Genomic DNA, 72,089 nt, shown 5'->3' with positions numbered 1-72,089 from the left:
CCTGCTAATAGTGCAATGCCGGGCTGTACAGCACGAATGTCGCAGCTGTGAGTAGCTGGGCTGATGCGCCTTGGGCTAGGGATGATATCTCCATAAGAAATCAGAGGCTGAAACGCCTTCTACAGTCCTCCCCACGTCCTCCACTCATGGCTAGTGTAGAATAGCTATGGAGGTTGAGAAGATAAAGCTTCAAAATGGAGAACTTCCACCACACAACCAAGCTCAAGATACCATGTTGAGAAAAATGTGGTGGAACAAGATATGTGGAGGAGATAAACTCACAAAATACAAGAAAATATCTTGCTTATTAAGTTGCTCATCAAAATACAACTAGGCTTCTTGCTCCATACAATGCCTTCTAGCTTCACCTTTAATAGGTGAGCTAGTGAACCATAAGTCACATCTCATCACATCTATTCACCTCACATCACATCACCTCTATTCACATCACATCCATCCATCCGTTCATTCACATCTATGTAATTCACATCACAGCTATTCACCTCACATCACATCACCTCTATTCATATCTATTTCATAGAATTTAAACATAAAATTTCAAAGAATTCTAATTTTGATATAAAGATTCTTTACGCATCTATTTATGCATAAAAATCAACTTCAGTGGGAATAACACTTTTAAAAAAATCCTTTTATGCATCTATTTATGCATAAAAATCAACTTTAATGAGACTAACACTTTTGAAATAAAAATAAATCCTTTATGCATCTTTCTATGCAAAAAATCAAATTTAATGAGAATAACACTTTTGAAATAAAAATAAATACTTTGTGCATCTTTCTATGAATAAAATCAAATTTAATGAGAATGACACTTTTGAAATAAAAATAAATACTTTATGCATCTTTCTATGCATAAAATCAATTTTAATGAGAATAACACTTTTGAAATAAAAATAAATCCTTTATGCATCTTTCTATGCATAAAATCAATTTTAATAAAAATAACACTTTTGTAATAAAAAATTTTCATTATGCATAGAAATTAAATTTAATGAAAATAACACTTTTATAATAAAACAATTTCCATTATGCATCTTTCTATGCATAGAAATTAAATTTAATGAAAATAACACTTTTATAATAAAACAATTTCCATTATGCATCTTTCTATGCATAGAAATTAAATTTAATGAAAATAACACTTTTATAATAAAACAATTTCCATTATGCATCTTTCTATGCATAGAAATCAATTTTAATAATTAATATCAGTGATATCCATGCATATTCATAGGTGAATATGTACATGGAGTAATTAGAATATTTCTTTTAGAATGCACAAACAGTGGGAATTACTCTTTTGGAATAACATAAAAACAAACTTTCTTTTCCACAAGATTCTGGAAAGTTTTACCATAACCTCCTTTGTATAGCTGACCATTTCTCATTTTTATCATACTAATTTCAACTTAAATTGACCCAATCTAGATGTATAGGACTTAAATTTCAACTTAAATTATCAACTTAAATTAACCCAATCTAGATGTATAGGACTCTAATCTACTCAATTTCAAAATTCAAGAGAGTAAATAATAAGAAAAGTTTAATTAATCACTTAACTAATCTTTCTAGGATTAAGAAAGGCTGAATTGTAAAGAAGAGAAGGGGGTGGCCTTTTCCTCAAAGGCATAGCAATTGAATTTAATTCAAGCAACTATAAAACAAGAAAATCAAGAAAACCATAGATTTAAAATTAAAAAGTAAGAAAATTTAGCTTACATGGAGTTGTAAGCTTTCCTTTAGCTTGAGGGATTGAGGGTTCTACTCTTGTTTGAAGTAAGAGTGGCCACCAATTTCTTTGGAGAGGATTAGGCCAGAAACAATTGAATTATTAAGAAATTCAATGTTAAATGGCTCAGGACAGGAGCAGAGTAACAGTGCATAAACACCATTAAGCTTTTACAAAGGGGGAGGCTTCCAATCCCATGGGTTAGCCAACCGCCCAACCACTGTAGTGATAGGATCCATTTAGAAGTTTGGTTAAGTTTTGCCCTGGGTAGTACCAAGGAAAAGAGTTCCCAGGCCCCCTAGCCGGTGCTTCAAGCAAACTTCAAGATAGTCACACCACTTACACACCGAATATGAAATTGCCTGTTTCACAAATTCAGTTGTCTTTAAAACAATCTTTTAATGAAACCGTAGTATCACTGATCATAATCCTTCAAAATATCCAGCTTGAATTCTAATTTCCAATCATCGGTGTACCTATGGCATCCTTGGCAACCAAAACGCTCACCACCTATTCACTCAGGGGCCTTTTCAATAGCTCCTAGCTCATAGTACCTGGAAATATAATCAATTATTCCATTCATTTCTTCCTCAGCGTACCTATCGCATCATTGGCAACCAGAACGCTCACCCCCTGCTCACTCAATAGTTCCTAGCTCATAGTACCTGGAATTATAATCACATAAGAAAATCCAGATGGACTCTCCGTTGAAGATCAGCAAGATCAACCAATAGATCCATATAAAAAAGCCATGGACTCATCCGTTGAGGACTAGCAAGGCCAATCAACCAGATCCATGCCCGAGTTCAGAAAACAACTCTAACTCCTGGTTCCTTTTTCTTCCCCGATGCACGTGTGGGTATCTTCGGTGACCCCCAAAGCCCGAGCACGGTATGGTCAGCACCCTCTAGGCTCCTCTCCAGGTCACCTAGTGCTTCACTCATAGGCCGCTTCCTTGGTCCCTCATCCACCGTAGCAGAAGCTCACCATTTAAATTGAACCGGGTGACCTTGTTATGCAAGAGGTCCTCCATTGACTCTCCGTTAGCTGTTGCAACTTTATCACTTAGGTCTCCACCACGACCTCATTCACAAGATGGTCAAAATGCTTCCCCAGCATTTTTGACATAAAACAGTCATTTAAAAACAGGTCTCATAAATACAATTTCTAACAAACTCCCATCTTTCCACATTGTTCCACATCATTTCTTGTTATTCCACATTCTTCTAAATCAATTCACTTTGCTTATTCCATATCCAGTCATATCTATTCCTATCATCCTTCATCCATTCTCATCCAATCATATCATATTACATCTCATCACATCCATCATCCTTCATCCATTCTCATCCAATCATATCATATTACATCTCATCCATTCTCATCCAATCATATCATATTACATCTCATCACATCTATCCACATCACATCACATCCATTTACATCTATTCCGATCCTCATCACACCACGTCACCTCCACCCTCATCACATCTCATCCATTCACATCTACCCATATCCACATCACATCACATCCATTTGCATCACCTCTTATCCATTCACATCTACTCTGATCCACATTTCATCATATCTCATCCATTCACATCTACTCTGATCCACATTTCATCATATCACATCCATTCACATCACATCTCAACCATTCACATCATCTACCCCGATCCACATCACATCCATTCACATCACATCTCATCCATTCACATCTACCCCGATCCACATCACATCACATCACATCCATTCACATCACATCTCATCCATTCACATCTACCCCGATCCACATGACATCCATTCACATCACATCTCATCCATTCACATCTACCCAGATCCACATCACCTCCATTCCCATCTCATTACATCACATTCATATCTCATCGCATCTCACCACATCCATTCAGATATCATCACATCACATTCACATCACATTCACATCTCATCACATCCATTCACATCTCATCACATCCACTGACATCTCATCACATCCATTCACATCCCAACACACCCATTCACATCCATCACATTCATTGCATCTACATCACATCACATACATTCCATCCACATCTATCCTTATCACATCACATTCATTCCATCCATATCACATCTCATTCATTCCATCCACATTACATCACATCCACATCTATCCACATCACATCTCATTCATTCCATCCACATTGCATCACATCCACATCTATCCATATCTCATCACATTCATCCACATCCATCCATTCATTCACATTCACATCTATCCACATCCATCCATTCATTCACATGCACATCTATCACTTCACATCTCATTCTCATCCATTTACGTCACATCACACCCATTCACATCTCATCACATTCACATCCACATCCATTTACATCACATTCACATTCACATCCACATCCATTCACATCACATTCACATTCACATCCACATCCATTTACATCACATCACATTCACATCTCCTCTTATCACATTCACAGCGCATCCATTTACATCACATCACATCTCATTCATTCCATCCACATTACATCACATCCACATCTATCCATATCTCATCACATCCATTCACATCTCATCACATCCATCCATTCATTCACATTCACATCTATCCACATCCATCCATTCATTCACATGCACATCTCATTCTCATCCATTTACGTCACATCACACCCATTCACATCTCATCACATTCACATCCACATCCATTTACATCACATCAAATTCACATCTCCTCTTATCACATTCACATCTCATCTAATCACATCGCATCTAATCACATCTCATCTAATCATATCGCATCTAATCACATCACACCCATTCACATATCATCACATCTCATCACATTCACATCCACATCCATTTACATCACATCAAATTCACATCTCCTCTTATCACATTCACATCTCATCTACTCACATCGCATCTAATCATATCGCATCCATTTACATCACATCACATCTCATCCATTTACATCACATCTCATCACATTCACATCCACATCCATTTATATCTCATCACATTCACATTCACATCCACATCCATTTATATCACATCACATTCACATCTTATCACATCCACATCCATTTACATCACATCACATTCACATCTTATCACATCCATTTACATCACATCACATTCACATCTTATCACTCGTATATTCACATTTAGTACCGTTTTCTGTTTTCAATACCTATGGGACTTTTCTAAGTTTCTATCAATTGCTTGGCCTAGTTAAAGGTACTTTTTCTCGATGGATATTTTCATATTCTTTCTCAAATTTCTCAAGTGAAATATATTCAATATTCTTCTTTTTGAGTAAAAGATTCATGGGATTTACAATCCATTCTACCCATATTTCCCAATAAAAATAATAATACTCAAAATTCCACTTTGATAAATACTCATAATTTGAATTGTGCCAAAAATTCCTCTTTTACCATTTAGTTTCTTGGATCTCAATTATCATGGGAATTCCTCTTTTTGCATAAAATAAATTTACCAAAAATTTCTCTTTTAACATTTAATTACTTGGATCTCAAATATCATGGGAATTCCTCTTTTTGAATAAAAATCAATTTACCAAAATTTACTCTTTTCTCATAATCAATTAATTATGCATAATTACAAAAAATAATATTTCTCATGAATATAATAAGAATCATTCTTTTTGCATAGGATGTCCGATCCTAGAATATGGTAGGAAGTCCTCTTTTAGCATTATGCATAGAAATAAGAAATGTATTATTTTTTGAAAATTTTACCATAGCTTCACTACTATTGATAATTCTCAAATTTTTTCTAAAGAATAAAAGCTTGTAATGAAAATATGATAGTAGTTCCTCTTTTATGCTTAAAATCAAACTATGAATTTAAATCATAATTTTAACCATAATCATAAACTTAATTATGATTATCCCATTAGATTAAGCTAATTCCATTTTTTCTCTTTTTCCAAATTGATAGGATAATCTATTTCTCATTTCAAATCAATCAAAGTAGTTTTTAACTACTTATAAATAATCTAAAAGAAATAACCATTATTTTGTTAACACAAAATCATAAAAATACCATTTTCTTAATCTCTAGCTTATCAAGCCTAGAGTTTAGCTTTGAATTAAGAGACTATCATTGAGAAGCATCCTTTTTCAAGGGATTTAGCCATAAAGATGGCTATTCTTTTAGAGAGAGAAATTTACTTAAAGAAAGCATTACAAAATAAGCATAAAGATTAACTTTCTCTTAATTAAGTATTATAAAATAAGCATAAAGATTAACTTTCTCTTAATTAAGCATTAAGACTTTAAGGGAAAGCTTAATTTGAATTAAAAAAATTATTTAGAAAGCTTTTCAAGCTTGAGAGGGGTTGAGAAGAAGAAAGTCATTGAGATAAATTGGAAAAAACCATAAAATTTGATTTTACCTCCAAGTTTGGCTTGATTCTCTATTATAGCAGTGAAGCCCTCGACCAATCAATTGGTCCACCAAGAGGAGAAGAGCAACTCCAAGAGTTGTTGTAGAGAGAGAGAGAGCTCCAAGCTCCCAAGAGAGAGAAAAATTTAAGGGATAATAGAAAATATGATTATTTTAATATAATACTGGCATAGTATAGCTCCAATATTTTTTTACAAATGATTGAGGGTCTATTTATAGGTGAGGGAAGCACTAACCAAGTCCAACTGGGTTCTAGAATTTTCCAGGTTCAGTTTGACTCAATTTGGAGGACAAGATTTGGACCCGTTTGGCTCCCTTTTTGATTTGGTTTGATCCACGAGAGAGGAGAGATAAAAATATCACAATTTTTTTGAATTAAAAACCCTTCCACACATGCAAAAAAGGTGCCTCCCTCAAGAGTCCCCCTCTCCTTACCAAGGTATCAAAAATGCATCATTATTCCAAAATATCTCATTTTTTTAGTAATATCTCATAATTTTTAACTAATAAACCTTGTACTTAGTCAAATCTTCATCTTATGTGAGCATTTACTCATTTTTGGGTATTTTATTTTATTCTTTTGGATTAATCTCATTCCAACACTTGGATTAATCCAATTGGCCCATTGGAACCTTAATTGGACCATAATCTAAAATTTTCTAAAAATGTAGACCCTTAGGCTAAGGTCCCTTATACCATTTTCAATTAATTCCAAATGCACATTGGAAAGTTCATTTTGAACTTTTGTTTCAGGGGAATCCATTTTAGACACTAGGAGGATTTTTATATCCAAAGATATCTCAATTTGGATTATCTCTATCTAGATATTTTCTCTCTCTAGGGCCAAACAGGGTAAAACAAGATCTTTCTTCTATTTTAGAGAGGGGAATAATTTCAAGAATAGAAGGGGAGGTTCTTACACCTTTACACCTCAGAAGCTAGAGGGAGAAATCTTACACCAAGCTTTTTGGTAATTTTTCATAAGTGAATATGAGGAATAATGCTCCTTTTCATGAAAGTTCCACCAATGCATGTGTATGTGCATCCTTGCCATCCCGCCTAGCTTTTCTGTTGTGTGGGAGGTGTAGAGGCAGATGCCATAGTTATACATAAACTAGTACCACCATCCAAAGTACTTATATTTTCCTACGTTGAGATAGGGTGTGCCTCAATACCAATAATAGCACCATCCAAAGTACTTGTATTTTCCTACATTGGTGAGATAGGGTGGTGTGCCTCAATGCCAATAACAACATTCCAAATCCCTTTAGCAACCAAAACATGATGCATCATATAGGACCAGAATAGATAGTCTTGTCAAGCTTATCCCTCATGTAATTTAGATGGGCTAATAGATCATAAAATTGAAGAAGAAACCTACAAAATGTATTAAAAATGAGAGAGTTTATAGTCTAGAAATGTTACCAGTAGTAGCAAGGATGCAAAAGTCAATGATAATAATATTAAGAAAGGTAGACTTATCATCCATCTAATAAATCAGCCAATGATAAGGATGAGCGGAGAAAGCAAGAATTTTTTAGATATACTGGTGTATCTAGATGGGTAAAAGTTTCATCATAGTCAATACCCTCAACCTAATAATATCCCTTTGCAACCAATCTAGCTTTGTGTTTGTCTAGAAATCCATCGGCATGAAACGTAGTTTTAAAGACCCACTTGACCCCAATGCCCTGCTTATGCAAAGGTTGGTCCATAAGCTCCCATGTACCATGGAATCAATCTCGCCCTTTGTGGGTTGCCTATATATGACTGCACCACTTTACTCATCAAGGTGAGGCTACAAGAATGACAAATCTATTGTAATCTCCATGCCCTTGTTAAAGGTGCTATTAAGGAGTCACTAAGCTAATGAAGATCAACATCTGAGAGATGAGAGTTATAAATAGTTGCTTCTAGCCATATTTTAGGCGTAATCCTTCATCGCACAAAAGCAAGAGGAGTAGGAGAAACTGAGGGTGGAGAAACTTGAGAGGGAAAAGCTGGGGGAATATGGAGAAGACAGGGAAGAAAATGAAGAAGTAGGAGGATGAGAAGCCTCTATGGTATAGGGTTTGTTGAAAAAGGGTTCAAAAAAGTGAACATTGTGGGAAATGAGCATAGGCATCACAGCCAAAAATCTTGAGATATGAAACTAAAGGTTTATGTCATGTAAAAGCCTCCTCCCAATGTCATATTAGCAACCACCTTTGTGGGAGAATGGTTGATGATGTTGAAAGCAATGTTCAGAGCTTCTCCCTAGAAAGAGGGAGGAAGATTGAAAGAAGAAACCATGGTATGGGCCATCTCTTGTGTGAACAGTCCTATTTTTTGCATAACCATACCATGCTACTATGGAGTGCTAGGTGTGTGGATAATTAATGGTAACCAATACCTTTCTGTGAGACAAAATTTATGGACCAGGCTTTGGAGATGAATTCTCCTCCATAGCCTGTGAATGGACTTGTCAAACCTTCTATGTGATTGCATTCTTGACCAAAGCCACCCACTCTTTGAAGGCGGGAAAAAGCTTGAATTTTTTCTACTAAGAGATAAACCCAAACTTTATGAAAGAAATCAATAATAATAAGCATGAATTGGCACTTCCCTAGGTAGTAGTCTACATGGGACCACACAAGTCCATATGTATAAGCTCCAAGATGTGAGAACCTCAATGAGTAGCCTCGTGAGGGAAAGACTCTCTATATTTCTTCTTGCCATGCAAACAAGCCACACAAGTTGAGTGGGAGGGTTTGTAAAAGACCCTCAACCATCTACTAAGAAGACACCATGTTGATGCTAAACAGAAGCATAGTTCAAGTGCCCGTAGAGCGAGCATGCCATAATGTTGTATCCTCCTAAGCTACCAATTCTTGATGGCTTTGAAGAAGTTTCAAATGAGACTGTGGCTCATTCAAAGAGCCACCAAAGTCCTTCAACCAGTAAAGATCGCAAAAAAACTTTCCCCTTTCGGATAATAATTTTTAGTGAGCTTGATGAGGAAAGCTTGAATGAACTTGGTGAGCTTCATGGTTATGCCACTTATATTTTGGCAAGATTTTTGGCCACATTAAGTTTATTTTGATTAGCTTAGTGGTTACACCAGTTTTACTTTGGCTCATGGGGTTGGCTAATGTTTTTCGACCCAATTCAATGTGACATGATATCTTATAAATGTAGTACCCTCTTACATCATCAAATTAAAACCTATGCATATATAAATCCTACAACACCATGCTTATTTGTACAAAGAATAGCTGTACAATACATACTATCATAGAAATCCTACTACACCATGCTTAGTTATACAAAGATTGTCTCTATAATGCTTATTTGTACAAAGAATAGCTCTATAATAGCTCTACAATACATACTATGAGTTTTTCATAATTTATAAATCTAAGCATGTGTATCATCAAATTTTAATTAAAACCTATGCATAGAAATCCTATTACACCATGCTTATTTGTACAAAGAATAGCTCTACAATACATACTATCATGTTTTCATAATGTAGAGATCTTAGCATAGAAAATCTACTATGCCATGCTTATGTGCAAACAAAACATAGTCCTTGTTTATAGATGAGAAAATTAAATTCAAGATCTCCATTTAAGTTCATGGTGGGATACATATGGGCTCTCAAAAAATATCAACACATAGACTCTAAAAAAGAGAGAAAAACTTATGTGCTACCTAGTGGGCAGTATACTCCTTTGTAGAATTTCCAGCATCTTTTGTTTAACTTTTTTGCATCTGGATGTGCCCTTGACAATGGCTTAAGGAACACATCCCACATGACATTATCAAACTCCATAGAGACACAATGTCTTCCAGGCTCCTTGCATGTTTTGGACATGTTCCTCATGCCTGCAAGAACATCCACAACTATATCTCCGGGTTGTGTGAAACAATGTAGCAAAAACCTGCAAGCATATGGGATCTAATGTGATTTCACCCAACAAGTCAAACATGTTGAAGAAAACATTTAACTATTTAGGGTTTTAAGACTACTACCTACTAAGATCAATTTGTCTCTCAGCACCTCCACGTAAATGCACTCGGTCATGTTTTCTCATTTTGGCATCATCAAATGCACATTCTCTTATCCAATTGCTACCAGACACTCTGCAACATTCTCACCCACTTCCTTGTCAACTCCTAACCCATCAAAGAATTAAGGTTGGCAATTCACCTATCAAAAACCCACATCAAAATTGGTTAGGAGCATGCACATAAGGTATATATCCCATCACAACCAAAGATCCATGGGATCACAACGTCCTTACCATTTCATGAGGCTCTTGCGTAATGTACCCATTGTGGATATACACCATCATGGTTTTATAGAGCCTAAATATGCATGCACTAGCCGCCTTTTGTATCTTATAAAGGTCATTGGTACTACAAGTTGTTATAAACTAGCCTCCATTAGCTAGTATCTTGTCTGTAAGTGCAAGAGCTCCATATACCAAGTTAGGCATCAATACATTCCACCATGGCATAGTAACTTTGTGGCCACGTTGTGATACAAGAGTGGAAGTTGGGTAATCAAGCCAAACCATATTGGCTATATTCTTTGTAGGATCCCCTTTCCAAAGCAATCCAGAGAGGTGGACCAGTCAACTTCAAGAAGTTTTGAACCTTTCGCGGATTACTCTATAAGGTTCACAAACATACTTAAAAACTATAATGTCCCACCCTTTGGGCTGAAATTATATAAACTAAAAAAGAATGCAAGATTGTTTTCTTACTTATGTGGTTCTCTTGTGTTTATTTCTTGACCAACCTCTCTTATGTCGGCTTTAACCACACAATAGGATGCTTGGTGACCTACATGTCACTTCCATTGATAGAGACAATTCTAAAATGAAGGTTGTAAAATCATGAAAATGCCATAGAATTTTGCAAAAATAAATCATACCATTTATGTCCGTGGTCTCATCTATAAATCCTTTTCTCCTTTTTCTTTGATGCAGATCCCAAATCTGTTGCTTATTGATTATTCTTCTCTTCACCCATTCATCAAACTCTGTTGCATTTATAAAAGATGAGAATGTAGTCCACATCCAAAAATTAGGTCTATGCAACATGAAAATGTTGAGACATCTTACGTTAAGTCTCCATTTTGCCCCTTAAGGAGTGAATAAAAAAGATTGGCATGACCAATGAGAGAGCTGGGATTCTAGATCCATGTAACATGGATCTTTTTGTCATATCTTTGCCCAAATATCTTAGGACAATAAAATAATAGAGCCCATAACTTTAAAAAATAGAGAAATGTCAGATTTCATGTCATAAACTATTCTTTCATGTGTTAGATGTACCTTGTGGTTAGCACATGGAAGTTTGAAAACTGAATTTCATTTTTTTCCTTTTTTATATTTAACTTTTTACTTTCCCTCCTTTTGCATTTCACTACCTTTTCATTTCCCCCCTTTTTAGCGAAATTCAATTTTGCCATATCTTCTGCAACTCTAGTTCTTTCTTCACAAAATTTTACAGGTACGTTGTTCTCCACCATAGCTCTCTCCTCATAAAATTTCATCTCATTTGGACAACCTCTATAAGTTATGTACGTTTTCTCACATAAACTTTCTCTTCTTTACACCACAAATAGCTATCTTGATCTGAAGTGGCATCAAATTCTTATGAGTAATGATCATATGTTCAGGGTTTGTCTATGTTTTGTCTTAATGTAAGATAGGTTTGTTTATGTTTTGTCTTGATGTAAGATAGGTTTGTTTATGTTTTGTCTTGATGTGTTGTCGTTTATTTTCATAGGAGCAAGGTGAGAAACAAGATTGTGCAAATCAAAGCAATAAGTTGCTATTTATTTCGTGTTGTTTTAATCTTTATTTGTTGCTTATAATCTTCTCTACACCACAGATAACTATCTTGATTTTAAGTGGCATAAAATACTTGTGATGAGTAATGACCATAGGTTTAGGGTTTGTTTATGTTTTGTCTTGATGTGTTTATGTTCATGTTGCTTACAATCTTAACATAGATATTTATTAATCATGCAGTCTAACTTTGTTAATTTGGTGCTTTGTTTTTTATTATAGATGTCTTCAAGGAGGAGGAATATCAGTAATATTTACACAATGGAGGTGTTTAATAGGAGAGATGATAAAGGTAATTAGATCCATGATCAATACAATAAGTTAAATTGGATTTTAATGAGACCAAGTACTCATGGGAGTTTCAAGGTCAAGCTCAAAGATGTAACAGACCCCAACAAACAATGGAAAGGTACAATCATAGAGTTCAGGAGATGCACCAATGGTACAATAACAGAGGCTTTCATTCAACGTGTTTATATGCACAAAGAGATTTGAGTGCATCATGACAACTTCAGTGCGAGACATAAGCCTAACAGTAAGTTTGTATCTCTATGCTTTGTGTTCTTGTGGTTTGAGTCCATGGTTATTAGATAGAATTTTAATACAAGCATGTTTGCTGCTTGTAGCTTTATATCCATCAACTCTGTATGAATGGCAAAATGTAGAGTGCTTAAGTGGAAAGCTAAATGTTTTACATGCAGAGATAGGTGCCTTGATCTATGACAACAAGAGTGCAAGCGAATTGGCATCTCAAAATGTTTACTTTTATGATTCCACATATGTTGTGGGAGAGACATAGTTTGGAGTACATTCCACTACCACCGTTGTCTAGCCACCCAGGAATGGTATAATCCTAGACATGTCAGAAGCATGTAGAGTAAAGATAAAATCTGATGTTCATGCTACCATGAAACCCTCCACAGGCTCTAGAGATGTACGTCTAAGTTGGTTTGTTCGAGTTAGTTTGTTTGCACATTTGTTTGGATCCTATAAGTAGTAAAGAAAACTAAGATTACGTATCAATGCAAGTGCCCATCTGAGGATTGGATGACTCAGTTACTAGGTGAGTCATGGCATCTCAAGATAACTCACCATGATGATATCATTGAGTGCAGAATCACTGTGTCAGATGTTACCTTTAGGTAAGCTTACACTGCTATTGATTGTTTATAGTTTTTATTCATAAAAAGTACTTCATTGCAAGACACCGATCGTTGATTGTTGTTGTTATTTTTATGTTTTTATGTTTATTGTTGATTGTTGATTGTTGTTTTTATGTTTTTATGTTTTTATGTTGGTTGTTTGTTTTTTATGTGACGACAGGTACTTCATTGCAAGACAAACTTTGTGCATTTGCTTCAAGTATAGGAGGTGGCGACTTCTACGAGGGGAGTGGCTCAGCTTGGACCAAGACATGCAAGATGGCATGCATTCAGAACTCATTGATATGAATATTCTTTGGGAGAGTCATGACCCTTTTAGCATTAATGTAGAAAGTCCTTGGCCCCTTAGTTTTCTGAGAGGTAGGAAATCCAACTCATGTCCAATGATCCCCCTTGTAATTTTTATTTCAAGTTGGATGGTAGGAAGGTTGGGAGTCGAAGTGAACATTGCAAAACATGCAAGCAGTGTGTTGATCCACATCTCCTTGAAATTGTAGAGTCCATATAATTCTTATTCTTCCAAGTGAATATTAAAAACTGTTTCTCTAAAAGTGTTGTAAATTTAATTTTATTTCATTTTCATAAATTGTAGTGGTTTTTTTAAGTCTACTGTGTTTCAAACCCATTAATATGTAAGAAAATAAAGATAAGTATAAGTAAATACAATTATAAATATAATTATAAATATTATTTAAGTGTAAACAATAATATAATTAATTATCCTAGAAATATAAGTATGATTTATAATTTCTTATATTTTAATGAAGTGTCATTGATTTTAAGTCTATGAATATAAGGATAAAAATAAATATAACTTTAAGTATATATTTAAGTACAAATAATAATATAAGTAACTTTGTAAATAATATAATATAATAATAATAATAATATGTAACAAGAAATAAAAGTATGATTTATTATTTATTATATTTTATTGAAGTGTCATTTATTTACTAAAGTATAAACATAAGGTATTAAAATAAATATAATTTTATAGATATTTTAAGTACAATAATAAACATAAGTATAAATTGCATCCATCCAGCCTCACGAAACCCAAAGTCATGACCCACCACTAGCTTCATTGAGTGCCATCACCATTCAAGGGGTGGAGTACCTCCTCATGTAGGTGTGTTGGAGCTCTTGGAGTTTTAATGAAATAAATATTACTCCATTAAAATTTTAATAAAATATATATTACTTTATTAAAGTTTTAATGAAATAATATATAGATTTATATTTATAAGTATAAGTAGGGGTTATTTTCATTCACTTCTATTGTATTCTCTATCTCTCACTTTCTACCCACCTTGCTTGTTGCTCCCTTTATGCCTTCACCATGGCTTGTCTCATCATCACCATGATGCGTTCACACAATGGATGAGTGAAACCCGTTTTACGATCAGATGTGGGACCAGATTTACCCTAGGTTTTGTTATAGTGTTGAGCTAGAGAATATATTTAGGACTCTAGAGCCCGATAGCTCAGTGCTTACATATTTTTACGCGGAATGTGATGATATCACATTTTTAATCCCTGACTCCACTGCTTATTAGTGGATACCCCTAGAGCTCCTCTTCTCCATGAAGAGTGGTGACAACCATAGAAAGATTTTGCAAAGAGCACTTGTACATGTTCCCCACTCCCCTTTCGATCTACCTCTGTGCCCCTCACTTTTGAGGAGGCAGACTCGATCGATCTCATCGAGCGGGATATTGCCTTTGTTATTTGTATATTATGCTCTGATTTTGAAGAGGAGAATGATGAGGAGCCAGTGGTGCCTCTTCTCACCTACGAAGAGAAGGAGCCAGAGGAGACAGTCCTAGACAAGCAAGAGGAGGAGGCACGTAGCTTGTCTTTGGACTTGTCGACTATCCACCAGGAGGCAGCCCCCATCCTATTGAGAATGCAAAACTTGCATCATTGAGTGCCATCACTATAGATGGTGTTGAGTACTTGCTCATGCAAGATGTGAAAACGGAATCGTTCTCTAGGATAGCTTGTGGAACACTTAAGAAATTCAACACATAAATTCAACCATGAAAACACATGCTTGGCAGGTTTCAACAAAATCAAATAAATTAAGCAAAAGCATAGCAAACATAATACTTAGCTCCAAGACAAACATGCTGGGTGCAATCTTCCCCCCCCCCCCCCCTTGTGCATGGCCTTCCCCCACACAAGAGTATTTTTATTAGCTTTCAACCAAAAATAGGCCATAGCCCCCAAAAATATACAAAGTGTGCTTTTAGAGAGCACGACACTCTTCCACAACAAAAATAGAGTGTCCCAAAAATTGGGGCTAGGGTAAAGCCTTTAGGATTTAATAAATTCAACATTATAAATGTATTTTTCCCAATGTATCAAAATGGAAAAATCAACTACTAAGGTTACAGGCTACGCTTGTAAAAATAAATATGATGCGCATAAGAAACATTCTCCTCGACATTATTCATCAATCCTCGTAATCTTCATCACCTGAAAATATAAGCCCAATTAATAATTAAATTAATTCCACAAATATTAAACAGGCAGAAACCATAACCAACTCATGATAGGTGTAAGTACCCCAAGAATCACCCTGCCATACAAACCTAACTGAAATAATCATAGACGGTCCCAAGCATACATCATATACCGCACGTATTAATATTTATAGTGGTGTCACCCATGATATTAACTTAGCCGGCATGATGCAAGAGTAATCTAGGCATCCCCAAATTACTCAATGTTCCAACTCACACCTATGATCATGCTCAATACTATTTGCCTTTAAAGTGCAACAATTTACTTTTGTGTTGTGGGTAGTATATAGGTAAATTAACCATTTTGTCCAAGCAAATAAATAAATAAATAAAGTGTATTAAATAATTTATAAATAAATAAATAAATGACTTTGCTCAATACTCCTAAAATGGCTTGAATTTGTCATGAAACTAAGCAACACTTTGTATGAAGGTCAACAGGTCTTGCTTCCATAATTTATTTGATGAAGACCATGCAAGTTCAAGAGTCTTAAGCGTAAATCAAAATACGGTCAAAGTTTATTTCTTCACTTTGACCAATATATGAAAACTAAAATTTTTCTCCCAAAAGCTGAAGAAATTTTTAAATATTTTTATAAATTTATTTGGGATTTTTTTAGAATTCTTTGCGGTAATTTTAAGCCTTCTTGGGCTTAAAATAGGTCAAAAGATGCTCTTTTGGGCTCAAAATTACTAAAAAAAATCTTTGAAAATTCTAAAAACTTTGTAAACACTTTTTCAACGCGACTCTCCAAAAATTTCCAACATGTCATCAACCAAAAGCCTTGAAATAAGGGTTTTTTAGAGCTTATTAAGGCTTTTCTAATATTTTTAAAGCCTTAAAAACTTTTCTAAGATTTTAAGCTTAGTAGCGTAAAACCAAAACCGTGATTTTTCAATAAGCTAAAAATGTGAGCAAGGAAGTAGACTTTTGAGTCTCCCCTATAGCCCTTGGTTGAGGGTTAATGATGAAATTGATCAATTAGAAGTTTGAAAGTGGTTTTGAAGACTCCTTTGATTGGTTTTCACATCCATGAAGCTGATCTGAAAGAGGGTAGGTAAGAGGAGAAAAACGTGGTTTTAGTAAAAAAAAATTGGTTTTGAGCTCTCAAAGGTGGCATTTGGATATTTTTTCCATCCCTATTCTTACCAATGCTAACACCATAAAATATATCTTAAATTCGTACATAAGAGCTCCTCTGTATAATCAACAAAGCAAGGATGGAGAGATCCCTATTCTTGCCATAACTTTGGGTTGTGTTTCAAAAGAGTGTTATATTCACCATTCATCATTATGCACTCCATAAAGCCAAAGAAAAAGGGCTCTTTCTTGCCCCCATTTTAAAAATAACACAAATTAATGTTTTTAAAAAAATATTTGAGGCAAAGGCAACAGTGTTAACTCTACCCCCTTTATTTTGAATGTCACATCAAAAAAATATGGAATAAATTTAATTAATCCACTCTTTAAATCATTCCAAATTATGATAGAAAATTATCTTGAGTTAACCATTCATAAACTTAATCTTAGTAACTCCTTGATATGATAACATATATACATAACTAATATATACCAAATTTCACAACTTGAGCCTCATAGCACAAAGGCAAGTGCAATTGAAGAACAAGTAGAAAATTGACTAGGAGGCCTTCAAGACATAAAACAATGAAAACAACACTTAATGTAAGAGATTAGTGGTTGAGTTATAGTAACACAATGCCATAGCAAATAGTGCCATAATCCAAGAGCTTGACCGTGAAAGTGCGAGCATTACTAAGAAAAAAAGGCTCTTGAATTTTAGCTCCATATTGAGGACTAGCATCCAAATAAAATGGTAGTGGGTGAAGCGCATAAACCACTCATATATACAAAGGTAGCAATAGTCATTAGAAGCAAATAAAATGGTAGTGGGTGAAGTGCATAAACCACTCATACAAAGGTATCAATAGTCATTAGAAGCAATAGTTATTTAAAACTATGCATGAAACCATGTAACATGAAATTAAAACCCAATATGTTTATTGTAATGTGACATAAAAAATTAATATCTTCAAAGTAATTTTTATATATATTTAAATGGCTTTAGAATGGCATAAGATGGAAGCTTGTTCAAGAAGCTTATGACACCCACAATGAGATGACAATGTAATGGCTTTGTGGCAAAGTATCTTGGTGGAAACCCTAACATTAGCTCTTTGGCTTCAAATATTATTTCTTTTCTATGGTTTTATTGCATGAGTAGTGTGCACATTGGAAATACCACACACAAGTATTCTTTATAAATACTTTGGTACAAGTATTCTTTATGAACAATTTGGTATGGTTGTTTGATATAAAACAATGAAAACAACACTTAATGCAAGATATTAGTTGTTGAGTTGCAGTAACACAATGCCATAGCAAATATTTCCATAACCCAAGAGCATGACTATGAAGTTTGTGAGAAAAGCTTGTGAGTGTCGCTAATAAAAGAAAAAGTCTCTTGAGTTTTAGTTTCATATTGAGCACCACCATCCGAATAAAATGGTAGACGAAGCACATAAACCACTCACACAAAGGTAGCGATAGTCATTAGAAGCAATAATTATTTAAAACTATGCATGAAACCATGTAACATGAATTAAAAACACAAATATGGCTATTGTAATGTGTCATAAAAAAATAATATCTTCAAAGTAATTTTTTATATATTTAAATGGATTTATAATGGTAATAAGATGGAAGCTTGTTCAAGAAGCTTACAGCACCCACAAACGAAATGACAATGGTAATAAGATGGAAGCTTGTTCAAGAAGCTTACAATGCCCTCAATGAAATGACAATGTAATGGCTTGGTGGCAAAATATCTTGTTCACTACCCCCTTTCGCTTCAAATATTATGTCTTTTCTGTGGTTTTATTGCATAAGTAGCATGCACATTGGAAATACCACACAAGTATTCTTTATAAATATGTTGGTACAAGTATTCTTTAATACTTTGGTATGAATACTCTAGTACAAAGTATTCTTTATAAATACTTTGGTATGAATACTTTAGTACAAAGTATTCTTTATATTTATACTTTGGTATGGTTTTTTAGCATGATGACATGGAATTAAAAGGGGCCTCAGTGCTTACATAGCTCAATTATGTATGAGAAAAATAGTATTGATCATTAGTGAAAGAAGGCATGTGGAGGAGTGTATTGAGTTGTGTATATCCTTCCAGAACTCCTAAATGAGGAGAATAGTATTGATCATTAGGGTACTTGTGAAAGGCATGTGTGGAGCATTGTGTTGTTATATGTAATTAAGAAATATAATCTAGAATGAGGAGTCTTCAGCCACGTGTAAGGTTAGGGGCTTCCACATATGCACCAGCTAGGCTTGGCTTTTATCTCATGCCACATGCCTTGTTTCCAATAAGTAAATTAATTAATTGAAGGCTTAGCCTAAGAGGAAAATTTATAGTGTCATCCAAACTTATGTCGTGTGCAAGATTGTGAATGATAGCAAGGAGAGAGAGGGTGATTTTTCATCTAAAAAAGGGTGATTTTCCATCTAAAAAAGGAGAGGGTGATTTTTCATCTAAAAAGGGATCCCTCCTCTTCATTTCTAATCAAGCCTCAACATAAAGTATTATTATGTTATTGTCTTAACCTTTTCCTATTTAGTCAATTTTAATAACCTATATACGTTTTAAGTATATTCCAATACTTTGTTTCCTTGTGCATGCAGTAGCTTTCTTAGTGGCACGCCTCTTCTCTTCTTTTATCCATTCTATTAATTTGCAATGGTGTAGTTTCAATGAAAAGAATTAAAAGGTGTAATTCTATTCATTTGCAAATGAAAAGAGTTAAAACGTGTAATTCTATTAAGTATTGTAAATTTTAAATACATTATGAGGGCATATTTCCTCATAATTTATTTAGAATTTACAATAAGTTATAAGGATATCTTTCAATTTAAGATTTTGAGTTTTCATGTTCTCGTGTTTTCATGCTTAAAACCTAACTAAAATTTCCTAACTGGGAAATTATTGGAGCGTTTGTTTCTGATGATATCTTAATATAATATCCCTTAACCTAGGGGCTTTTAATACTACTCTAGATTATTAGATGTTAGGTTCTTTATATCCTTTTATTTTCCCTCCTTTAACAACATGAAATGTCACTTTTGATGTGTTTATCTTTATCTTAAGTTAAACACACACACACAGAGGTAAGATATGTTATGCTTTCATCATGGTGTGTTTTGAATTCAAGAATCCAAAAATGCTTTGGTTATGGAGCACCTTGAAATAAGTAAGTTGTCATGGCCTTCGAGGCTCTCTTGTGCGTGAAGATTTTTAGCAAATATTTCATGACTTATAGCAAGGCTCTTTGTATTTTCTTAAAGAAGAAAAGAGACTAGCCACTTTTCAAGATTCTTCAATTGTGCCACCTCCATCACCTCAAATGCCCTATATGTTAGGTGTCACAATCATTATCATTGAATTATAACATTGCATAGCGTATAGAAAAATGTCTAATTTAAGGATGGGCCTAGTAAATTTAAGAATAGATAGGGCTCCACAAGTTGAGCATAAGCATAGGGATATGTAATGTAACCTGTTTTTGAATACTTTACAGAGTAAAGGGCACTATTATAGAAACTATTGCACTGAGTGTCCAAAATTAATAAAAAGGGAGTATAAACATTTAACACTTCTATAGAAAGCATGTTTTAATGAAGAAGAAGAGGAAAAGGAAGAGTTGGGTTTAGAACTGAGAATGAGAAGAAGAAGAAGAAGAAAAACCCAAAGGAAGTGTTGATGGCAAAGAGGGTTTATAAATAGGAAGTAAGAAAAAGAGGAAGAATTAGAAGAAAAACCCAAAGAAAGAAGAAATGGTAAGACAAAGAAGAAGACATCTAGGAGAAACATAAGAAAAACAAGAAGCAATCTTGGAGGAAAATTGGGTAATCCGATTTTCTTGTTGCACAAGGATCTCTTCGCTTCTATGACCCTTTAACAGATTTTAGAGAGACACAAGAAGAAGAAGAAGAAGCCATATAGGAGGACGATTAGGCAATCAGGATTTCCTAGCTATAACCTTTTAATAGATATTAGAGAGAAAGCATCACAGATGACATTTAATTGACTTCTTGCGCTCTCTCCAAAGCTCAAGAAGGAATGGGTTAGCTTGGCTAGCACAAGGTAGGCAAGAAGAAGAAGACTAATGGGACACACCTATGGCTTAAAAGGTTGATATAGATGTAGGAGATGATGTAATCCATGGTTGATATAGATGTAGGAGATGATGCAATCCATGGTGGATGCCATCATTGATGGGTAAATGCATAATTAATAAAGGTGGATCAATCAATTCCGTAAGTAAGAAAACAATGGAGGAATCTTACTAGACTCACTTACTTTCCACATTCAAGCCTCAGTCCACTCTAGCAAGAGATTTTAGCCCTAAGACTTCTCCACACATAGGAGAAACATATGAAAACTTTCCACAAACACATAATTCTTAAGACTTGAGTGAAAATCACAAATCTTATGCAAACTCACGTAAACAAGAGCTCATGTATGAAGCTCAAACACTTGCACAATAAAACCAACAGTTCCAAGAGTGCATTTCACAAAGTAAAGAGACCAAAATGATCCATAAGAGGGGAAGATAAGTAAACAGCTCATAAGGTTAAGATACGCATGTAAAGTTTATTAAAGTATAGTGGATAAATTGATTTGAGAGAGCATTTCACAAAGTAAAAGAAACAAGAAGCATCCACAAGAGGGACAGATGAGTAGGAGAGCTCATAAAATTAAGATAAGCATGTAAAGTCTATTAGAGTATATAGTGGAAAATTTTATTTAAGAGAGAATTTCACAAAGTAAAAGAAACAAGAAGTATCCACCACAAGAGGGGGAAAGATAAGCATGTAAAGTCTATTAGAGCGTAGTAGAGAAATTGATTTAAGAGAGCATTTCACAAAGTAAAAGAAACAATAAGCATCCACAAGAGGGAATTTAGATGAGTAGAAGAGCTCATAAGATAGAATGTGAAGTCTATAAAGTCTATTAGAGCACTGTAGAGAAATCGACTTATATACATGTTAATAAGTTAAGTGATGGGGATTTCATACTTGCTACTTCCTTGCACTTTTGTCTATGCACAAACTATTTATATGCATGTTCAGTGATGGGAATTTCATACTTACCACTCACTTGCACTATTAGAGTGTAGAGAAATTGACTTATATACATAATTAAAAGTTAAGTGATGGGGATTTCATACTTGCCACTCACTTGCACTATTAAAGTCTATAAAGTCTATTAGAGTGTAGAGAAATTGACTTGTATACATGTTCATAAGTTAAGTGATGGGGATTTCACACTTGCCACTCACTTGCACTTATGTCTATTCTCTAATTATTAATTTTTAGTAGACAATACACAAAATTATTACAATAGGCACATCGTTAGGCATAACCTTGTGTCATCATCGGCTTAAAATATTGCATTTACCTGATGCAATAAAGATCCAATCCAAAATGACTCTCCATCAATGTAATTATGTTTCACTCTTTTTGTATCATTGAAGAACCTATCCATAGCTAATTAGTCTTTCTTTCCACCTTTTTAAACTTGTTAACGATGTCTTATGTAGCGTGCATCCCTCTCAAGTGTTGATGATGTCTTATCTAGTGTGCATCCCTCTCAAGTGCTTAATCACATTGATTGGATGGCACTATGTGCTTAAATCTTAACATATCATTCTCACACATAAAGGGTTTACAAAAAGGGTTAAGAGCAAAACAAAAGAGGCCCTAAGGTTAAGTATGTATGCATACAAGCTTGGCCTATAAAACCCGATAATCTGAAACAAGGTTTGCCTCCTCTTCGGAGGGCAAAGTCTTTAGTAGCTTCTTCTTCGTCTTTAACATCTACTACAAGATGGGCTTGTAGCCTTCCTTTGATGAATTAGTTTTTCTCTAAGTGTCTTGGTTGCCACAAAAGTGGTACTTTGGCTTTGACTTGGTGAAGTTCTTGTTGGTGGAGGTTTTGTTGGTGTAGGACTTGTTGGCACTGTAGGCTTCTTCTGTAGGCTTCTTCCTTGAGGTACTCAAGGCCATGGTTCTCCTTCTTCTTCTTATACTCTTCAAAGAGTGACCCTTCAATACTTTCCAAGGTTCGCTGTGGGAGATTCTACGATGTAGAAATAAGATGCCCATACTTCGCATTAGGCATGCCCTTTGGAAGAACCGCAATAGCATCTTCTTTATCCATAGGTGCATTGACTATTGTAAGTTGTGTCATTAAACTCTTTATGTAGTTGATGTGAGTAGGAAAAGATGATGTAGGCGTCCTTGGAAATTTAAAAATATATATATATCTTCAATCCTATCTTTGAATGCCCTTTGCCCCCGACATGTTCCAAGCTTCTGAAAAGCATCTATGGCATTAGCTATGTGATGCATGTATCTATCCATTGAGGCCTGGAGCAGTAATAGCCATTGATTTTTCATCTTTTGAAGTCCATGATTGCTTCCCCTATCTATATAGTCGGATTTTTCTCTTTCCTAGTTAAGATTGACCATAAGCCCTTTTTCATTAGGTTGAATTTTATTTTAACTAAGTTGAAAGGTGCGAGTAGTAAATATATCAATTTGTTGTGTGGCCATGATGATGAAGGGTGGTCTTACCGCTTGGCTTCAAGCACAAGGGTAGTGCTTCTTGTTGTGTGGCCATGATGATGAAGGGTGGTCTTACCGCTTGGCTTCTGCTTCGAAGCAATCGGTGGATCAAAGCGAAAAATCGTGGATTGGTGCAGAAATCTGCAAGAAGAAATCGATCGATCAGAGCAAAAAAAAACCTGTGAAATCGATCGATTGGAAAGGATCAGTGATTTATTGAGAAATCGGTTGATCAGCAATGAAGAATCTCTCAATTCATACTTGTCACGACCAATTGAAGCAGCACTCGAATCAACTGAATAACTTCACGATTACAGAATCGAACGATTACAAGATCATGGGCGATTGCAAGCTCTCAGAGGGCGATTGGAGGCATAGTTTTGGCTGGCTTGGTCGATGAACTGTAGATCTGATCACATCTGAGCTATAGAGCACTAAAGCATCAGAAAGATCATCTCCAATTATGGAGGCTCAAAGTATACCCTCAACATGATGTAATGAAAAACATCATTAACAATTAACTACACAAGAATTAGAGCATCAGAAAGATCATCTCCAATTATGGAGGCTCAAAGTATACCCTCAACATGATGTAATAAAAAACATCATTAACAATCAACTACACAAGAATTAGAGCATTATTATGAGGCAAGTTAAGCACACAAAAAACATGAGTAGATTTGATTGAGAATGAGTCTTTAAATAGGTAGAAGATACAATGTTTGATGATTGATGATCCAAGTGTACCCACCATACTCTCCTCCATCCCCTCCATGATTCTCTCCTTGTTGATTTGAATAAAGCATCTATCTGTGTCCCCTCTTGATGAACTCTTGGATTTCTAGATGAATTACAAGATGCTTTAAACATGGCTGGACTTGATTGACAATGAGCCTTTAAATAGGTTGAAGATACAATGTTTAATGGCATCATCGATGATCCAAGTGTACCCATCATACTCTCCTCCATTCCCTCCATGATTCTCTCCTTGTTGATTTGAATAAAGCATCTATCTGTGTGCCCTCTTGATAACTCATGGATTTCTAGATGAATTACAAAATGCTTTTACTACTTTTACTCTAGTATAATAACCTTTGGGTTAAGCCTTTATGCATGTTGGAATTAGGATTAGGGTTGCAACAATGCACACACACAAGATTGAGAAGCTTGAAAGCACACAAACTCACTAGATTAGAATCATCAAATGTGTGCCAGATACAAAAGATAAGTACACACCCCAAAATGAGTAGATAAGAGGGTGTACATACGCACAGGGGAAAAAAACCTCCTAGTGAGGGAAAAAGTGCCCCGACAGTTCTAAGTGTGTTCACACATCACTACCATATAATGCTACAAACCCCCCTAGAGTGATGATGTGAACATATACAGGGTATGGCCCATCAATCCTGAAAAGACAGTAAGCCCAAAGCTTTACAAAAAGCTTCGAACTTTTCACGAGGAAGAGCCTTCGTGTGAGAAAGCTGCCATGTTGTCATGTGTAGGCACATAGACCAAGCTGATCTCTGTTGTTACAGAGAGTCTTTCCTTGACATAGTGGTAATGCACCTCAATGTGCTTAGTGTGAGCATGAAACAGTGGGTTCCTCGCAACTGCTAATGCGCTCTGGCTGTCAGTGAAAATCATAGTGCTAGATGACTATCCAACACCTAAATCAACCATAAGACGTCTGAGCCACACACACTCAACTATAGCTATAAAAGCTGCCATGTACTCAGCTTCACAGCTAGAAGTGGCCACTGTAGGCTGCTTCTTGTTGAACCATGATATACATGAATCACCAAGGCGAAAGAAAAACCTACTAGTGGACACTCATGTGTCATAACATCCAGCCCAATCTGAATCACTGAAAGCATGCAACTATGACTCACCCCCCTTTGGATAAAATAAACCAAAATACTGAGTGCCATGTAAATAGCAAAAAACCCGCTTAACAGCCTGCCAATGCTTCGTACCTGGGCTATGCATAAATCTGCTCAATTGTGAGAGTGCATGTATATCTAGCCTCGTGTTACACACATAAAGAAGGGATCCAATAGCATGCTGATACAAATGAGAATCAAAAGAGTCTCTTGCATCTTGAAGACTAAGTCGAGTACCTATCTCCATAGGTGTAGCCATAGGTTTACAGTCTTTAAGATTAAACCTCTTCAATAGCTTCTATATATATTTAGACTATAGCATAACAATGCCATCATTGCGCTGCATCAACTGAATCCCCAAATAGTAATGCAAGGGTCCCAAATCTAACATCTCAAACGATGACTGCAAATCGGCCTTAAAGGCTAAAATCTAATCTATATCGGGTATCGTGAGCAGCATGTCATCAACGTATAGAATGATGACCAAAAATGTGTCCTTACTCCTCTTCACATAGAGGGTACTCTCTATTGTACTGTTGCAGAAATCATTTGCAACCAAGTATGCATGAATCTTCCCATACCATGCTCTAGGAGCCTGCTTAAGGCCATAAAGAGCCTTTTTCAACCTGCATACTTCAGACTCTTCTCCTTTCACAGCAAAACCAGGAGGCTACGATACATACACCTCCTCATATAAATCACCATTCAAGAATGCACTCTTAATGTCCAATTGATGTACATTCCACCCATGATGTGCTGCCAAAGCAATGAGACACCTAATGGTAGTCATACAAGATGTGGGTGCAAAGGTCTCATCATAATCAATACCCTTTTGCTGGGCATACCCCTTTGCAACAAGTCTGACCTTCTGGCGATCAATGCTACTATCTTCTTTACGTTTTAACTTGTAAACCCACTTAGTACCAATGGCCTTCTTGCCATGAGGTAGATCTATCAAATACCAAGTGTCATTCTTGAGTATAGAGTCATACTCATCCTACGTAGCATGCATCCAATGATCATCATCATGTGCTTCCTCAAAGGAAACAGGTTCCTCCTCATTACATAAAGTAGAAATGAGAACATGATCCACATGAGAATACTATGCATGATGAGAACCTGCACGAGTTGTTCTGCTAGGTAAAGGAGCTGCCAACTTGCTATCCCTCAATGTCTGCACAAGCCATTTTGGCATACGCCTAGATTCTTCTATGGCGGCTCTCTCCTCATCCACTATATCCTCAATAATTGCCTCATCAAAAGGCTGATTTGCAAGCTGAATTTCAGCACTTGGTTGAGCATTCAATTGCTACATATGGATGCCCTCCATTAAACAAAGGTAGGAGCGAATCAAACATGTCCTATGAGCATACATTCTGCTGTTTTTTGCATGAAAGCATGGGCTGAACTGATTTTTCGACAAAAACAACATCTCTACTTACCAAAATCCACTTTGAGGCCGGATGGTAGAGTCTATATGCCTTGCTTTCTGAACTGTATCCCACAAATATGCATTTAATTGCCTTATCATCAGCTTACTGCATTGTTGCTCAGGCACAAGAGCATAAGCAGGACAGCCAAAAACATGCAAATGAGCCACAAAAGGCTTCCTGCCATGCCAAGCTTCATAAGGAGTTTTAGACTGCAAGGCCTTGGTAGGGCATTTATTCAATACATAGTTTGCGCATATAGTCGCCTCTCACCAAAAACGATGAGGTAAATCTTAGGCTTTCACCATACATCGTGCCATCTTCATCAGAGACCTATTCTTCCTCTCAGCCACACCATTTTGCCTAAGGTGTGTATGGCACTGTAAATTGATGCCTTATGCCTTTTTCATCCGTATCTGCATGAAATTCCTTGGACATATACTTCCCCCCTCGATATGAACGAAGGGTGCCAACTTACATTCAGATGCATTTTCAACCATGGATACAAAGTGCCTAAAGCACATGAAAACCTCTGACTTCTGCTTTAATGGATAAACCCAGCTATATCTGGAGGAGTAATCATCAATAAAAGTGACGAAGTAGAGATATCCCCCAATAGATGGTGTCCTCATATAGGACCACATACATCACTATGTATAAGCTATAATTTCTTAACAGCTCTCACATATCCATCCTTTGGAAATGATGCCTGATGCATTTTACTAAGAATACACCCCTCACATACATGTCTAGTAGGGATCTCAAGAGTTGGCAACTCAGACACCATATCATGCCTTTGAAGGCGTAACAAACTACCATAATTCAAACGGCCAAATCGTGCATGCCATAATTCTGCATCACTCATAGCACGAGTCGTAGAGATTGAGCAAGCATTATGCTACAACTTCTCAAATACATCCATCTTGTATAGGCCATGTAACAAGGTACCTGAGGCAATGATAGAATAACCATCATTCCTATCTTGACAATGCTAAGGCTGAAACTGATAGCAGTTCTTCTTAATGCTTGGCACATACAAAACTTTAGAAAGAGTAAATGCACCCCCATTTACAGCAGTGAGCACATTTCTATCAACTCTTGACAGGATATGAGGAACCATTTACACATGTGACGGTTCCTGCACTTGGGATGGATTCCAAAGATGAGCACAATTTTTTTTGTGAAGTAATGCACTTACTAGCACCATTGTCAAAGTACTAAGCATCTGATTCTGCCACCCACTAACATGCATACATCATGAACAGAAGGGTCATAACTGCAATGTACAGTCCATGCCCAATCATCTTGAGCAAAACTTGCAGATTCCTTCTTCTCTGCACTTGGTGCAGATGTATCAGCCAACAGCCATGCCCGATTCTTTCTTTTTCTCCTTCTCTAGCCTTTTCTTACACTCATTTATGTAGTGCCCTGGTTTCCTACATAGTGACACTTGCCCTTGTTTTTTGGCTTATCACCACCTTTCTCTGCATCCTTACCTGAGGATTTTGATTTTGACTTATAGGCACCATGCGAAGAAGCTTTACATTTGCCTTTCTGACTAGCAACAAAAGCTTGGTCACCAACTCGCATACTAGATCTGTTTTACCTAGACTGCTCTTCTTGCAAACAAGAGTACTGAAACCAGCTCATCAAATGTAAGGGCATTTGGATTTCCCTTCATCATGAGTCTAAGGGTAGAGGCAAAACTCTGATAAGAATCCGGCAATGCATTGATAACTATGGGCACCAATGTACTATCAGGATATATCTCATCCAAACTAGTGAGCTGCTCCTTAAAATCTTTGATCTTGGTCAAGAAGCTGTCCATTGAGTCTCCCTCATTCATGTGCTCAGACTCCAACTATTTGCGCAGATATGCAACATGTGCTTCATTGTGCACCTGGTATAATGCAGCAAGTGCAGCCTATGCCTGTTTTGAAGTCTTACATGACCGAATATGAGGAATAATGCTTCGCTTCACAGAAAGTGCAAGCAATGCATGTGCCTGTGCATCTCTTCCATCCCATCTCATTTGAGCAGTAGTGGAAGGTACTGTTGGTGCATGTGGAGGAGCCACATCTGTATCAGATTCTACTTCAGATGTACCTGCAGCACCTGGTTGCAATGGTAGTTGTGAAACAGGACGAGTTTCACTACCACTGACCACATTCCAAAGGCCTTTAGCAACCACTACATGCCTCATCATATAGGACCACAATGGGTAGTTAGTCCCATCAAGTTTGTCCTGAATAGACAACATGTTGAATACATCACTACTACCAGCCATACTACCAGCCATGACTGTCTACCAAATACAAAATCTTTCAACACACTGCAAGTACTCAGTATTCACTAAATGCAACCCCGGATGACTGCCAACAACTATTGAATCACCTGCAAAGTGTATAAAAAATAACACAGAGTAGATAATAGAGTGTTACTGGCGAAAGTACGATGGTCGATGTTGTTGAAGACACTATAGATGCTACTGCACACCAAATCTTTTGCCGCTGCTGCATAGCCCAAAAACCCAAAATCGAGCAGTCCAAACACCCAAAATCGAGCACATCCAATCCAAAATGACGCCTCTCTCCAGAACGTCTGCAGAAACCTTGCGGTGCCCGAATCGCACCGCGGACCCTGAAAATGGCAACCTGCCCACATGTTGGAAGGATATAAGCACTTATTGAATGCATCCGATGGGGAGAATTGAACCATGTAACAGTGAATATGCTTGCTTTAATTTTACGTGATTCACTATTTGGAGGCCAATATGAGGCTCAATTGGGATGCTATTGACATATGCACTTCATGGGGAGTGTATATTATATAGTGCTATGTTTTGGTGATTATTCAGGGAGCATCACATGATATTTTTAAGCCTCTCTTGGACAGTTTGGGACAATTTTGTTACACGGTACCACATGTATACAGTGGACATCCTCATACCAATGAAGTAAAAGAATGTTTTTGTATACGACACACTACAATATATACCTTCTTCTCCTAAGAGGGTATCTCAATCACAAACAAAAAACAGTGTCGAGAGGAGGGAGGCAAACTACTAGATCAAGTGTCAAGGAAGCTAGCTCTGATACCAATTGTTGGAATTAGGGTTAGGGTTGTAACAATGCACACACACAAGATTGAGAAGCTTGAGAGCACACAAACTCACTAGATTAGAATCAACAAATGTGTGCTGGATACAAAAGATAAGTACACACCCCAAAATGAGTAGATAAGAGGGTGTACATATGCACGGAGGAAAAAACCTCCTAGTAGTGAGGGAAAAAGTGCCCCGGCGGTCCTAAGTGTGTTCACACACATCACTACCATATAATGCTACAATGCATTCCTAATCCACTGGGCATCAAAATTACCTCACAACAACTACTGCATTGCTTCTTCCTACGCCCGCCTTGCACCAATTTAGTAATTTTAATAATTGTTATTTTAGTAAGTTATCAAAGCTAATAGAATTTCTTATAAGTGAAAGTGAGCCATTGGTAAGCAAAACAGTTTAAGATGGAAACTTTGAAAGAAGTTGTGCAAGTGAAATGTATCAAGATCAAGATCTTGCACTTCATATTAATAGAGAAAAGGTTTGTTGGTACACTTTGACAAACTTGTATTGCTCATGATGAAAAGAACTACCATAAAAAATAAGCAAAAAGCATTCAAAAAAGAAGTGAAAACTTTCACGAAGCTCGTTATCCAGCCTTGGGGTGCATGTATCATGCATTACATGGGAAGTATACCCATGAAGGTTTCCATAAAGTATATCGGCTATTTGCTATTTTAAAAGCTTCCATTGCAAAGAAAGCTCTCTACTTGATTTGAGGACTGTTTTAAAGACTTCCATAGCAATCATTAGTTTATGATTTTCAACCATCAGGCATTGCATGAAATTGAGTCATTGGCACCACACAAACACACAACCATAGAGAATGATATACATATAGAACGAAAACTTAGGCAATAAATATATAGACATAACCAAAGATAAATAAGCATAATAACCTAAAGATTATAGAGATTTAAGATCTCTCTCTCTCTCTCTCTCTCTCTCTCTCTCTCTCTCTCTCTCTCTCTCTCTCTCTCTCTCTCTCTCTCTCTCTCTCTGTATATATATATATATATATATATATATATATATATATATATATATAAGGATAAAAGGAGTCCCCTTAGAGAAGGATAAAAGGAGTCCCCTTAGAGAAGGATGCACTCCATTTATGACTCAATTATAATAAGACATTGTAAATGAACATGAATTTATTGCTTGTGCTAGAATTTGTTCAATGCTTTGCAAAGGCAAACATTTGAACAGTATGCTCCATAAGAGGCCTGATTACAATGTCATATTTCAATATATGGACTTTTATTACATTAAAAAAAGGCCAAATTACTTGCATCCTCTACATTTGATTATATTACGGACAAACAAAATGAGCTTCATGGTGGTGTATTACTTTCGTGATGCCTCCTCTTGTTGCTTTGCTTCATTTTCACTCTCTGCTTGCCTCTCTGCCTCAGCTTCAGCCTCCTCTCATTGCTTTCTTTGAATTTCAAGTTGTTCTTGCCTCTCTGCCCTCAGCATCAGCCTCCTGCTGTCGCTTCCACACCTCTGCCTTTTATATATATATATACATATATATACATATATATACATATATATACATATATATACATATATATACAGAGAGAGAGAGAGAGAGATACACATACACACACACACACACATACATGTACACATACACACACACATACACAAACATGCACACACACATGCACACACACATACATGCACACGCACACGCACGCGCACACACGAATGACATAAAAAATATATAATATGGTAATTAGGATTATTTTAAGTGTGAAAGATATAAGAACAAGAAAAAATAGATAAAGAAAATTCCAATTATGTACAAAATCTTGTCAATTAGTACTTTTAGCCTTAAGTTTGTGTAGAAAACTCAAGTGGAATGTGTGCACGCGCATGGGTGCATATGGGGGGGGGGGGGAGAGAGAGAGAGAGAGAGAGAGAGAGAGAGAGAGAGAGAGAGAGAGAGAGAGAGAGAGAGAGAGAGAGAGATTAACAACTAAAAAATTCTTGAGGGGCCTTATGAGACCATGAATAGTACACAATGATACCATGGGTATACAATACCATGGAAAAACTAAAAAAGGACATGAAAACAAAGAACAAAAGCATGAGTCTATAAGCCTCTTGGAAGATATGGCTATAGTGAGGGCATGTCATATCATCAAGGAATATCATGGATTTGTATCTATGATGGAGATTTCCAATACTCTAGGTTGGAGGCACCTAGCACATAAGATGGAGTAGACATGCTCAATCAAGACTCCTCTGGGATGCAAATATGGCCCCGGTGTACAAGCTAATGTCAATGTGCTTTGCTGTCAACACGGGTGGCTAATAATGTGGATATTCATGCTATGAAGAAATCAATGATGGATCTCTAAGCAACATCCTATATGGGCTATCCTTGTCTCTCTCATCAACAAGTCCTCACATTATTCAATCCCTATGTCTTCTGATGACCTGATCCGCTCCTAAAAGAGGCAATTTAATCTCCCACGTATCTCATAATATACAATGGGCCTTTTTCTCTACCTCCCCTATGATGCATACTCTACATTTTTACTACTCTGAGGAATGTTCTCGGCTCTTTCAGCTAGGTGGGAGGATATCTGAGGAGCTAACCAATCATGATGCACATAACATGTGACATGTGGATTTGCATGTACCCTGGGATCTCAAAGAATCCATCCTCATCCTCCTCGGTGAGTCTCAAAAAATGCTCTTAGTAGAACACACATTTCCTCCTAGTCTTTGATGTTGACACACCCAAGTGTGGCATGTGAGTAGGCCAAGTAGATCCAACCGGATGATACAGTTGATCTCTCCTATCATGAGAGGTTGAGGTGTGATGAATCTAGGCTATACTAAAATGGGACCATCTACAATCCATGTGCATAAAACCATTCAAGTACCTCCTTCGAGTATCATACCTACTCTGGTAAGGCTGGCGACGGCCATCCTCTCTAAGAGATGGAGGGGGCCACATCTTTCATTTATCTCCTATTCCATATCCCTCTCATGTTATAATTGCATAGAAGACTCTAGTGCTAGCCAAGGGATTCGGTCTCCTCTATCCAAGAAGTCTACATGTGCTGATGGTCTAGAAGAGAGCATCGGTGTGACTAGTGGGGCTACCCCAAACTCTACATGTGTTATGCCATGGAGCACCAAGGGCTTACTCCTGGCCATGCGTGAAAACATTAGCACCTAAAGCCTCTTAACCCTCCTCCACACATCCTCTCCAATCCTAGTCCCCAAACAGCAGCTCTCCATATAGCTATTGGGCGCACTAAGGTGTCAAAGAGCCAACGCTTTTTAGTGCGGGGTTCTTGAAAATGTGCATGGAAGCATTGTCTCTCCAAATGGGCTAGGGTGCACTTTAATGTTAATGTGATAATTTCATAATTTTAAATTATAACCATATTAAGGGATACCCACTAGGTTTGCATGATTTCATACATAAATCTAGCATCCAAAAAAAAATTTGGTTTCCTAAACTAATCCATGCAAAATTTTATGGATATAGCCTTTCAACAACTAGGGGACACATCATGCAGGTAGCTCAACATTATGAAGCTATGTCCAAAGCTTTTATCATTGTTCTTCAAGAGATGATGTGTGATTTTATTTATGTACCATTCTCCCTTTGTCAATGTCTCAGTCCATCAAATTCCCTACATCTTTCATCAATCAAGCAATATATGCAAAGCAAGGAGTAAACATGGTATGATATGTGGATACTTGACCTCTAGCTTTGCACTCACCATAGTCACATGCAATGAAGTGTCTCCTTTTCATAGGTGTTAGAATTTTAGAAACCAATGAATAAACCTTTTGACAACTAAGAGCTTTTAAAGTATTATTTTCCTCTTTAGTTTTGAAGACTTTCAATTTCATATTGTCACACAAATGTTTTTCATCATCCATGCATTAGCATGAAAACACAAATCCTATGTGCTTACAAAAGGTAATACTATAAGCGCTTAAATTTGTAAGGATTTATTAGGCTTTATGTTTGAAAAGTATTAAATACCTTCTTATACAAATCATGTGCTCAGTCAAATCTAATCACACTAACATAACTTAAATTATCCATACATATGAAAAGACGAATTTTATTCTCAATTGACTATGTGCTTAATAAACATAAGTGTTTCCAATAAACATGTTTTGTTGTAATGATATAATATTTTGCATGAAGTGCATTACATATAGAAAGCTAAGCCAATTTTGCCCAAAAAAAAGGAACTTTTGTACAAAATAATGAGGGGTATGGTCTTGATCACACAATTATCAAAGATGGTTCTCTCAACCTACAAGATACTCTTTTGGAGGAGCTCTTCGTGTATCATGGTTGTAATACAAACCTCAAATTCTTACAAGAATTCCTAGTCCTTAAAGTACTAAGATTAATATGGTGGAACAAGTTGTATTAAACTAAATTAAATATAATTTGCTTCCATTTGATTATTGGACACGAGAGGTTTATTATTGGAATAAGATCCTTTGATGGATTGATGGAGGTGCCAATCACTTTTTTTTCAAGGTTAACGAATGATTGGCAAGATTTAATGATGATCTTCGAAGCATTAAATATGGAGGATTAGCTTAAACATTGGTCATGCCTATCATTGTTAATAGGAGATTGAAGCTTTTGTTGTACTAGTAACGTTGAGATGGCATTGGTAGATCTTTAGGCTTGTGGTAGGTGCTCCTCATGGGCCATTCTTCACCTATTCTGAGCCTCGTGCTCTGGATGCCTATGGCTTGCATTGCCATTCTCAGCCCGGCTTTCTTGTTGTGTTCTGCATAGATTATACGTTGAAAAAGCTATGCAATTTATAACAAAAAAGAGAGAATTTCTCCAAAGTCTTATGTGAAGCATGTTTATTGGTGTTTTTTTTCCTTTTAAAACCTCCCTTTGTACACTATGAATAGTGAGCGACTCTGCACCCCTTTGCATCTTGTTGAACTCTTTGTTTTTTGAGAACATGGCTAAGTATCTTACCCAATTTGATGGTCATAACTACTGTTTTCAACCATGTAGTATAAGTTGTTTGATGTCACTTCAATGGTGAGAACAGATGGACCACTCCTTTCAAAATCCGAAGAGGAGGCAAGTGCAAGTTATAACCCTCCTCTCAGAAAGCCTGCAAAACTAGTAATAGATCCTCTATTAATGCTCAAGTATTGTTGAATCAGCATTGGACATTTGTGAGCAAGCACTAGATGCTTATCTATCATTACCAAAGCCTCATCAAGCTTAAATGAAATTGCTTTTTTCTAGTCACAACTATAAAATCTACGTGTGCACACACACAGAAGAACACAGAGATAATCATGATCCAAGGAAGCATGTTGCTGCACTACCTCTCAGCCCCGAGGCTCTTATCGCATATTCATTTGATAATGTAAGTTTATCACCCTTTACTCCATTCACATTATGTCTCTTGTATTGCCATGTGCATTTATATCCTTTTTAATCATCATACCTTGATATCATGCTTTACACTACATTTCAACTAATTAGTAATTAGCCATTTTTGTTTGCTTTCCAATATATACTACATGCTCGTAGCACTTTGCCATGTACTAATGGAATCTCATGGACCCTTCAGATTTTTCGCCACTAGTTAAACTCTCTCTCTCTCTCTCTCTCACTCTCACACACACACACACACACACACACACACACACACACACACACACATTAAAGACATGAAATCTAGGTGTTATTTATGAATCATTGACATGCAAGGTGTTGGGAGAAGTCTCACCCTTGAATATTCGATTGCTTTGTGATATTGTTGCGTTGTATGGCCTGTTTGTTTTGAGAACTTAACAGAGTCAGGCTAATTTGGGGCCATCATTGGATACACAATGCCAAACACGTACATTAAGGACATGGGAAACACAAGTGGCCCAAAAAAGTGCACACACAACTGCTTACCTTTCCCACCTCTTCTAACTCCTAATGGCTCGATTCAATAAGCCCTCATCGACTAGAGGAGCCGTTTGATTTGGTGAACTTTTCATGAGATATGCTGGAGTACAACAGAACCCATCTCTGAGCTTTGCTCTCAAAAACTGCCAAATCCAGAATAGCATCCTTCCGGCTACAGCCATGCACATCTTACCCTTACTTTGAGAATGGAATCACCATGAGACGTTTTTTTTCATGTCGGATGGCCAAATATCAGCACACACAAAGAAGAAAGGTTGCAGAAGAAATCTGGTTCACCAAAGGCTTTTCCATTAGAGCTAGTCATCCTTTCGAACAGAGCTTACTACCCTAGCCTTCTTGAGGGTGAGGCAGTTGCTCTTCCAATTCCTTACGATAGCACACACCACCCACCATCTCTCTACACACCCCCCACACACGTAGCCCCTAGGAAACCAAAATTACCTGGAGAATAAAGATCAAACTCACTTAAAGGTACGTGTGTGCGTAGAGAGATGGTCCACCCACCATCTCACTACTGAAGCCGTGGAGGAGACTTAAAAGGTCCAAGTAACTGCAAATCATTCAAACTGTAATAAGACCAAAAAATGCTGTTCGTGCTCTGAATGAGAAAGCGTTTCCAAACAGCTTCAAATAATGTGCTTGTAGAATCTGTCCATGTAGAATTAAACTCGTTTTTTTGCATCCTGACATAACTTGAAAAGGTTAAAGCATGTAAATCACATGCTCTGGGAGCTGCGCCCTTGTTAAGACCTTACTAGTAATAGAAATCGTTATGCAGTATTGCAACTGAGAATCTTTAAAAACAAGAGGGACGGCCCACCTCAAACCCCCACCAGGACTTGTCTGTAAAGACCCATAATACTAGTGTCCCAAAACTCCTGTTGTACTACTTGAGACATGCCATTGTTAGTAGTGTAGATTTGAAACCTTTCACTGCTCATTGAAGTAAAAAAATACGGGGCATTGCATGATACACACAAAAACATGCAAAAAAAGCCCCTCAAAATGACACTCTTGCATATCAGCATTTGGGTGTCACCTGAGGCATAACATATGTATGGGCAAGCCAAGACACCCGGGACACCATGCTATCTTTTATTGAGAAGAATCACCTTCTAGTTCCATCTTCAGCATCTTTCCTAACCTATAAATAAGGGTCAACTGATGACACCATCCTAAAAAGCCTAAATGTACCAACTATGATACAAGAAGAAGCAGAGCTTCATAATGCGTTCTCTTGACGTCTAGCCAGCAGAGAACTCGAATTTGCTAGTACAACAATGGGGGGGATTTTAAAAAACTAGCATCCCAGTTTCGAGCTTGAAACACAAAGATGGCGGCAGTGCTTCAACAAGGCCACTGCCTCTTGTGTTCTTCCTTGCACCAGCTCCACATACACTACAGACAAGACAGCCAGGGGGTTTGCAGGAGTGATAGAAACAGCCTGCATTGCAAACTGGTGTGCTTGAGAGAGATCACCTTGCATTACATGAACCATGGCAAGATTCACGAAAAGAGACGCCCGGGCTCTTATACCCGTTAAGCTAGATATGGTCAAAGCCTCAGGTAATGTCCCACCAAGTAAGCTGTTACCCGCAACAACGCTTCCTCCATCATCACCCTCTCCACTAGCTTCACTATTTTCACCACTTTTCCATCTCTGTCCATCTTCATCACCCCCATTGACAGGTATTTCCACACTGCTGCTCTCTGTCATACAAGTTGCAAGGTGACCCGAAGCTTCTCTTGGTCTACTCAAGAGACACAAGGCTTCAGCTGCATACATATGGCCCAGGAAATTGAAAGCCTTAGTGCACTCAGGCTGAAGTAGCAGCTTCTGTGCAGATCTTAGTGCTCTAACTGGATTCTCCAGGCAAAGCTCCACAAAGGTTATATCAGCCAAAACATACTGCAAAATGGATTTGTTCTGCTTCCTTTTGACCTCTTCGAATGCAAAGACAGAAGTTAAGATTGTATTCGTACTGCCACCTTTACTCTCTTTGTTATTGCCATTGAGACTAGATGAACTCCCACCTTTCTGAGTTGACTCAGAGAAATCCCCTTCAAATTTCCCAGTATCTGCATCAGCTACAGCACTAGCATCTAGCCAATTCAGAATATGAGCCGCATTTTGGAGACACTGGCGGGCGAACACTAGACTCAGCTTGTGTGGCTTGCCAGGTGAGAAATAATCTGTTCCATTAACCAAAGGAGGACTACTCTGAGAGCTGCTCAGAGTTGGTGCACCACCATCAGCAGCATCTTGTGAGTTCAACCCTGTGCTGGTACTCAACAAAGTGGGGTTCAGGCTTCCAGCAGGTAAAATCACCTTGCGCCACTTACCATCTCCAACAGAAGACACCCTCAATTCATCTTTCTTGATCGAAGCACGATATCCACCACCTTCAAGCAGGCCTTTTTCCAGTGCCGAAATGCAGCATTCTGCCAGACGTAGCCAATACAATGGTCGACTGTGGAACAAAGAACCTGCTTCTTGGAAGCAGCGTGCAGCCAAAAGTGAGTTGCCGCTTCTCAGCTGCTGTAACCCACAGTTATAAAGAATAAAAAGAGACTTGTCCTGTGAATACGTAGACAACTTCATAGGCTTTTCCAAAGCTGCAGATGTACAGCTCTGAAGAGCCTTCATAAAATACAAGTATGCGGCATGGTCTTTCCTGAGATGATGATGGATGCACCCCAGATTGTTCAGAAAGATGCACCTCATTCCTGGCTCTCTATTATTGCATGTCATCAATAGCTTCACAGCCTTGCGGTGATTGCCCCGTGAATACTCCAGTTGGGCCTTCAAGTTCAATGCTGTCAAGTAATCACGCCCTCGAGCTAAGTTCATGGCTAGCTTTACCTCTCTCTTGGCTGCTCTTATGTTACGTGTACATAAGAGAAGGCGAACCTTGTATAAATGCAGTAAGATCTTCACGTTTGAATCCTTCAGAAGAACAGAAGGTGGTCTTTCCAGTGAAATACGAGTACAATTTGTTAGCACGGACAATGGACTTGCTAGTTTTCCCAGGTTTGATCCTTCCATCTCCAAGCCTAAGCTAAGAACCTCCTCATCCAAAACTTCCTCTGATGACGACCTCGTGAGGCTGGACTCTGGAATTGTGCTAGCAACAGGAGAGCTCACGGTCACACTAGTGTTTCCCACATTAGGAGCAGAATCTGTTGTACTTGAAGGTACCAATTGGGAAGGTACAATGTTGCCACTCTCGGAAGGTGTAGTGAGAAATCCCAATCCAAACACCCTTTCCATGTATTGGAAAACATCCTGTATAAAAAAGCAAAAAAAGAAAGTTAACAATTTATTCCAAAACTGCATCATAAACACAGACAATCTTGAATTCACAACAATCTACCTTCAAATCTTTGAAATATAAACAAACCTCCATATCTCATTTAAACTTGTGAGAGTATTTCTGCAATTTTCAGCTTATAAATATAAGCTACTGTAGCATGCATGTGCCAAGAGAACTGAGTACACGTATAGGAGGGTTAAGGTTTAGCAGACCTTGAAATCGACAAGAATGAACAGAAGCAGTTGAATGGAACTGGACGGAAACCTTCAAAAAGCTCCTAGTTTGGTAATCGTAAAAGCTCAGTACGCTATCAATGACTATTTTAGCAGTTGTGACCATTCTTATATCAGTAAAGAAAATACTCCACAAGAAGTGAGGGAGGGAGGAGGGGGCGTAAGCACCATCCTAGACATTGTAACCCAGTGCAATGTCTTGTGCATGTTTTGTGATTTAATTTTTGTTGTATAATTGATTTAGTGCATAATTACATTGCTAGGTAACCTACTTCCACCAGACTCTCGACTGCACAGGCAATATGTAACATGCAGAAGCTTACAGACAGGATTAGAAAAAGGCGGACTTCTTGGAGATCTTCCTTGGCTGTAAACCTTCAGCCTGAAGATGACCTGGTTCTTGACCTTAAGTTCACCGTTGCGTTAGGCTCCCTTGGCTGTCCAAGCCCTTGGAGTTCTTCAACACGTTGTGAATAATGAGATACTTTGACCTTTACTAAGCCCATGCTTATATAGTCAATAAATCCGCTGGTTGGTGGTCTATAACAGCTGTCAGCCTGTTATTTTATTGCCCACAACTTGTTTTTATATATACCTAGATAAATCCAGGAACATGCCCAAATTCACCTTTTAGGAACGTGCATGTTATGTACTCATGGTAGTCAACCCACAAGACTATAATTATCAACTCCATTATGCATAGTATGGACTAGATACTACAACATCCCCACTAACGTCATCAGTGCCCAATAGTGAGTTTATTCCCATTAAACAGGCGCCTTTTCCCATGGACCCTTTGGCTGCTGCACACCGCTGTCCAGGCCGCCTGTTGTGCTGGCCGCCTGCTAGACTGGCCCTCCATGGCTGGTCGACTGGTTGTGCATGCCACATGGGCTGGCCAACAGCCAGTCCATGCCCACTAGGGGCTGGCCGACTCGGCCCTTGCCTCCTAGAGGGTGGCCATCCAGGCCTATGCCCTATAAGGGCTGGCCACCCATGCTATGGGGCTTCATGGGCCAAAGCCATGGCCCATGGGCCGCCCCACATAGCCCAAAGTGTAGGGTACCACCCTACACTCCATGCAAACCTACATGCAACTACATGTTTTCTCAGGTGCCTGGAATCTAGCTACAAGCCGAATACCCGGAACACCTGTCATCATTCCAGAGGGTGACTCATAGTATGGACTGGCACTGGCACTGCTCCATGTGCGGGACTTGCATAGGACGATGTACATCACAGTATGGACTGGCACTGCTTCATGTGCAGGACTTGCATAAGACCATGAACAGGACTTGTACACCTGACCTTGGATGCTTAGAGTGGAACCCTCGCTAACTCGTCCAAGACTAGGGCTCACAAGGGACCGATTTCCACTCCAGGCATTAGTCGAATGGGAACGCCGTTCCATAGAGTAGGAACAAGGGAACGTGCCATGCATATAGTTGGGAACGCTAGAACGTGGTGGAACGGGATGGTTTTTAGGAGCGCCTCAATTCCATTCCAAGAACGGGAACGGGCGTTCCCGAAACGTCGTTTCTATAAGAAACAATGGTCAAAATCGTTATGCTAGGCAAAAACGTTTTTTCTTTCTTTAGACATTTAACAGAGTGCCCAAGCCCCAAACATTGGGCACTCTTTAAAAAAGGACCAAAATTTTGGGACCCTTTACTAAGTCCAAGCAAGTATGCCAGAGTCATCGTGGAGGAATGGCTTGAGGCGATTGTGCAAGCGGGTGTTCAAGATGTGATCCAAGTCATTGGTGATGGAGAGGCCTCGAATCGAGCTGCAAGCGATCTTCTTTTGGCAAGGTATCCACACATCACATTCACTCCATGCATTGCACGTGGCTTGAATAATCTTTTGAAAGACATTGATGGTCTTTCGTGGGTAGCACCATGCATCGCAAAGGGAAAAGAAGTACTCACATTCATCACTTGGCACACATTTAGACTCTCTAAGTTTAGGAAAAGATCCCCAAACTTGGATCTGAAAAAATATTCTGAAACCCGGTTTGCGTATAATTTCCTAATGCTAGAGAGGTTGGTGGCTGTGCATAACATTCTTACGTAGCTTGTAGTGAGTGATGAATGGAACAGGTGGTCAACTTCTCGTCACGCATAGGGAACAACATGCTACACCCACATCATGGATGCTCCTTTGTGGGTGAAGATTGAGCATGTCGTTAGCATTACAAAGCCCATCATCTACATGATGCGCATGGTGGATGGAAAAAAACCTTGCATTGGCAAGGTTTACGAGGGCATGGACAAGATAGTGGAGCGTATCCTCTCATTGGAGCCCAACACAACTAAGAAGGCAAAACTTCAAAGTTTGTGTCAAGCAAGGTGGGATCAATACCATTCACCAATGCATGCGGTTGCATTTGTGATTGATCCAAAATTTTGACGTAAAGGCCAAGAATCAGATGAAGAAGTCACAAAATGGTTGGGACAAGATCCTTGAGAGATTGGTGCCTGATGCTACAGTGAGAACCGAGATCAAAACAGATTTGGGAAAATACAAAAGTAAGGAAGGTAAATTTGGTTCAGCGGATGCGCAAAATGATAGGGCACAGATGAGAGGCGCTCTTTCGTGGGAGAACTACAGATCAGGTACTCTAGAGCTACAGCGCCTTGCAATCCCCATTCTCAGCCTGAATGCAAGTTCTTCTCCAATCGAGCAGCTATGGAGTGTCTTTAGCCATGTAGCCTCAAAGAATAGAAATCGACTACTTACAACTAGAACAAAAATGACCTTGTGTATGTGTCAGCCAACTTGCGCCTATTTGGCCAAGTTGCTAGCGGTGACTTTGAGCATGAGAGCTTCATAGATATGGAGCAACACCCTGAGTCAGATGATGACGACCCTCTACCTTCGCCTACACCGATGCAACCACTCGAAGAGTCTTGGGCGACGATTTAGACGGGGAATAATCACAATCCGTCCTGGGATGAAGGCGCACCAAGTGGGCGCGGATCCTGTCCTCCATGTGACGCTACTCTCTCCGAACGCGAGAGTATGTGTACTCCGAACTCTATCAATCACAATGGAGGTACTTGTGGTTAGAAGAGGGAAGAGGTATTGCGATAGAAGTATGCATGAACACAAAAAGCAGCACCTCCAGGCTAGAGGCCACCATCTCCTTGTCCTGGTCTCTGTGTCCTGAGTCTCCAAGCTCCATCCTAGCCAATGGCCATAGATGGGTGAGTACGTCGGTGATGCGAAGGTCGTGAAGATGATGGGAGAGCTCTCAACCGCCTGACCCTAGATGGCGGCAGTCACCAACTCTGAATCCTACTCCGTCCCCGGGGCTGCACTCGAAGAGAAAGAGTAGATCATTGCGCCATTATCTGGCGTAGAGGGTCTGGAGTGGTGACAAACCACACATATCCGAATAGGTGCTACTGTCTCCTCAAACATATTTGTCCCTTCCGCTAGAAGATATCAGAAGAAACTATAATCTACAAGCTATCCCAAGATCTTGGGGACCCACCTAGGGACTATGGCGGGAGAGCCCTCGCCGGGGAGGCGGCGATGGTCATCTCCATCGACTTGGAGAAGTGAATCAAGTGGCAGAAAGAACTCATCGGCGGCCTCCGCTCCGAGTCGGGGACTGCTTTATATGGCATTATTGATGGACTATTTGGAGGCTTTGCGGCTTCCGTGAAGTTAAGAAGGGGATGTCATGTGCATCGTGCACTTGGATGCCACGTGGACATACTTGTACAGTAGGTGTAGGACCTGGAGTCAGAGTCACCAAGAAACGGGAATGGATACGAAAACGAGGGACCAATCTGAAACGGGAACGGGACCCCTTGAAATCCGGACTGCCATGTCATCATATTTCAATACACATGAGTAGACAAGTATAAAATTTAAAGTAGACAAAAAAGAGACAAATGTACAATTGAAAGTAGACAAAGAGACAACATTTTGATAGCAAACTCAATGACCTTGTTCATACATACAAAACCACAAGTACAATAGCTTGTACAATGTACAACCACATAGTGAAAACTAGATAGCTAAGAACAAAGAAATTTGAGGTCCTCGGTGATATCAAATAGGTGCTAAGATGTCAGCTAGATCATCCATATATGCATCAGGGCAATTTCACTAGTTCCGCCTCACACAGAGATTGATACGCGGATATTCTCGTGGAACACACACGGTTTAGTGGGGCCTCAGTGCTTTCAAAGACGAGGCGTCCTCAGAGGAGAGCTTCAGAGAACCATATTGGGGGAACCTATCAACATTATTTTCCTCCAAGAGCCTCAACTCTCTAAGGGACACCCGCGACACCGGCCCCAACCTCTCTAGACTTGATAGGTTTTACGTTGATGAGTGGGCTTGCAACCGTGGAGGCATGATTGGTATCTTGGCAAGCACTACTTTTTTAGATCACCCCCCGGTTATTCTGCCCCTAGAGGACCCTTGGAGGCATGACGGGCATGCAAGCTCTAGGATTCCGAACAGCCTCATTGAGGACCTCGAGCTCTACAACAAGATAGAGCAAATTTGGGTGGGGATGGATTTTACCTCAACTCTGTTGCGTGCACATTGGATGTTGACCTAGGGGAGATTAGCGGTTTCTTGCAAAAGGCAGCCCAGAGCAGATTGGAGGGATTTCGGGAGTAAGAGCGGAGTCTAAGGAGGGGTCTAGCCCAGGGTTGCATCTGTATGTACGTACGGATCCATAGGATACGTTTTTTGTACAGTACGAAACAATACCGTACGGTACGGATCCATACATGGCGTTTTTTTTTTTAATGGCCCAAAAAAAAAAGTAGACGGCCACCCTCGACGATTTCAGCCAACTTATGCAAAGTTTATACTATATAAACTAATACATTGTGCAAGCAACAGTCCCATCAGGCAACAACTGCCCTCGTCGATTTCAACCGACTTATGCAAAGTTTATACTATATAAACTAACTTATTGTGCAAGCAGTAGTCCCATCAAGCAACAACTACGCTAACACGGAAACGTCACCTGGGAGTCCGGGACTTCCGTTTTGCCCTCTCGAAACGCCACGAAACGTTTCGAAACAAAACGAAACTACTCCATCGAAACGGTGTTTCGCCCAAATGTAAGTGAGGGCCAAAAACAAGACGGAAGGTTTTTTTTTTGCGAATGCGATTTTTGTCGTCGTTTTCGTCCTTGTTTGCTGCCCATTTGCCACTTCACACATTCGACGCTTCTTCTCGGCCGCAACCTGTTGCTCCGCCTCTTCTCCTCGTCCACTCCTCCTTTTCGCTCCTTCTCGGCCGCTTCTTCTCGGACGCAACCTGTTGCTCCGCCTCTTCTCCTCGTCCACTCCTCCTTTTCACTCTTTCACTTCTTCTCCTCCACGCCTCCTATTCCTCTTCTCTTTTCCTCTTTCTCTCTTCTCCACGTTGCACTCTTCCCTCCTCCTCTTCCCTCCTCCTCTTTCTCTCCTTTTCTTGTCTTCCAAGTTTCTCTCCTTTTCTTCTCACCTCCTTTCCTTTTCTTCTCACCTCCCTCTTCCCTTCCAGCTTGTTTCTTTCCTCCTCTCTTCCTCTCCTTTTCTTGTCCAAAGTTTGAAAATACCAAAAAAACCTACACCCAAAATCATGAATTTCATACCCACTAGTCCCAAAAAATGTATCTTTATCTTTCTATTGGCTATGTTATAAATTTGGTATGTGTATATAAGAAGTGTCATTTCGAAACCTTTGCGTTTCATCCAAAACGAAACGAAACGAAACCTTCGAAACGACGAAACGTTTCATGTTACTCTGATCCATAGGGTACGTTTTTATGTACAGTACGAAACAATACCATACAATACGGATCCATACATGGCGTTTTAAAACAATTTGGCCCAAAAAAGATGTAGACGCCCACCCTCGACGATTTCAGCCAACTTATGCAAAGTTTATACTATATAAACTAACGCATTGTGCAAGCGGCAGTCCCATCAAGCAACAACTGCCCTCGTCGATTTCAACCGACTTATGCAAAGTTTATACTATATAAACTAACTTACTGTGCAAGCGGTAGTCCCATCAAGCAACAACTACGCTAACACGAAAACATCATGTCATGACCCTGTGTTTTTCTCTGGACAAGATGCAGGTGTGCACGGGGACATGGTGGACAGTGTGAATGGCATCAGGTTGGAGTCAAAAAGGGAGCCCATGTGTGGAGAACCCCATGTGTGAAAGGAGGCAAAGAGATTTTAGCTTAAAAGGTTTAAAAACCTTTAAAAGCATTTTTAAAGCCCTTCATTAAAGAAAGACGTGGCCCTTATGCTATTTTGGGGCCACGTGTGAGTTTTTTGGTAAAAGAGGGGCTGTCGGGCAGAAAAAGGAGGAGGCGCCTATCTTTTGGTGTGGGTGTGCTTTTCCAGTCAGGAGGGCTGCTCATCTAGATATACAGGCGGCCAACACTGAAGATCTGGGTTTTTGCTGCGTACTGAACTGGTACTGAACTGGCCGTCCAGACCTGAAGACTGCAAGCCGTACAGAGCAGGTGGCGGTTGTGGTTGCAGGCGCCTACTGTGCAGGTACAGCGTACGGATGCTGATGGTACTGACGGCGGCTGGACTGCAGATTGGCTGGCGGCTGGTCCAGGTGGTAGATGCAGGCCTGTACGGACAGCAAGAAGGAACTGTTAGCGGGCTGCCCTACAGGGTCTATAGGCGCAGCTGAGTGTCTTCCTGTGCTTGCTTTTTGGGTGAAAGCAGTGGGACTGCACATGCGCCTTAACTCTCTTTTTCCCTCCCTTGCTTGCTATGAAACGCCCAATAGTACTGGTGCTTTTTGGAGGGGGCGTGTTTTTGCAGAAGACAAGGGTCGGTTTCTCTTGACACAAAGGTGGACAGAGGCTGGTTTTCCATGAACATAGACATCATGTCGATGGCGTTCAACTGATGGAACTTTTAGTTTCTCTTTGCTTTGGGTTCGGGACTGTTTTGGGACAGTTTATGGGCTGTTTTTGTTTGGTTGCAAATTCAGCTGTGTGCTTGGGTTTTTGGCTACAAGCACAGGTCATTTGGTTATGTTTCTTGGCATGGGAGTGACGCAAGCTCGCATGGCTGCGTGCTCATGGAGCAAATTGTTTTCTTCCTACTAGAAAGGAACAGAGGGACTTACAGATATGGGCATCTCTATGTTGCCAGATGTTTCATGAGGGAACAGGTAACTTGATGTATGCCGTTGTTGGCACTGTTGTTGAATGGTGCCATGAATGGTTCTGTATGGAAACACGACAGAAGTTTCAAAGGGAAACAGGCCTAAGGGTTTCATGTGGAAACAGGTCGTAGGTTTTCTCGAAGAAACATGTTTTTGGGTTTCTCTAGGAATAGGTCACATGCAGGCAGAAGGTACAAGAATGGACACATGTATGGTACAGCCTTGCTACTGGATAGACAAGGGACAGGGAATCCATGACAGAGATGGATAGTACCCTTGGAAGGTAGAGAGGGTTGGTACAGGTATGTCGACTGTATGGTATGCTGTGCTGTGATACTCTTTTGAGAGACAATTTTGGGAGTCTGTGTTGTGATGCAGAAGCACTGGATGTGTCAGGGTGTGATGCTGTTCATAGTGTGAGAGACTATGGATGGTTGTGGCAGCCTTGATCATGGGAGAAAGCTTCTGTATGCAGACCCAATGTGAGAAGAGTCTTTCGATGCGAACAATGGCTGGACTTGTTTGTGGATGCCGAGTGGACAAGAAGCCAGATGTAGGTTCTTTGCAGGCTTCAAGGGTTCTACTGAGACGGCTGAGTTCCCAGCCTTATATTGTAATCAAAGCTCTTATAATCAATTAAAGAAATACCGCAAGGGACGCCACTGCGATTTGGGGCCAATCGGTGTCCGTGTACTATTTGCAGGAGCACTCTAGCTCCCCCTGTTTGTTTTCCTTTTCCAGGTCCTCAATGGTGTTGGAGTGTTTTATGTGCGAGTGTTTGTTTCACCGCCCGTTAGATTTTCTGAAGGCCGGTTTACAAGGTTCCGTTTGCCAGGACACATCGTCGACTTTCTCAAGGAGGCGAGTGCGTGATTGCTTTGGTCGAGACAATCGCCAACTTTCCCAAGGGGGTGAGCTCGTGGTTGTCTCATGAGAGTCACACAAAAGCTTCAATATGTCTTTGCCTATATGAGGTGAAGAGCAAGAGCTGAAGATGAAACTCAGGAGAAAAGACACCAAGAACAAGAAGTAGTCGGCCAGGAACAAGAAGCAGTTGAAGTGTTATGGTGCAGGAGATGCGTTGAAGGCTATGGCTTTCGACAGTTTGTCACCGGTGGTATCTTCATAGAGGCTTCATGGGTTCGGAAGACAGTTTCCTTCTATGTTTAGCAGTGGTGATCTACTATGCTTCATCGAGGACTTGTGCTTACCACTTGGGTGGAGTGCAATCAGGTTTTGGGAGCCTGAGGATGTATCAGATGAGGCTCAGATGGAAGTGGAGGAACTTGACGAGGTTCTTATTCCTGAGCATATACTGGCACATAAGGAAAGAAAGGTACAGGGTAAAGTTTCCCGTCGCTATCCTGTGAAGTTCAGGAGTTGTTCACTGATGGATACGAAGTGGATTGGGAGGTTCACTGATGGATGCGAAGCGGATGGAGGAGGGTGACTTAGCAGATTCACCTCAGGAGTTGCAGCTTTATCTTGATGCCTATGTGTTGGAGTCGACTCTTGTTACGGCTCATTCAGGTTCAGCAGAGCATGGGTCTGGAGCATTACCTGATGCCCAAGAGGGGGGTAGCACCTCCGCTCCCTTGTTACAGACAGGCTCAGTTGTCATCTAGGAGTCGCTTGGTGATATCTTTGTATTCACCCGAAGGTACTAAGGCTGACAGTACATCTGCTTATGGGACTTCTATATCTTGTGTTCTAGACACATGAGATGGTAAAGTTGGGTATGGTTCAGAGTCGGCCGCATCTTGAACTATAACTGCAACTATGGATAACTCTATGGAGGGCATGGATCGAACTCTATTTGTGCATGTATGCATACACTTTTTGAGGTAGAAGTATTTTTGTATTCTGGTGCCATTGGATCCTGGTACCATTGAGAATACATTGGGAAATACTCTGCATTGTGTTGAGTGCTGCATGTATGTTGGTATGATACATCAAGTGCTTTATTATGTTCATGGATGCACCACTGGGTGTGTGTCTCCTGCGGGATGGCCATGAGACATATGTGGGAAAGTACTTAGTGGATATAGTGTTTGGATGCATTGAGTGCTTGCATATGCTCATGTTGTACCATCAGTCGTGGGTCCTGCGGGATGCCCATGGGCGTAAGGCTTGCGAGCAGCCCTTAGACTGTTACTTTGGAGTAGGTAGGGCATCTTGAGGAGCATATTGTTTGCGAATGCATATGTGTGTCATGCATATGTGTGCCATATGTAGAATGATGCATGGTTTTGTTTTTGGCTAACACAGATAACGTGTTTCCATTTGGTTTTAGACTTTTGCTGTAGGTTCTCAAGGAACAAGCAAGAGGACAGTGTGGCTTATTGTGCAGGATGATTGTTCTATCATCCAGATGCATTGGAAGGCCATTGTTTTTGCCATATGGGGTATCTTTGCTCATGAGATGCCTTACTGTGCCATTGAGTGCAATCGAAGACGCTTGCCATTTTCCAAGAGGGGGGTATGTCATGACCCTGTGTTTTTCTCTGGACAAGATGCAGGTGTGCACGGGGACATGGTGGACAGTGTGAATGGCATCAGGTTGGAGTCAAAAAGGGAGCCCATGTGTGGACAACCCCATGTGTGAAAGGGGGCAAAGAGATTTTAGCTTAAAAGGTTTAAAAACCTTTAAAAGCATTTTTAAAGCCCTTCATTAAAGAAAGACGTGGCCCTTATGCTATTTTGGGGCCACGTGTGAGTTTTTTGGTAAAAGAGAGGCTGTCGGGCAGAAAAAGGAGGAGGCGCCTATCTTTTGGTGTGGGTGTGCTTTTCCAGTCAGGAGGGCTGCTCATCTGGATATACAGGCGGCCAACGCTGAAGATCTGGGTTTTTGCTGCGTACTGAACTGGTACTGAACTGGCCGTACAGACCTGAAGACTGCAGGCCGTACAGAGCAGGTGGCGGTTGTGGTTGCAGGCGCCTACTGTGCAGGTACAGCGTACGGATGCTGATGGTACTGACGGCGGCTGGACTGCAGATTGGCTGGCGGCTGGTCCAGGTGGTAGATGCAGGCCTGTACGGACAGCAGGAAGGAACTGTTGGCGGGCTGCCCTACAGGGTTTATAGGCGCAGCTGAGTGTCTTCCTGTGCTTGCTTTTTGGGTGAAAGCAGTGGGACTGCACATGCGCCTTAACTCTCTTTTTCCCTCCCTTGCTTGCTATGAAACGCCCAATAGTACTGGTGCTTTTTGGAGGGGGCATGTTTTTGCAGAAGACAAGGGTCGGTTTCTCTTGACACAAAGGTGGACAGAGGCTGGTTTTCCATGAACATAGACATCATGTCGATGGCGTTCAATTGATGGAACTTTCAGTTTCTCTTTGCTTTGGGTTCGGGACTGTTTTGGGACAGTTTATGGGCTGTTTTTGTTTGGTTGCAAATTCAGCTGTGTGCTTGGGTTTTTGGCTACAAGCACAGGTCATTTGGTTATGTTTCTTGGCATGGGAGTGATGCAAGCTCGCATGGCTGCGTGCTCATGGAGCATATTGTTTTCTTCCTGCTAGAAAGGAAGAGAGGGACTTATAGATATGGGCATCTCTATGTTGCCAGATGTTTCATGAGGGAACAGGTAACTTGATGTATGCCGTTGTTGGCACTGTTGTTGAATGGTGCCATGAATGGTTCTGTATGGAAACACGACAGAAGTTTCAAAGGGAAACAGGCCTAAGGGTTTCATGTGGAAACAGGTCGTACGTTTTCTCGAAGAAACATGTTTTTGGGTTTCTCTAAGAATAGGTCACATGCAGGCAGAAGGTACAGGAATGGACACATGTATGGTACAGCCTTGCTACTGGATAGACAGGGGAGAGGGAATCCATGACAGAGATGGATAGTACCCTTGGAAGGTAGAGAGGGTTGGTACAGGTGTGTCGACTGTACGGTATGCTGTGCTGTGATACTCTTTTGAGAGACAATTTTGGGAGTCTGTGTTGTGATGCAGAAGCACTGGATGTGTCAGGGTGTGATGCTGTTCATAGTGTGAGAGGCTATGGATGGTTGTGGCAGCCTTGATCATGGGAGAAAGCTTCTGTATGCAGACTCAATGTGAGAAGAGTCTTTCGATGCGAACAATGGCTGGACTTGTTTGTGGATGCCGAGTGGACAAGAAGCCAGATGCAGGTTCTTTGCAGGCTTCAAGGGTTCTACTGAGACGGCTGAGTTCCCAGCCTTATATTGTAATTAAAGCTCTTATAATCAATTAAAGAAATACCGCAAGGGGCGCCACTGCGATTTGGGGCCAATCGGTGTCCGTGTACTATTTGCAGGAGCACTCTAGCTCCCCCTGTTTGTTTTCCTTTTCCAGGTCCTCAATGGTGTTGAAGTGTTTTATGTACTAGTGTTTGTTTCACCGCCCGTTAGATTTTCTAAAGGCCGGTTTACACATCACCTAGGAGTCCGGGACTTTTGCGATTCTACTCGCTACTCCTCATCAACTCAAGAGCATTGTTTAGGTCTCTCTCTCTCTCTCTCTCTCTCTCTCTCTCTCTCTCTCTCTCTCTGTAGAACTCTCTGCAGATCATACAGGGATACGAGGTGAGCACTTCTCTTATGCCTCTACCACCTAGCTCCTTTCCTTGCACATCTCTTCAACAAGGCACTTGTAGAGGGCTTCCCACACACATGGAGCATGAATATCATTACCTCCATCACGTGACCCGATGGACCCCGAGAACTACAGGACTCTCATGGTTGGCCATATTATGGCCAAGATATATGCATCAATACTTGAGAAGCGCTCAACTCTCTAGCCGAGAGGGAGGGTCTTCGTGCTCCAGGACACGTTGAGTTCCACAGTAACTTCTGCACATTGGATCATATTTTCACCTTGAGAAGCCTAATTGAGCAAGACAAGTCACAAGAGCAAAGACTCTATTGTTGCTTTGTGGATTTCCGTAAAGCATTCGACACAATGCCACGTGACCGGCTCCTACAAAGATTGTAGACTCTTGGGGTGTCTTCAGATATGATTTGGGGGATCATTGCTTTATATGAGAGGGTGACGGGACGAGGCAAATGCCCAAGTGGTCTGTCAGAGGAGATCCATAGCACTATGGGGGTGATGCAAGGCTGCCCACTCTCCTCGACACTCTTTGGCATGCCCACTCTCCTCGACACTCTTTGGCATGTACATAGATGAGGTCACAGACTTCATAGACAGGGGAGGGAGTGATGCATCACTCTCAGGGGTTTTGGTCACTTTATTACTATATGTGAATGACATCATTCTGATATCTGACTCGCAAGAGGGACTGCAACGCCACATGGATGCCTTAGATGATTTTTGTACACAGAGAGGCCTTTCATTGATCTTGGGGACCAATGGAAGAGGATGGTTAGGGCTATCGCACAAGTTGGCCATATTGACACATGGACAGGCCTTGACTATACCAAGATGCGCACTACAATCTTAGATGATTAGAAGGCTATAATAGACAAGGCCCTGGCACCCGTGAGAGATGGGTGGAAGCAGTTTGGCTACACTATCATCTCCGACGGTTGGAGTGATACCCGTAGACGACACATCGATACCCTTGTGTCCTCTTGCCTTAGCACATACTTCTTATGTGCAGTTGATGCTAGGAAGACAGGTGAACGCATTTCCAATGAGTTCATCTTCACACATTCGACACGCAATCATTGAGGTGGGCGTGGGTAATGTGGTACACATTGTCACGGCCAATGCGTCTAACTGCAAGGCAATGGAAGAGATGGTGGAGGCTAAGTTCACCCGCATTTTTTGGACCCCCTATGCAGCCCATTGCTTAGACTTGCTTATGGAGGACATAGGGAAGCTTCCATGGGTACAACCTCTAGTTATCCCTTTGGTCTAAATGAGGTCTTCAGCATTGATGTGATGAAATGTTATCCTGCTCCTTCAAACTATGTGTATAGAAGGTTAAATAAGGATTGGGTTCATATTTTGACCCAAGTCTTTATTGAGGACCCAAAGCAAGAGGAGATACTTGCAATTTTGATGCCTTGTAATCGTGCTACGAAACAACCCCTTGATAAACTGGCAAAAGAAGATATTCATAAACTTGAATATTGGATTATCTCTGGTCAACACTCCATTAGTGCTGCAAAAAGCTTGCAGGCTCTAAATATGGCTAAAGTGACCCCTCAACTGCGTCAGCAATTTAGGTTCACGAGATCAAAGATAATTGTAAATTCTTTCGCAAGAAGCATCACCCTTCGGACATGGTTCGTCCCTCAAAGACACGATTTGCATACATGTACATCGTGTTGCAAAGGCTGTTCAAGCTTCAAGATTCTCTTTCGCAGACAACGGTGGATCCTGCATGGAGGTTGATGCATCATGGTCAGTCCGAGCCCACAAGGTATATACAAGAAAAGTGCTTGATGAGCACTTCTGGACGGAGGTGCAAAACATCACAATGGCTCTCAAGCCATTGTTTGTCCTTCTACACATGACCGACATGGAGGGATCGAGTTTGGGGCTTGTCTACCATTTTTTCATGGGGATGAAGGCCCATGTCAAAGGTTGTTCATCACTTACACAACAACGGTATTTTATATACCTAAACCTTACATTGTTTAATTGTTACAATGAGGACATGTAAACCCTAAATTGGATTTTGGAAACTTGGGTTGGTTTCTTTGACTATCTCATTCTTGAATCTTGATTTATTCGCAAACGGGATGACATTATAGCCATTGTTGACTATAGATGAACGTATATGAGATCCCATCATACGATAGCTGCATTGCTCAATCCTTTATAAAAGAAACCTGAGCTATTTTGACACGCTATCTTGTCGTTGACTATGCGAGATGCATACGTCGACAATATATATTTAAAAGACGAGCAGATGTAGTTCAATCGAGAGATGATCAGCTATATGAATAGCTTGGGCCCGTCTTTTTCGAGGAAGATTGCTTTGAGAAAGGAGACTTGCAAGTCTCCCTTGACATGGTGGCAAAATTATGGTTACCATGGACTTCCAAAATTGTGCCACCTTGCCCTTCGTATTTTATCTCAGGTAATCTTCCTAATTTTAGATATTCGGTCATGGGTGGCCAACATATGCTAATGTCTGCCAGCTCTTGGACATGGTACCATGCAAAAGAGCCTATTAAAAGCTGCAATTATTCCATGGCTGATCCAAACCTGCCATTGCCTCCCTAATGCTTGGCCGAGTGGCTGCCTAAGTCCCCTGTTGGCAGCTGACTGCTGTTGGGGATGCTGATTGGGCACTTATGATCCTCCATAATGGTGGTGAAGATGATGATGGTGCTGATATACTGATGCTACTTTTGATGAAGATGATGTTGATGATGACCTGCATGCTGTCCTAACTAATAATCAATCAAAAATTAAGACTATTCATGCTGAGGATTAGCCATGGCATGGGCGTGCACCTGACATCCACTATGTCTAGTTCTTGTTCATCATGGACATCGCAGAGAGAAAGTCCAATATAGGGACTCAACCAATTGACATGGAACACATCGTGCATGGTCCAACTAGGAGGTAGCTTTAGCTTTATGGCAACCTCATTGATCTTCTTTAAAATGGGAAAGGGTCCGAAGCTCCGAAACGATCACTTCAACCTTTGCTTCATTATACACAAAAGCATTGTAAAAAACGGCTTGTACATGGAATATAAGATTGCATTATCAGAGAAAGTGGCCCATCTTCAGCTCCTAATGCAGAGATGTCTTGAGCACTGACATCACTACATACACGTTTCACAGATTGTGCAAAGTGCTTGACCTTGCACCATCCTATCCCAAACATTTAAACAAGAAAAAGAAACTTAAAAAACCAAGCATGCATATGCATAAGTTGGGCATATCAATTACAACTTGTGAATAGATCAAAATGGGCATGGCATATCAGCTTGGCAATTTTTGGCCCGTTATTTGATGATACTTCGGACTAAAAATGCAGAGCCTTACCCCTTCACAAGAACTCACTTAGCAAACAAAGCCTCAGGAGTGCTCTATGTCCAAACACACCTTACTGCAGACTGTTGCGTGCAAGAAAAATGCTCAAGCTGCCAAGATGCTGGTGATCTGGAATGATGCACTTAATGCAAGCTACCAGTTAAATGTGACAATTAAATTCAAATGAAAAGAGATGTCAATGCACATACAGCAGCTTTTCTGAGCTGGCAGGACAGCAACGTGATATCCAACATCAAAAGACAAATGCGCAATGCAGCCGGCTGCAAACCCCGAAAAACAAAAAGTATTAGGAATGCACAGCTCCCATAAAGCAACAAAATTTCTCAAGTATATCAGCACGCATACCTCATCAATGGGTTCAATGTTTTGATAAAGTGGCTCCAGCATTGAAAGCGCTGCTGCATATTGTTGAAGGTGGTATAGGATAACTGCCTGTTAGGGCAAAACAAGTTCTCGGCTTTATTGGACTTCTACAGCTATCAAAAGCTCTTTGAATTCGAATGGGTATGCTAGACAGCATCTTACTGTATTGAAAGTTGATATGGATGTATCAAAATCCTCTGTGCTTGCAATCGTGTCTGGACTAGGCCCAGCAGCTGCAGAGCCCATGGAATTGCTGCCTTTGGTATTCGCACTTGAAGGACAGGATGCATTGATGCTATCCACCTGCTCACTAATATTTCTGGAGAGTTCTTCATTTCTCCTCTGGAAAGTCCATGCCCACCTCTCTATAATGAGAAGCAAGAAAGGAGGAGAGCAATTTTGATGAAGCAAAAACAAAAGGATCCTCTCAACTTGGTTCCACACGCAACCCACAGAGCACTCTAAAAGGCAAACAAAAAAGCACCTTAACTATGGACAGCACGTTCAGCAGTTTCTGAGGATCTGTGCCGCCTTCATGAAGATACTCCACAACCGCAATGTTATGAAGCACCTGCAAAACATGAGTTAGCTACTTAAATTCAGCTAAAACAGAAATGAAGCACATATACTTGAAATAATATTTGAAATGGGTAAAGCCTAATTCCGTGAGGACACTGCACTAGGGACCAAAGCTGGCTGCTGGCTGCAAACTCCTAGCTGCATGCTCTTAAACCAGAGGCTGGTTAATTAGTGAGCCTTTCTGCCAGAGGATGATGTAGAATGTTGGACTGAGGGTTGCAAGGACAAGCGGTGGGAAGCTTGAAGTTTGTGAATGATAGGGGGAGGGTTATCATGCATAGTCACAAGAAACATTTCGAGGAGTTTGTCCCCAATGTTCATTTCATGCATAAAGATTCTCCCAAAAAAAAACATGAAAATAGCAAAAAGGGGGTAAAAATACTGCTCATTTCATGCACAAAAATTAATTAAAAACAATTACAAATTTTGAAAATTAGACAGAGCAAGTTTTTTTAGAGGTTTCATCCCTGTTTCGAAACGTTTGTTTCGAAGGTTTTGTTTTGATGAAATTTTCCTTGTTAATATGCTCTCATGTAACACCAGCTGCTAGCTAATTCCATGGCTTAGAAAACTTGAGGTGGGAGAGGGTCAACATGCAAATGTGAGTCTTTTTTTTGAGAGAATGAACATTCTGCCCCCATTTCAGAGATTTACAAGCATTTATTAATATTTATGATCTTATGGACAAGCTTTGGGAATAGGTTTTAAACCTTAGCTTGCGGAAATTCATGTAATGAAAAAGCTTGTATAAGAAAATCATGCAAGGTATTTTTAAAAACACGGAAAGCAGTTTACTTTATATATATTTATTTATTTCAAAGCCAGATTAAGATGGCCTAGAGGAAATCGCCAGCCTAATCGCCAAGCTGCCGTACTGCACCAAGTTCTAACGCATCACTGCTGCATTGTACAGATGTGTACATGGCCCTACTGTCGTATCCGTACAGATTCGTCATGTCTGCTGACATGGCTCTGCAGGCTATTTGTTGTTGTACTACAACCGTACCATGGCTGTACTTTGGTACAGCTGTACTTGCTCCTGGCATACTTACGTCATACCTGCAGCACCAATACTAACCTCATTGCCATACTTCTGCGCGTATCTGTACATACTGTATAGCACTTGTACTATGCTGAACCGGTCATGTAGCACTTGTACTATGCTGAACCGGTCGTGTACCTGCTGGCCATATTTGATGGACGTCCCTGCTGCTTTTTTATAACAAAATAGCACTAGCTTTTCTATAAAAAAAATGACACCCTATAGATGGCCGAATCGTGCTTTCCGCAAACAGCCCGCCATCCTCTTTTCTTCTCTCTGCGTCCACTGCCCATGTGTCCACCAAACTGCCAACCTACGCTGGCCCTGTACGGCTGGTTCAAGCCATGTACAGCCAGAGCTGTTGTTTGGCTGACTGATGTTTGCAACTTTGCACCCAGTTCTTGCACAGACAGTGCGCCTGCTGCAACCTTGTACATGATCCCCTTTTACACACGCCTGGCTGCAAGCACTACAGCCCATGCTAGTCAACCACATATGCCATGAAAAAAGACAATCTGCAGTGCTGACATACCAGAGAGAACTAGGGTCTTCCTTCTTTCAAAACAGGGATTCCCGGGACGATTTCAGCCGCACACATGCATACAAATCTCCCCTTTCTCCTAAATCTCTCAGAACCCACATGAATCCTATCCTACCAGCAAAACCTAAAAAAGCACCTACTTCTTGCATATCAAAATGCAAATATAGTGACCAAGAGATATCTAGCTTAGGCAACCTTGAAAAACACAAACGGCACACAAACCTTGGTTTTTTCCGCCTCCACGATTAGATTAGCTCTAATACCAACTATGAGGGGCTCCTCCCAACCCCAAGCCACAAGTCCATGCAAGTCAACCCTGGCATCCCGTCCCACCAATGCCTGCCCATAAGGGCCCTCGACAAGACCACACATGATCCAGCATGTCCATGGCCGGAGTAAGCCTCTCGGTCTAGGTCCAAACCACAATGAATCAATACTAACCCAAGACTCACTTATATAGTGCTTATTGCTACTATAAATGACAGTCCAATAATAACCTTGGATTTATTAAATATGAACCTTAGCCACCTAGATCCGCCTACTTTTCCTAATCCCAAGGCTCCACGGTTAGATTAGCTCTAATACCAACTGTGAGGGGCTCCTCCCAACCCCAAGCCACAAGTCCATGCAAGTCAATGTCAAATCCCCACGGATCCCCTCGTGATCGATCTTGGTTCGAAACTCGAATCCTGCAAACAAACGAACAACAAACAAGCAAGGGGGTGCAGGCCTGACTCACCTCCCAACCATGACAGCCGTGGGCAAGCCCACAGTCTTGGCTGTCCCCACCGAGCCACGAGCTGAGCTAACTAGGTTGACGTACCGACCAATCTCCTCCTCGTGACGTCCCATACCGCCACGAAGCTGCCCTCGCGGGCCTCGAGATTGCTGCCGGCCTCGACTGCATAAAGCAGGTGCACGTCTGCACTAGATCCAGGCTCCAAGACCATAGAGCTCTCACAAACTCGCGAGACTCTCTATGTTCCAATAACTAACCTTGGCCACCCTTTTATAGGCTCTTGGCCTTCAATCAGCCTGCCTAGTTCCAAGCTTCCCCAAGCCTCGAAACTAGTCTTGCATGCGTATAGCACACGGTAGTACCCACTGTGCACATGACAGTCAACCCTGGCGTCTTGTCCCACCAATGCCTGCCCACAAGGGCCCTCGGCAAGACCACACATGATCCCGCATGTCCATGGCCGGAGTAAGCCTCTCGGTCTAGGTCCAAACCACAATGAATCAATGCTAACCCAAGACTCACTTATATAGTACTTATTGCTACTATAAATGACAGTCCAATCATAACCTTGGATTTATTAAATATGAACCTTAGCCACCTAAATCCGCCTACTTTTCCTAATCCCAAGGCTCCCCTAACTTGTTGGATTATTCCCTAACCCCAAAGGGTTAGTGCTAGGTACGTAACAAAAACTCATGGAAGCGGGCCCTGTGAGGGCAAAAGGACAAAAGGACCAGATGTGCAAGAGATCAAAGCAAATCAACGCAGCATGAAATGGATGACCGAGTGTATGTATAATGATGAATGAAATCCTGTACAAGAGGCCCTCTAATGTGAGGTCACTCTTAGTAGACCGTCCAAGAAGAAAAGACGAGGTCGGAGCTGAAGCACGGTTAGTGACGAAGGCTCGTGTCAAGGACAACGGTGGCACTCCGTGAGGTGGTCAATGTCGAAGGCTTGCGTTGGTGGATGCGGAGGCACTCCGAGGTAGTAGCTGTCTGTAGTGGGCAGCGGAAATGTAGTGGTGCAGGCTCTGGTGACAAGGGTGCTGGGGTACCTGAGAGGTGCCAACTCTGGTGACGAGGGTGCTGAGGTACCTGAGAGGTGCAGACTCTGGTGACGAGGGTGCTGCAGTACCTGAAGGGGTGCAGGGCTGGATGTCGAAGGCATGCGTCGATGTGAGGTGATGGCTCTCCGAAGGTGAGGTGATGCAGACAAACGAAAACCCTCAGATAGTGGACTGCAGGAGAAACGCAGATCTGAAGTGCAGAGAGGGCTGCTGTCCTGGGTAGACGGTGTGCTGTCGTCACAAGCTGCTGTCCCGATGTCGTCAGGTGATGATGAGCAGAGAGGGCTGCTGTCCCAAGTCGATGTCGAATGAGCAGAGAATGGGCTGCTGTCCCAGGTAAGTGTGGTCTACTGCAGGTACACCCAACTGCTGCAGGGACAATCAGAGCTGCAGAAGGTAGGTGAAGAGCTGGCGCTGCTGGAGACAGACTGCAGAGAAAGGGCAGGCAATCAGGGCAGGACAGAGCACTGGTGGGCACTGCTGCAGGGCTGCTGAGAAGATCCAGTCTGCTGCAGAGGTAGGCCGGCAGCAGCAGCATGTTGATGTTGATTATAATGTTGTGCTTGTGCTGAAATATGAAACGATCGCTTATATATGTGGTTGGGCTGCTGGTCGGCCCAGAGAGGGGCGTCGACCAGCAGCACAAGACCAAAAAACCAAATAAAAACCCCTTTTTGGGCTGGGTAAAATACCATTTTCACACAGTCCCTACTATTGACTCATCTATGATAAAGCTAAAATGCCCTTGGTCTCCCCTCATCCCCCACCTTTATTGGTGGTCTCATGGGATGTTCGGTTGGGGGGGACCCGGCCAGTTGATGGCCGCATTCCGTGTGCTACACCTCCGTTCACTTGGTGCTCCGTGTTCTTTCAGTCATGTCCAGTAGTGCGCCTACTAGTGACATTTAAATGAGAGGTAACGTCCAAAGTGTGACTGCCAAGACCCCTTAAGCACGACCATCTTCAACTGAACGACCCTCGGAGAGCAACAGGTCATGGTAAGCTCCAATGGATTCACAACTGTGTTTTACGCATTAAGCAGCTTGATTCAAGGCACGCTTTTTCTTGATGGCTACAAGTTCTTGATAATCCTAGTCTGCTTGGGTTTTTCTTCAGCACTCGGTTTCCTCTGAAAGACTTTGTCTCCTCAAGACCTCCATTTCCGAGTCATTTTGCTCACTGATGGTCCCGTCTGCATCTGACAAACTATCAACTATAGTGGTCTCAATCCAGCAAAACTCAAGATCTCTGAACGGTTTCCAGATTTAAATAAAAAACTAGAACTCTGATACCCATGTAACGGAAGCGTGCCCAAGCGACCTTGCACTTAATCAAGACAAAATGCAAACGGAAAATTAAAAATCCAAAAGGAAAAGACTTCTTTACAAAGCTCTGTGAGAGCTCAGAGAACCTCACTCCAAAATGCCACCTGACTGGCGGAGCCACCACATCCCTGAAAAGTTTTAGACGACGCATGGACAGCTACCAAAACAAAAGAACTGCAGTTTGAATCTAGGGTTTGTAAAACTTGACGCTGTCAAGATCTCTTGATAGGGTAAATCTCAAAGAGAAAATATTTTGAGTGTTTCTCTGAGATGGAGAAATGGATGCACCCCAACATGATGAACCCAGAGGATGATGATTTTAGAGAGTGTACCATGCCACATGATTCGCCTGCAATACCTAGGATGCTAGAAAAGGGACCGAAAAATGAACGGAATGAGCCAATCCATGTATACCATGAAAAGCAGAAGCAGCAGAAAAGCCATGTATGCGATTCAAACCCTGAAACACAGAAAAATCAGGAAAAGGGGATAAACGAGTCGCAGACTGACCTTAGGGTTTTCCTCCTCCTTCTGAAGGAGGAGCTGTTGCAGGACATCGAGGCACTCCTGGTAATGGCTGGATTGGAAGAGGGAAGCGGCCTCGCGGGCGAGGGCAGCAGAGGAGGATGAGATCCTGGCGCCATCAGGGAAGGAGGAGCTCGCGGCTACAGGAAGTGAAGAAGAAGACGAGGAAGAAGGTTGTGCCCCTGAGGAGGACGATGGTGATGGCGGAGATGGTGCTGCTGCTATTGCTGAAGGTGAAGAAGATGGGGGAGATGAAGCAGCTTCGGGAGCTTCCATTTCTGTGTGCTTGTTGTCGTGTCCTATTTTTACTGTGAAACTGTAAACACCTTCCTTGTATCATTATAAAGGGGCGGCCTCATGTTGAAGTACCTTTTTCATTTGAAGGAGCATACCACCATTCCATGTACATGAAATAGTAGTAGCTATGTCTGAGTATTGGATATGTCCCCTTTTCACTCCAAAAAAAATCTCATTAATTAAGAGTTGGAAAAAAAATCGCATTGTTTTACTAAGTTTCTTACTTTAGTATTTTTTTTGTTAGGTTTAGACCTTAGTTTCTATAAAGAATTATTTCTCTTTTTTTTTAAGCCATAAATTTACAAATTGCATCACTAAATTCAATGGTTTGCAAAAAAAAAATCTCTTGTTTTTAAAAAATGCCAAAAATTGACAAATTGCACAAGATAGACAAATTTTTGACGACAATATATATATATATATATATATATATATGAAGTTCGAACAAAATTTCGAAATGTACAAGATAGACATTTTTCGGAAAGTTATTGCATATATTGCTTCGTGTATATACAAGGGTGGAGTACTATTTACATTGCTTCGTGTATATACAAAGGTGGAGTACTATTTACACTGCATTCTGAAAACTAATATTCACATCAAAACAAAACAGTTTCTTTCTTCAAAGTCACATGAAAACAGCATGTTTGGTTGTCTTGCAAAAGCACGAAACAAAGGCACATAGTCGGAGCCATCTAGAAAATATCCATAATTCCCTTCTTCAGACAAGGAACCACCCTCTCCACAAATGAGCACACCTTCATCGCTTTTCAAGAAGATTGATGGGGTTGCTTCTCGAACCGAGCTTCCCATCATCTTCTTCATTTGCTTCATTGCTAGCATCCACATCCGGATAATACCTCTAACAATGAGAATCAAAAAACAAAATTTGATCAACATCAATTGGTTGAGTGAGATGCGGTATCTCCATCACTTTTGTAATTAATAAAATCAAGATTAGCAGAGTTCTCATCAAATTGAACCAACAAACAAGCATTAATTAGCAACTATAGAACAAAATCAAACCAGCACAACTAATCATTAATTAACAACTAATCACAGACCATCACAGGAACCAGCACTAATCATTAATTAGCAACTAATCAGAGACCATCACAGCAACTAATCATAGACGATGAAGCATAGTCCTCCAACAACCAACCACCAACCACCAATCATAGACGATGAAGCATAGTCCTCCAACAACCAACCACCACAAATCATAGACGATGAAGCATAGTCCTCCAACAACCAACCACATACCATCACAGCACAAACCACCACAGACATGCAGACGCTCTGAGCAACATGCAAGAAGAAAGGAGCAAGCCGCATCTCACCTCAACATAACGCGCATGTAGAGGAGATGCCGACAAAGGAGTAGCCCCACACCACGAACCACGCAACCCCCTGCCCTAAACATAGACAGCAACACAGGAGATGCCAACGAATAAGCAGCCCCACACTACGAACCATGCGACCCCCTGTCCTAAACATAGACAGCAACACGCAAGAGTGAGCCGCATACGAAGGAGAAGCCCCACACCACTAACCACGCAACTCCCTACCCTAAACACAGACAGCAACACGCCGGAAGAAAGGAGAGACCACATCTCACCTTAGCAGTAGCAGAGGAGGTGCAGACGATGACAAAGGAGACGCCCACGACTGACGAGCCACCCCATGCACCCCCTTAATTGCCACCCACCAGCCCCCATCCATGCATGCACATTGTCCCAAAAATTTCACAATCATGCTAAATCCTACCTAACACCCAACTGTTAGCCTTATAAACCTTGTAAAAAAATAGCCTTATAAACCTTACAAAAATATAAATTTCCTTGGGGGGCCCTTCGGCCCCCCTCAACCAATTAATTAATCAAAAATATTTTCTAAGGGGGCTTTATGGCCCCCTCTCCCAAAGGGAGGCCTTTGGGAGGGGTTACTCACTCCAAATACACCCAAGTAGTTCGAGTCATCAAGGGTGTATCTTCAAGAGTTGTCGAGGGTGCATCTTTGATTGGACTCATGCGAGTGGCAGGGAGAAACTGGTGCTGCAACAATTGCCACACACCAAGAATCGACGAGAAAAATGTAAGAAAGAAAACATCACCCATGAAATGTCTATGCAAGGCTCATTTGGGCTTTGATGACATGTGTAATAGTTGCATCTCGATGGCATTCTTCTTGCATAGCATGCTATTCATGCACATCATGTGTTTGCTCTTTATCATTTTTGCACCTTGTTTGCCACACACCAAGAATCAGCAAGAAAAATGTAAGTAAGAAAACATCACCCATGAAATGTCTATGCAAGACTTGTTTGGGCTTTGATGATGTGTGTAATAGTTGCATCTCGATTGCATTCTTCTCGCATGGCATGCTATTCATGCACAGCATGTGTTTGCTCTTTATAATTTTCACACCATGTTATTACCGTTAGGAACCAAGTCACTAACAAGTTCATGCACAACACGTGTTTGAGAACCCACCATTTGGGCCCAAGTCTCTCAAGATAAGCTTACCTCAAGCCTTCACATATCTTAAGTGGCCTAACAAGATTCAAATTTGTTACCTTGCCGCCAATGTTAAACATATTTAACCATTCAACCAACCTTCTTAGTTATGATTTTGAATGCTATAATCACATAAGGGTGGCTTTAAAGGATCCACCTATCAAAGCCCAATAGCTTGGGGGAAAACTACCCCACCTCTTGGAGGACTTTCTATCTACAAGATTTTATTAAAGCATTGGTTGGCCTACTATCTATTGAATGTGTTTGGCTATTATGAGAGATCAACCAAACATGTGCAATGGAAGAGGGAAAAGAACCACAAACAAATGGCATATTTGGAGGGCTATGTTTTCACCCACTTTTAATGCCCCCTATTGAAAACATGGCACTCTCCTTTTTGTCATTGTCTTCACCATGGAAAAGGTGATGTTCCTATTCATGATGGGTCATATATCACTAGGTGTGAAGTAACATGCTTTACAAGTTTTTTGAATTTTAAGATTCAAAGCAACCCTCTCTCTCTCTCTCTCTCTCTCTCTCTCTCTCTCACACACACACACACACACACACACACTCACACTCACACACACACATCCTTCTCCCCAACATACATGCATTCAAAAGGATAAATATTATCTCTTGTTCCCTTCTAAAGAGAATAAGCTAAGAGTAGAGCTAGAGTAGTCACGTAAATGTCATAAGAACTTTATTCAATGGAGTGGGATTAGGGCCAAGGCTTGTCATATACAAATTCAACATTGATGAAAATGACTACACACTCTTCACAAAATGTGAGTAGAGTCAAATTTTGGCTCTTAACTTGTCTTTGTATATTTGAGTCTACATTAATAAGTATATATTGTTGCCATATATATAGGCAGTGATGTGTGTGAACACACTTAGGACCGCCGGGGTACTTTTTCCCTCTTTAGGAGGTTTTTTCCCCCGGCTTGTATATACGCCCATTATTCAAGGGCCAACTTATCTTTGTACATTGACACAATCTAATACACTGTGTGTTGTGTGCATCCTTGCTTCTTCTTCTCCAAGCTTTGTGTGCTTTCTGCAACCCTAATTCCAACAATTCGTATCAGAGCAGGCATCGGCTCCCAGGGCCATGCCGCTAGCACCCTCCGACTCACGTTCTCTGATTGAGGTGAGCTTTCACGAGCGCTTGCAGGTCCCTATACTCTATAGATAAGGCCGTAGGGCTTTTTGTTCTCAAAAATTGCATCTGAGGTCGTTTCGGGCTCCATTTTTTGCATTACAAGTTCTGTACAGGTGTTTTCGTCATTTTGTGCAAAAATTTCGACAATGCAGTTTTCTGCAAAACAGGCATACGTATTCTATTGTGGACCATGCTACATAGCACGAGTTGTTTTCTATTCAGTCTTTGCTTCATTACAGGTAGCTTTTGCATCAGTTTCTGTCAATGGCCATGGCTGATAACAACAATGATGTATTTCGCATGTTGTCTGTTGATGGACAAATTGGATGGAGACAGCAACTACCCACTTTGGGCATACATGATGCAGCATGTTTTGGTTGCAAAAGGAGTGTGGAACATTGTGCAGGGTATGGATGTACGTCCAAGTTCTGTGGATGTAGGATCTGTTGAGGATGTAGGATCTGTTGAGGATGTTGCAGGTTCTAGCAACTCTACTGTTGCTGCTGTTTTACCCACTGTTGTACAAGCTCGTTGGGATGGTAAAGATACGCAGGCTCATGCCTTGATTGCACTTTCTGTCAAACGTAACATCACTCCACATATTTGTTCAGCTAAAACAGCAAAATAGGCTTGGGATATTCTAGCTGGTTTGTATGTAGGTCGTAACGAGGCAAAAATCTCTTACCTGCGTAAAGAGCTAGAATCGAAGATTATGCATGAAGATGATGACATGAATGTTTTTCTTGCTGAGATTAAAGATCTCAAGGAACAGTTGATTTCTACAGGTGAGATTATTCCTGATCATTCTCTTGTGCAGACTGTTCTTGATGCTTTACCTGAGTCATATCAGACTTTTACTTCCACGTGGAGACTTGTTACTGAGGACAGACCTGATGTTGTCAAGTATGATACTTTAGTCAACAAGCTCTTGCAAGAAGCGCAGTCCAGGCAAAATAGGGCTAGGCAGCGTGCAGTTGATCAGGCATTTGTTGCTGCCCAAGCAGAGAAGAAGTGGTAAGGCAGCCCCTTCCACTGTTTCTTCTCCTAGTAGTAGGTCTGCAACTTCTTCTCCTTCCACACGTAGCAACAATAGGTGTGAGAAGGCTCTTGATAAAGGCAAAAAAAAGGATCAGGTGCAACTATTGTAAGGCAACTGATCATGTCATTAAGAATTGCCCTAAGCTAAAGGCTAAAGAGGCAAAGAAGAAAGAGTCAAATGCAGCCACAATAGTGGATGCTTCTACAAATGCAAATTTTGCAAATGTTGTGCAGGGTATAGAATGGGCGTTTAGCGTGTATTGCCAGTCTGACCCATCTGTACATGATGCATGTTTGGCAGTTTCTGTTGACTCTGATGTATGGTATTTTGACAGTGGTGCTACAAAGCACATTACCTCGCATCGTGATATGTTCACTTGTCTTGAGGCTGTCTTTGATGGGAATACTGTCACATGTGCCAATACTGCTTCTTACCCAGTGAAGGGCATTGGTAAAATTATGCTTACTGCTACAAATGGCAGTGCTTTCACACTTTCAGATGTACAAACACACGAACCATCGTCATTGACCAACCCGCTGTTTAACGAGAGAGAGAGAGAGAGAGAGAGAGAGAGAGAGAGAGAGAGAGAGAGAGAGAGAGAGAGAGAGAGAGAGAGAGAGAGAGAGAGAGAGAGAGAGCCACGTTTTTTTCTTTACAAAAGGCTTATAAAAAAAATCAAGCCCTAAGGTTTTTAAAGGTTCTTGGAGGAAGTTCATGTGCAGTGCATCTAAACAAAAAGAATCCCCTTCCAGTGGCTCGTCGAGTGCAGCCCTTGACACGATTCACGCAGTAACTCTACACAACCTCTACATTCATCGGCTTTGACATTCTTACGACCAGGGGGCTCACTTATCCCTGCTATTTTATTTTCTGTCGTTTGGTGCTTCTTAAGTATTATGGGTAAAAAAATGGAACCCAATCACTCTACCCCATAATCACCTGAATCTACCCCTTATCGCTAATAAATGCATGATTTGCAAGAACAAATGAATTTATTTATGAATGATATCCGCACTATGATAACACCCATAGTACCTCAGGCGTCAACTTTGGATACCCATCCCTTGGGTAATCATGAGGATACTCAGGAAAAGGGATTAAAGCTAAAATATGTTACGACCCTTACATGTGGCAACACGTGGGACGCATACATAATGATACCTAGGATTTACATGCCAGTAATGTGTGGGACAAGCGAACATTGCATAGGAAAACCAATGGCAGCATACTATTGCACATCATCGCTTATATTAATAAGTGTGAATGGGAAATGTTCGTGGGTGACGGTTGTATACCAGTGACCCCGAGTGTCCAGTGTGTACCTTAACACCCACACACCATACTCACGCACCCCCTGTGTCCCTAGTAGTACCCCCATGCTAAACATCACTGTGGCAAAGGAACAGAGGTTTGGAATTAACAAGTTGTAGGCTTTAGTCTTTAGTCTCACCATTTAATCCTACTTTGAGGAGCTCAACTTTGAGATTACTCGACTAGCATGTTTTGATATTGTGTTAGGGGAAGAATGGAATACATAAAAGAAGCCTCTTATTAACTTTGCAACACATGTCTATCAATTTATGTATGAGGGGAGGACACATCACATTAAAGGTGAGCCAGATCTACCTAAGAATGCATTAATTACTGTTACATAAATGTTTAGAATATCTTGTAAGTCTCTCTTTTTAGGTTAGGTTCAAAAGTTCCAAGTGTTATAGACATACATAAAAGTGAAACTCCAACTTTTAATGCCATTTGGGCTTACTAATGCACTAGCCACATTTATGGTATTAATGAATGATGTCTTTAGGCCATTCATGTGGGTAAATTTCTGGTGGATTTTATTGATGACATTTTGGTTTATAGTAAATCTTTACTAGAGCACGAGCTACATTTGTTTACAGTATTTGGCTTGCTCATGGAAAATGTGTTGTATGCCAATAAACAAAAGACTTTCCTATGTGAAGAGGAAATTGAGTATTTGGGACACATTATATCAGCACTAGGCATAAAGATGGATTCGAAGAAAGTAGCAGTAATCTTGGCTTGGCTTGTTCCATAGGACATTACTACACTCAGATCTTTATTAAGACTATCTAGTTTTTGTAAAAAGTTTGTTATTTTCTATTCTAAAATAGTAGCGCCATTGAATGACTTGTTGCAAGTTACCGTTGTTTATATCTGGACCGATATTCAATAGCAAAGTTTTAATAAATTAAAGTAGGCAGTTTTACCATTGTTTATATTCAATAGCAAAGTTTTAATAAATTAAAGTAGGCAGTTTGCAAATTGCACCTATGTTAAAGATCATGGACCGATATTCAATAGCAAAGTTTCAATAAATTAAAGTAGGCAGTTGCAAATTGCACCTATGTTAAAGATCATGGATCTGTTCATTACCTTTTGTAATTGAGACAGACATTAGTAGCATTGCCATAGGAGCTGTGTTGAGCCAAGAAGGCCGATCAGTGGCTTTTGAGAGTAAGAAACTCAGTAGTTCACAGTGCAAGTGGCCCACGATAAGCTTGAATTGTATGTAGTTATATATGCACTCAAGGTGTGGAGGCATTACTTATATGGAGCTGAGTTTAAGGTATACACGGATAATGATACATTGAAGTATTTTTGTAACCAGTTGGATTTAAGAGGCCATTAAGCAAGATGGGCTGAATTAATGCAAGAGTTTCACATGGAAATCTTGTATAGACAAGGAAAAGATAATGTTGTTACCGATGCATTGTCTCGTATAATGTATTAGATGAGTTCTAGTATAGTCAGGAATGAGATAATGCATAGAATATGTGAAGCTCAAAAGATGGATTCATATGTTTAAATGTTATGGAATAAGGCTAGCCAAGTATATGAGGAATCATCCCCGTTTGATTTATTGTCTAGTAAACATAGATTCACCATTAAGAAAGGAACTCTCAAGAGGAATGGCAAGATATGCGTTCCGGGCACAAATAATTTAAGGGTATTAGTGACAGGAGAATGTCACGATAGTCCATGTGTTGGAAACTTGAGAATTAAGAAAACAATTGAGCTCATTAAATGTTTCTACTGGTGGCCACAGTTAAAGAATGTGACACATTGTTTACAGTGTCATGTTACTAAATTCGAGTGTGTGAAGTCGCCCAGATTGTTACATACGTTGCCTATTCCAAAGAGGAAATGGCAAAGTATTTCAATGGATTTCATTATGGGTTTACCAGAACCAGGACAGGTTATAATGCTATCTTTATCGTTGTGGATAGATTCTCTAAGATGGCACATTTTGTTCCTACTACAAACCAAGTTGAAGCGCTGTAAGTAGCGGAATTATTTATTGCCAATGCATTTAGATTACATGGCTTGCTAGAATCCATTGTGTCAGATAGAGATCCGTGGTTAATATATGTAATTTTTGGCAGTGTGTTTTTAGTAGACTTAGCATGCAACTCTACATGAGTAGCAGTGATCATCCATAGACTCATGGTCAAAATCAAGAGAGTCAACCAAGTTTTGGAGGATATGTTGAGAGCTTATGTCAGAGAACGACAAAGCAATTAGGAAAAGTATTTCAAAGCCTTTCTTGGAGTTTGTGTATAATTCATGCAAGCATTTCTCTACAATTTCTTGGAGTTTGCATATAATTCATGTAAGCATTTCTTTATAAACTTTTCTCCATCACGCTACGGATCGAGCGACTAATCCCAAGTGGATAGCTTGTTCTTTTTAAGAGGGGGAGAAAGTGTTTTTACTTATTCCTCACAGGACTTAAATGCTTTGTGTAGGTAAATCTACTAAGTTATCACTTGGATATTATGCACAGTCCATGGACGATTTTGCAATGAGTCAGAGATATGGCTCATAAGTTAGACTTACTACTATAAGGCTATCATTATAAGACTATCATGTCCACCCAGTATTTCATGTGAGTCGATTGAAGCATTATCGTCACTCACGAGCGACGGTATAATTTAGTTGGTGGTATAATTGCTTTGCGCAGGAACCTGATCAAGAAGATCATAGACTAGAACAGATCCTAGAATGAAGAGAAAGACAATTGTGAAATCGTACTCTTTAGGAGTTCCTTGCAAAATGGAAAGGACATCCCTTCACATATGTAACTTGGGAAACAAAGTTTCAATTTCGTAGGCGTTATCCTCAATTTTTCATTAAGGACAATGATTTGTAAAAGGGAAAAATAATGTTATGACCCTTACATGTGGCAACACTTGGGACTTACATGTGGCAACACGTGGGATGCATACACATTGATACGTGGGATTTACATGCCAGTAATGTGTGGGACATGTGGACGTTGCGTGGGAAAACCAATGGCGGCATATTATTGCACATCATCACTTATAATAATAAGTGTGAACGAGTAACATTCGTGGGTGACAATTATAGGCCAAAGACCGAGTGATGTGTAGCATGGGGGACATAGGGGGCATGTGAGTATGGTGTGTGGCTGGTAAGGTACACACTCGACACTCAGGGTCACGGGTATATATAATGGTTGGGTGGTTAAACATGGTATGCCAAGCTATGTTTGTTTTTGCTATTCTTGAGTTCTTCTTCGTCTCTCTCATGTTTTTTGCATGAGGCTTGAATCAGAGATCTAAAGCTTCTTGCATGGAAGCTGGCATGAAAGAGTCAGAAAGGTGTTGTATTATTTGTCTGTTAGTGTGATAGATTTTATGATTGTGCATATACCCCACATATATAGGATGCACAAATGCCTAAGAAGACTTGGGACACCTTGGTGAAGATGTATAGTACAAACACCTGAGCTCAAAAGATCCAGCTAAAGCAGGAGCTACATAATGTGACCAGAGAAAAGCTAAGTATAAATGATTACTCGGTGAAGGTTAAAGGGCTTGTAGATGCCCTTGCTTCTATTGGATCACCAGTAGATAATGATGATATGGTTTTAGTGACCTTGAATGGTCTTGGCAAGGAATATACCTAGTTTTAGTCCTCCATTGGAGTTTAAGAGAGCTTTTCTGATTTTCAAGAATTGATTGCCCTTATCATCCATGAGGAAATAAATTTTGGGGAAGGTTCATCCTCTGGAAATTCAAATGAATAGGCCTTCTACTCAGATACAAGAAAAGGCAGAGATAGATCATCATTTAGAGGCTAAGGTGGAGGCTGTTTTAGAAATATAAATCATAGGCAACAACAACAATATGAAGCAAATGTACAAATAGGTGGAAGAGGCCACTCTAGAGGCAGTGAGAACCATAGGAGGGGTTGAGGTGGTTGTTAAAGAAATCAAAATGCAAATAGCATAGAGTGCTAAGGACTGTTATAAAAAGCAGAATGATATCAAAAGTGCAAAGTTGCAACAAGGCAACTATGCATCATCAAGTAAATAGGGCAATGATAAAAGTGAGCACCTATTTGTGATGCATCACATGCTTAGTTGCATGACGCGATGTGTTAAGATCCGGAGATGTTTGGTATGTGGATTTTGGTGCCTCCAACCACATGACTAGTCATGGTGAGTGGTTTAGAGATATGCAAAAAATGAAAAAACCAGGTTATGTAGAAACATGTGATGATACTACACACCCCATTGTGCATGTTAGTAAAGTGACATTATCTATGTAGAATGGCAACATTAAGTACTTGGTAGATACACTTCATGAGCTTGGTTTCTATTAGACAGATAGTTGAGTAGGGCCAACAAGTGAGGTTTAATCCTTAAAACTTCAAAAATTAATGCCGCATGGTTGCAACAAAGGGTGACAGAAATGGCAAGATGTTTACTTTGGATGTTAACATGCATGAGAGTTGCACATGGGACATGAGAGTTTACTTTGGATGTTAACATGCATGAGAGTTGCACATGGGACATGTGTCACTTCGGCCCTCCTATGGTTCATTTCAAGCTTCACCTATGGTTCATTTCAAGCTTCACCTCCTCCTAGGGTTGTTGTAGCTGTATGGGTGACCGTGTCTATACTATCTCAAGACTCTTCGAGAATAGGCTCCAAGGGTGGCATTCCTTTCTCCATAGCCTTGAACAATGCTTGCACATCAAGCAAAGTTGTTTGATCCCTTTCCAAACTAGGCGCACTCTTTTTGTGTTGTCTTTGTTGAACTGATCTGGCCTAATCTCATCAACTAACTCTCTCGATATCCAATTATAACATCTCTCATGCTCAAGGGCTTGTAGCTGTAATTGGCCCTCTCATAATCTATTCTCTAGGTTCATCTATTCAGTGGTAGAGAAGAACATCCTCCTTGCCCTTCGTAGCAACTCTTCGGGTCCTAGGTGTAAATTAGGAGTGGATGTCAAGCCTCTAGCCTCTTTGAAAGATCCCTGTCCCCACCGCGCAACGAGTTCAGGGGTGCTAGCAGTGAAAGTAGCACTTCTTACACGGGGTAGGGTCCCTCACTCGAGGCCTTGCCCACAGATATCCGGACAAGAGACTAATCCCTTGGTGCTTCCAAAACCAAAGCCGGAAAAACTTCCCTTGC

General features: G+C 40.3%; 1 protein-coding gene across 2 annotated transcripts; it reads right to left on the bottom strand.

Moving 5' to 3' along the window:
* Nucleotides 1-36,677: 36,677 nt before the first annotated feature.
* LOC147610306 (uncharacterized) lies at nt 36,678-60,962 on the bottom strand. 2 transcript variants are annotated; one of them, XM_086786630.1, is made up of 6 exons: nt 60,581-60,962; nt 55,260-55,346; nt 54,938-55,117; nt 54,758-54,844; nt 54,601-54,672; nt 36,678-39,046 (listed from the first exon to the last, which is right to left on the bottom strand). In XM_086786630.1, the coding sequence occupies exons 1-6, from the start codon at nt 60,869-60,871 to the stop codon at nt 37,061-37,063; spliced, it is 2,703 nt and encodes a 900-aa protein (XP_086642756.1). In that variant the 5' UTR covers nt 60,872-60,962; the 3' UTR covers nt 36,678-37,060. The 2 variants fall into 2 exon arrangements, with proteins under 2 accessions (XP_086642756.1, XP_086642757.1); XM_086786631.1 differs by having other exon boundaries at nt 54,938-55,140; nt 60,581-60,907.
* Nucleotides 60,963-72,089: the final 11,127 nt, after the last annotated feature.

This window comes from Cibotium barometz, chromosome 49 (assembly GCF_041138505.1).
Source record: "Cibotium barometz isolate CiBa-2024 chromosome 49, ASM4113850v1, whole genome shotgun sequence".
Lineage (NCBI taxonomy): Eukaryota > Viridiplantae > Streptophyta > Polypodiopsida > Cyatheales > Cibotiaceae > Cibotium > Cibotium barometz.
This window is presented reverse-complemented; position numbering and strand designations above follow the sequence as displayed.

What these genes read in the sequence shown, in the direction of transcription:
- LOC147610306 (XM_086786630.1), bottom strand. Translation starts at nt 60,871, where the DNA reads ATGGAAGCTCCCGAAGCTGCTTCATCTCCCCCATCTTCTTCACCTTCA. An exon ending in AGGAGGAGGAAAACCCTAAG is followed by an intron (nt 55,347 to 60,580) that starts GTCAGTCTGCGA and finishes CATGTTTTGCAG; the next exon opens with GTGCTTCATAACATTGCGGT. An exon ending in GCCAGCTCAGAAAAGCTGCT is followed by an intron (nt 39,047 to 54,600) that starts GTATGTGCATTG and finishes TTTTTTATACAG; the next exon opens with GATGTTTTCCAATACATGGA.